The 72,089-nt window shown below is 41.3% G+C and overlaps 1 protein-coding gene across 1 annotated transcript; it reads right to left on the bottom strand.

Moving 5' to 3' along the window:
• Window positions 1-56,311: 56,311 nt before the first annotated feature.
• On the bottom strand, window positions 56,312-71,094 carry hivep2a (HIVEP zinc finger 2a). The gene is made up of 4 exons (XM_039737997.1): window positions 70,882-71,094; window positions 70,297-70,398; window positions 65,715-66,637; window positions 56,312-58,066 (listed from the first exon to the last, which is right to left on the bottom strand). The coding sequence occupies exons 1-4, from the start codon at window positions 71,072-71,074 to the stop codon at window positions 57,230-57,232; spliced, it is 2,055 nt and encodes a 684-aa protein (XP_039593931.1). The 5' UTR covers window positions 71,075-71,094; the 3' UTR covers window positions 56,312-57,229.
• Between the last annotated feature and the right edge of the window lie 995 nt (window positions 71,095-72,089).

The raw sequence follows: 72,089 nt of genomic DNA, 5'->3' as shown, positions 1-72,089 counted from the left end.
AACTTAGGGGTAACTGTTGACTGTAATCTGAATTTTAAATCGCATATTCATCAGACCACTAGGACAGCATTTTGTCACTTAAGAAATATAGTAAAAGTTAGACGTTATATCATTGAAAGATGCTGACAAATTAGTTCACACTTTTGTTTTCAGTCGACTAGATTACTGTAACGCACTCCTCTCAGGACTACCCAAAAAAGACATAAATCGTTTGCAACGAGTGCAGAATGCAGCTGCTAGAATCCTAACTAGGAAAAGAAAATCCGAACACATTTCTCCAGTTTTGATGTCACTACACTGGTTGCCTGTGTCATTCAGGATTGACTTTAAAATACTGCTTATGGTTTATAAAGCCTTAAATAATCTCCCCCATCGTATATATGGAATGTCTGACACGTTATATTCCAAATCGTAACCTCAGATCCTCAAATGAGTGTCTCCTTAGAATTCCAAGAACAAAACTTAAAAGAAGTGGTGAGGCGGGTGGCCTTCTGCTGTTATGCACCTAAAATCTGGAATAGCCTGCCAATAGGAATTCGCCAGGCTGATACAGTAGAGCAGTTTAAAACACTGCTGAAAACACATTACTTTAACATGGCCTTTCTATAACTTCACTTTAACTTAATCCTGATACTCTGTATGTTCAATTCATCATAATAACTATTCATAGTGGCTCCAAAATCTGTACTGACCCCAACTCTCTCTTCTGTTTCTTTTTCCGGTTTCTTTGTGGTGGCGGCCTGCGCCACCACCACCTACTTAAAGCATCATGATGCTCCAACATTGATGGACTGAAAGCCAGAAGTCTACGTGACCATCATCATCAGGTCCTTCCATGAGAACCCTAAATACAAAGAGGACTGTTTGACTAATGTTAGGTAGATTGCCCAGAGGGGACTGGGTCTCTTGGTCTTTTTTTTGTTTTTTCTGTCCACCCTGGCCATCGGACCTTACTCTTATTCTATGTTAATTAATGTTAACTTATGTTTATTTTTTATTGTGTCTTCTATTTTTCTATTCATTTTGTAAAGCACTTTGAGCTACATTTTTTTGTATGAAAACGTGCTATATAAATAAATGTTGATTGATTGATTGATTGATTGATTGCTATTCGTCCCCCATTACACTGGTCAACAAGCATTTTGCTACTGGGATTCTTTCACCTTTACTTTAACAAATTTCACTTGCTGACTCCAAATCTGAAAACCGTTTTTTGTCCAGCAGCACGTCCCATTTTTTAGATATTCCAGGTCTTGGACAACTAGGGTGACCGCACAGTATTTAAGAAATAAGTTTGGTCTCAAGATTAAGGAAGGTGTTTTAGTTGGTCCTGAAATCTGTAAACTGATCCTTCACTGCAAAAAATGAAATCTTAACAAGCCAGACAATCTTGAAAAGAAATAACAGATCCTGTTTTTTTGTTTTTATTTTAAGAATAACTGACTTGAGTAGATCTGTATGTGTAAGATATATAATCTATTTTTTAAAAACTTTGTCTACAATTTCCTTATTACGTAAAAATAGTTAATTATAAGGATGTCTTAAAATGAAATAAGATATTTGTTATAGAGAGGCAAAAAAGTTATGATGTTCTCCACTGTAAGTTAAGAAATTCAAGACACCTTTACTTATTTTGAGCATTACTGTTTAAATTTTAGAAGACTTTAGAGCCATTTTTGTTTATTTAAAGGCAAAATTTTTAACATTGAGCTTGATGCGTGTACAAGGATTCTAATTTCAAGAAATGTTCTACCAAAGAAGGTTTTATGACCGCGCTCAAAACAAGATTAAAATGCTAGCTTTGGTATTTTTTGGATCAACAATATATTTGATCAACTGAGTGTTTCTTAAATATTGTCATCTTCTCTTAAATCCGTTACATTTTTACTGATTTTACAGGTTATAAGATCATTTACAGTGGAAGTTTCTTTTTTTTTCTTGTTGTGAGAAATCTTAACAAGTTCAGTTTTCTCACTATATTGGCAGATAATTTTGCTTGATACCTCTAATACCTTTTTCTTGTTTTTTATTTATTTTTTCTCATTTTTTCACACTGATTTTTTACAGTGTTGCTGAAGAGTTGAAGAGGAAACTGAAGCCCACTGAATCAGCCCCCCCATTCGTGCGGGTTGTCCAGAAGTTTCTTGACAGTCACAGAGCAGAGAATTATACTGAGCTTGCGGAGAACTTGCTGAAAGTATATTAGCTTACGGGAACCCGAATGTCACTGAAGACACATTTTTTACATTCTCATCCACCAGATCTAAGCGATGTCAGAGAGGAGTATGGGGAAAGATTTCATCAAGATACAAAGGTGATAGAAAACTGATATCAGGGAAAATTTACTCCGAGCATGATGGGTAACTACTGTTGGTTCATGCAAAGAGAGACGGATGTGCAGTACAAGCGCAAAAGCGAGGGCCTCAGACAATTTTGAGCACACTGACCTCACTTTTATATTGAGGTAAAGTGACATAAACATGTTTTAAAGTGGCTGGCACGGTGGCGCAGTGGGTAGCGTTGCTGCCTCGCAGTTAGGAGACTCAGGTTTGCTTCCTGGGTCCTCCCTGCGTGGAGTTTGCATGTTCTCCCCGTGTCTGCGTGGGTTTCCTCCCACAGTCCAAACGCACGCAGGTTAGGTGCATTGGCGGTCCTAAATTGTCCCTAGTGTGTGCGTGCCCTGCGGTGGGCTGGCGCCCTGCCTGGGGTTTGTTTCCTGCCTTGCACCCTGTGTTGGCTGGGATGTACTTCCGGGGTGTACGGCAAATAGTCGATATTCCTCCCTGCAGTACCATCTAGCGGCCCCCGTGGTATCCAACAGGGCTGTAGAGGAAAACTCCAATGTCCATAATTCCCTGCTGGCATTCGGGGCACCTCCATACTGCAGGGAGGGCTCCATCTGGCGGCCTGGGGGTATTGGACAGGATGAATGGCCGGCCATATATCACAAGACGTACTACTCGTATTGCAAGACCTCACTCATTTATCAAGTTAAAAATTATTACAAATTTTAGCTTGTATTACAAAACACTCACAGATCAAGTTACTCGCAATCCAAGGTTTTACTGTATTGTGATATCGTTGGTCCTCATCGCAGAGAGTAGCATCAAAGAGGCGCAAAGTATATTAAATGGCATGATTAATAAAAATGAACCATATGAGGAAGGGGTGAACAAAATGAAAGAAAACAATACAGTAAAAGCCCGCAGTCGTCTGAGAATAAAGCTCACTTATAATGAAGGCGGCATCTTCCCTGCATGGACTCTCTCATTGATATCATTCGCCATGTAGAGCGCAAAGTTATTATACACGAGGTAGTTCATGCTTACTGTAGTGTTTGTAATACTTTTGAGAAATAATAAATATGTTAAATAAATATAATTTGTGCACTCTGTCTCCTCACTATCCTCGTAAACATGAGGTGACACAAAAATAACCGGATTCGTAAAAAAAAAAATTTATTGATGACTTACAGCACTGCGGTGGGCTGGCGCCCTGCCCGGGTTTGTTTCCTGCCTTGCGCCCTGTGTTGGCTGGGATTGGCTCCAGCAGACCCCCGTGACCCTGTAGTTAGGAAACAGTGGGTTGGATAATGGATGGATGGATGTTTTAAAGTATCTCTGGTTTGTTTTCAGAATAATCACATTCAAACAATTTTGGTGGGACTATTGTGTTGATATATTATATTAATATTCAAAAATGTCAAAACGGCAATGATGTGTATCTCAAAAATCTAATGTGCTAGCTTAATTCCGATTTCAAATATGAAATCAGTGTAATAAACTGAATAGAGATCTGGTCTGAAGTTCCCAGTATCCATCCATCCATCCATTATCCATTGTCGGGTCGCGGGGGCAGCAGCCTAAGCAGGGAAGGCCAGACCAGACATCCCTCTCCCCGGCCACCTCCTCCAGCGCCTCTGGGAGGACCCCGAGGTGTTCCAGGGCCAGCCGAGAGATATAATCCATCCAGCGTGTCCTGTGTCTGCCCCGTGGCCTTCTCCCATTAGGGCATGCCCGGAACACCCCCCCAGGGAAGCGTTCTGGGGGCATCCTAACCAGATGCCCGAACCACCTCAACTGACTCCTCTCAATGCGGAGGAGCAGCGACTGTACTCCGAGTCTCTCCTGGATAACTGAACTCCTCCCCTTGTCTCTAACGGAAAGTCCAGCCACCCTGCGGAGAAAACTCATTTTGGCCACTTGTATCTGCGATCTTGCTGTTTCGGTCACTACCCAAAGTTCGTGGCCATAGGTGAGGGTAGGAACGCAGATCGCCTTTTGGCTCAGCTCTCTCTTCACCATGACGGAGCGTTGCAGAGCCCGCATTACTGTGGATGCCGCACCAATCTGTCTGTTAACCTCCCGCTCCATTCTTCCCTCACTCATGAACAAGACCCCGAGATACTTGAACTCCTCCACTTGAGGCAGTACTGTGCTCCCAACCCGGAGAGAGCATTCCACCCATTTCCGGCTGAGAACCATGGCCTCAGATTTAGAGGTGCTGACTCTCATCCCCGCTGCTTCGCACTCGGCTGCAAACCGCTCCAGTGAGAGCTGGAGGTCACTGTTCTCAGTAGCAAAATTAAAAATATTTTTTTGTCGACCAGTGTTATGAATTCTGAGAGAGTGGTACCCGAATACTTGGTGTTAAGTCAAATCCATTCCCAGGCTCGTGTCCTGTCACCACTTCTGTTTGTGGTTTTCATGGACAGGACATCAAGGCACAGCTGTGTATGTGAGGGTGTCCAGTTATTATTAACATTGTTGCTTTAGCACAGGGGTTCTTAACCTGAGGTCCATGGACCAGTAAGGGGTCCGTGAATGGATTTCAAGAGGTCTGTGAGGGGAGGGTCAGATAAAACATTCACTCTACAGCCCGGTGCCAAACTTCCACTCTCGATCAAGTCTCACCAAATAGCATTGAACTTTGGGGACTTGAATGAACTCTTGGAAGCGATTTTGGATAGAAAGATCTAACTTGCTAACATCCATCAAGTCACAAAGAGTCAAACTCGACTAAATGATTAAACACACACACACACACACACTCTCTTTCTTTCAGGTTGAGTTGTGCAAGATAAAGGATGACCCTGAGAAGAATTCCAAAGATAACTTAACAAAATCCTACTGAAGAACCGGTCTCTTGTGATGTAGAATGCTACTTGGCAGGATGTGGTAGACATGGTTGCCTCTCACCTTACACTCCAAATCATAACCTTAGATCTTCAGATGAGGGCCTGCTTTTTATTCCAACAGCTAAACTTAAAAGAAGTGGTGAGGTGGCCTTCTGCTGTTATGCACCTAAACTCCGGAATGGCTTACCAATAGAAACTTGCCAGGCTAATACAGCGGAGCACTTTAAAACACTGCTAACAACACATTACTTTAACATGGCTTTCTCAAAGCTTCATCTTAGTTTAATCCTGATGCTCTGTACTGTAATTATCATTATCATACTTGGTGACGGGCGGGCGGCATGGTGGCACAGTGGGTAGCGCTGCTGCCTCGCAGTTAGGAGTCCTGGGTTCGTTTCCTGAGTCCTCCCTGTGTGGAGTTTTCATGTTCTCCCCGTGTCTGCTTGGGTTTCCTCCCACAGTTTAAAGACATGCAGGTTAGGTGCATTGGTGATCCTAAATTGTCCCTAGTGTGTGCTTGGGGTGTGTGTGTGTGCGCCCTGTGGTGGGCTGGCGTCCTGCCCAGGGTTTGTTTTCTGCCTTGTGCCCTGTGTTGGCTGGGATTGACTCCAGCAGACCCCCCTGACCCTCTAGTTAGTATATAGCGGGTTGGATAATGGATGGATGGATACTTGGTGGCTTCGAAATCCGTACTAACCCCAACTTTCTCTGCTGTTCTTTTTCTGGTTTTTACCACCACCACCTGATCAAAGCACCGTGATGTCCCTACACTGATGGATCAAAGGCCAGAGGTCCACATGACCGTCATCATCAAGTTCTTCCATGTGTGAACCCTAAATACCATGAGGACTGATTGAGGTCACTTATGTTAGGTAGAATGCCTAGAGGGGGCTGGGTGGTCTCGTGGCCTCAGAACCCCTGCAGATTTTGTTTTTTTCCCCAGCCGTCTGGAGTTTTTATTTTTTCTGTCCTCCCTGGCCATCGGACCTTACTTTTATTCTCTACTAGCTGATTACCCAGTAGCTTCGCTCACTGAGTGCAAGGGAAAAAAATAAAATGTAGTATATAAATTATTAAACACTAAAACATTAACATGTAAGAAGTAAAGATACATTGAGCAGTACTGGAGTGCTTTTGGGTAAAGTACATTTTAAAGGCGCTATAACACAACAGGTAAGTAGCACTAAAAGCAGTTTAAATGTATTTGGATTATCTCTCGGTAGCAGATCCCTTGTGAAAGGCGCTACACGACCGCTGTGGTATAGAAATTACATTTTCTATGCGATCCTGCAAATTTCTGCCTGACAACCTTGCACTACGTGCCTATGATTTAAGAGAAAAATAATTCTGAGAAATGTGGATGCTGCCCTTCCGTGCTTAAAAGGGCAGAAGTTACAAACAATTCCTAAGTCCAAAACTTAACATGAAGAGGTCGGTACGTCTTCTTACAGTAGATGTAAACCCTCCATCTTCTTAAAAGAATTCATTACAAAAGCAACGTTGCTGGGTTTTAGTAACCTGAACTCACCTTAAGGGACAGTAAGTAGTCGTGCAGCACAATTTACAAAGAGAGTTTTGCTTCGATGGCGCCGATCACACTCATTTGCAAAGATTTCCACTCTCCCAGGAGCTGAGGGGGACTTGAAGTGTCACAAACAGTGCGAGAAGAGAGGACGCCGCCCAAAACTGCGAAGCTCTTGACCTGGCAGAGCAGCCCGACATTCCGCACCTCCGAGCATCGACTTTGTTGTCACGACCCCTCGTCGCTGAAGGCGGTCTCGTCTTCACATTGTTTACAGCTCGGCGCAGTTAAAAAGTAGAAAGACGCAAAGCTGTTTTCTTCATCTCTTCTACTATCAAGTACTGCCAACTAAAAAAAAGTTATAATGTGGCAGTTTCCGTGTCAGTCATGTGGATGAATAAATAAAACTTCTCTGTCAGAACGTGCCTGAGCACTGGAGTCCAGAGAGGAGGGCTGGGAGAGGGCGACGTGGTTCGCACTTCTATGGGATAGATCGGCGTGTTTGTGTTTACTTTTTTTCAATATCAGTAAAATAATTCTCACACAAATAATAACAATTCGTAAAGACGATATAAAAATGGCGTCCACAAACGAAGTGATTAGTTCCTGTATTATAATGTGTTCTCTGGTCGTACGTAATTTCCGTTCAGCGTGGTCATACGTAATTTCCGTTTCAAATGCGAAAAGAATTTTATGTATATAGGTTAATTAGTGTTCCCTAATTCTATTTTTTATATACTTTGTCTTTTTTCTCTTCATCCTGTAAATCACTTTGCACTCCATCATTCGCATGAAAATGTGCTATAGAAATAAATGTTGTTGTTGTTGGGGTTCCTAAAACTCCCTGCTTTATATGAATATGTACAGAACATGCATGTAAAAGATGTGTGTATAATATGTATGTTTAAGATATTTGTGTGCAATAAAAAGTGACAGATTTTTCAACCATATGCTCCGCGCCTCTAAGCTCACTGAATCAAAAGTGTCTTCCTCCATCCTACCTTCCTGTTACGTCAATTTTCATATGGCCCTGTTTTCAGATTGTTGTTATCCTTATGTTGAAATTCCATTCATTGTTTGCTGTGCATCTTCTGCTTTTCAAACTTAACCCCTAGTCACTTTTGAAATTTTTGAAATCTAAATGATCATTTCTCCCTCATTTTCCTGTACCACAAGGAAATAAAAAATAGATTCAGATATCATACTGATGATTCCAGGTCAGCTGAACTTGCTTTCCGTCGCCCGCTGCTCGATAATCTGGGAGCTGCAGTGTACAGCAGCTGTTGTGTTGACTTCACGTGGCTTCATCTCGCTTTGTTCGCTTCGCATTTATTCATCTTGTTTTGCTTAATTAGGAGAGGATGAAGCTTTTTCACTCACGTTGGTATTGTTACTTTTGTAGCGTAATTTAAAGCCTAAATCAAAGTAAATCATTTGTATGATTTCCCTATTTAGGTTGTGAGATCTATTGGGGGATCCAATACTTTGATATGGTGGTTAAAATTAAAATAAACAGACAATGAGGTACTCCAAGTTTTTTGGTTTCTTCAGCTAATGATGTACATACAGTGCATTTCAAGATGGATAGGTTGGTGAGGGGGTCTCCCTCAGTATGGGTCCTAGGAGACAGCAGCTGGTTAAAAAATTGATAGTACCAAGTGGTTGGTAGAACTTCCAGAACTACACACTGGTGAGTACCATTTGAATTCAAACACTGCCTGTTCGCATGGAGAACTCCGGTACTCCAAACAGCAAAGTGACGCAGGGCATCTGGTATGCAGTATTGGTGGCTACCAGGCCATTTCAATTGGCTTTGATTGATAAATAATCGATAAATTAATTTAGAACTTGTCCAGCAGCAAACAAATACAATTTACACTGCCAAAGATATTTGGTCCTTTCCGATTTACGTCTTTAAATAAAATTTTATCTACCATATTATTAAACATTAAGGTCTGTGTGTCCAGTCCCTCAGAACAATCTGATTGGTCAAGTTTGGCTTTGGTGTGATTGGTCAGTTTGACTTTGTTGCACTTGAATAAGGAAGTTTGAGTGTAAGACGCACGAGGAGGAGTAAAGGCACACGCCGAGAGAGTCACCTTCAAAGACGGCAAGTCTAAAACCGGACAGGAGACGAGAATGATTACTCGAATATAATGACGGAGTTGGACAGAAAGGCTTTAATGGAACACAATCGAGAAAGGGAACGCCGATCAAGAGAGATTCAGACACACGCGGATACCGAGGAATGGCACTGAAGTCACACATAGGGCAAGAGATTGCAAATGTTTGTAAATTATTCTGTTAGGTTGCATGAACTAATTTTAGATAAAACCTGAGTGAATGTGTAACACATTTTTTGTGACATATGTTATTTGCGCTGAAGATACACGTAGGGCAAGAGATAGAAGGTCTTTTTAAATTATTCGATTACCCGTCTTCGACAGGTAGCGTGGTTACTTTTAGATAAAATCAGAGGGAGCTTGTAACACATTTTTTTGTGACATATGGCATTTGTTGAATGAACAAGATTATCCAACAGCAGTGGACTCGATGTGAAAAAATAATTGCCCCCGTATAAGCCCGTTGTCATTTCATGTGCTGTATCGTTGCACTCCAGCATTGACTCCTATTTACATTCCAAGCGTTTCATCGCGCAAACCACCATGAACAAATAAGGCACAGACACTCAGCTCTTTATTCTGTTAATGTTTATTTAACACAGGCTGAAATGCTAACAAACACAACACAAGAACGTGAAGTGCCGGGTTGTGTTTGGACATTTCCTCCAAATAGTTACACTGAATGAATACAGCGCCAACGATGAGGCTTTACAACTCTATGATAGTTTCCATGCACAATGAACAGCATAAATGCATATGCACCATTCAGCACAGTGAAAAATTATACATTTTCAGCACAAACAAAAGAGAGACAGCGTACTGATACAAGAAAATAAACATAACTAAAATGTTAATAAACAAAACATAAGAACGGGACTTGCCAGGTTCGGATCAAACATTTCCTATTCACAAAAACGCAATGAAAGGCCAATGAATGCTCACATTATGACTAAACGTAAAATGATCAAACATTTCAAAACAATGACTGAACATTGACCAAAAAATTATATTATTATTGCTATCGCTTAAAAACGTAACTCAAGTAATTTTTTTCCCGTACGCAGAGAGCATAGCTTGCTCACAGTTTAACAATTAGTTCTAAAGATATGAGTTATGCTAAGACAAAAGATGCCAGCAGCTCTTAATTTTTTTGAACCCTTCGTGAGTTTCTGGATATTTTTTTTTAGTGTGCCTTAGGAGATAATTTGGCAGGGCAGGCGCTCCTGGAAAGATTCTTCTTTCTCTTTGTTTTCCGTGTGTGTTTTATGTTTCTCTCTGTGGTTCAGTGTAATCCTAGAGCCTTAGGAATGGTTTTGTAGCCTTCTTCAGACTAATAGTGTGGAGACGGAGCCGTGTAATATGGCGGGGGCTGAGTGAGAGAAAGAGAGACCTCAGCTGATGTCACCGTTTCACATTTCTCACTGTCTCTCCCTGCACGTACAGTTCATTTTTCTGATAAGGGACACTGTTAGTGAGGGCACTTGCAATCAAGACGTTGCAGGTTTACGACTGACCACCGACAGTTACCACAGCTCAGATCTGTGAACTGTGATGGCGCCTGATGTGTACGAGTCCATGGCAATACAAGTGGATATCAACAGCTGTTTTATCCTGTTCTTATTTCCTTTGATTGTTGCATTTTGTGCTGGCAACCTCACTATGATTGCATCTTAACATCGTTCCTATTTATTACATCTCTCAAAATAATTTTCCATTTTTCCATTATTAATGACAAACCTGCGAATAGACGGCTCCACAAATCCTAAACACAAGAATTGCAGAGTCAACTGTACACTGACAGAAGGGTCCTGTCATCAGATTGGCTGGCCCAGCTCTCACTAACCTGTAAAGGGGCCAATAGCGGGGAGGTGACTTATTGGCTGAGGTCTCCAGGGGCCTCATGTATAAATGGTGCGCACACACAAAAATGTTACGTACTCCCATTTCCACTCTCAAATCACGATGTATAAAAACTAAACTTGGCGTAAAGCCATGCACATTTCCACGGTAGCTCATACCCTGGCGTACACGAGTTCTGCACTCGGTTTTGCAAACTGGCGGCACCCAGCGTCAAAGCAGTGCTTTTGTTCCAGTGTGGTTTCCCTTTCTTTTTTAGATCCACATCCCTGATGTGGCTTTATAAATACACTGAATTTAACCGCATATTGTTTATTAGTTTAATGCATCTGATTGTAATTAACCTGTGACAATATAATGGTCCACAGAATGGTCATACTATTCCAAATACCATAGCTACTTTAGTGTTGTTACTTTCACTGCACCTTCTTCTTCTTTTCTCAGCTGCTCCCGTTAGGGGTTACCACAGTGGATCATGTTTTTCCATATTACTGTCACTGCACCACTTGGAGCAGCTAATCGGAAAGAGGATTATCAGTATACAGCATCAAGCACACGCTGCCTCAGCCATGTGCACAGTCTATTTGAACTGCTTCTCATACAACAAACACTTCAGAGCCTTTCCTGTATGGACCTCGTGGTTCAGAAACAGTTTCATCCCAAGAACTATAAACGCACTCAATCAGTCCATCAAGTGCTCCTTGTAGAACTGTTTGGACTTATAAGTACAATCACCTCACTATAAACTTGCAATACAGTTATAATATTGCGCAACCTGCGACACTTTATAAAGCGCGTATTTACATATGATGACAATATCATTTTTAAGATGAAATGCAGCAAAATATGTTTATTACATTATACAGATAAAATGTTAACATCATTTAAATAAACTGTTTTGTTAATAATTAAACATTTGAGGACACAGTGTCGCAGCGCTAGCAACAAGCTGGCACCCCATTCACAGATTTCTTCCCGCCTCGCGCTGTATTCTTGCTGAGACTGGAGCGACACAGGAAGGATAGAATAATTAAACATGTACTACAAAAATATTTCAATGTTCCTTAAAGGTTTTGAAGAATTGTCATTCTCAGCCAACAGATGGCTTAACGTCTATTACAGAGCTGATTGTGTGGCAATTGGGTATTTGGAGAAAGAAAAGTACGTTTGAAAGAGACAGTACTGTTGCAGTAAATTATTTCATCGAAGGTCATGCACAGCAAAGCAAGCATCTTGCAGGAGGCAGGAATAATCTCTGGATGGGGCACCGGCTCATCACTATCACTGCGCCACCATGTTCCCATGTTTAATAATATGCTTTAATTCCTATCATCATGAAAATGATAAAGTATATATCTCAGTATTTTAATTAATCAGAGATCTGTAATATCACGAATGTAATGGATTCTGTGTCCTGTCGGAGGAAGAGAAACCCCTGCGACTTTGTGAACTTGAGCTTTTGAGTTTCTCTGACACGCTATATATCACTCGATCAGCTTCCTTTTGTTGTTTATACCACTGTTTAAACTAACAAATAATGTTTTTCCTTGCCTCCACTTGGTATTCACTGAGATTCTTCTATTTTCCCCTGTGCTTTTGCCATTACCTTTTCACAGAACGCAAAACATAAGGGGCTATTTATATTGATTTGCATATTCAAAGAGGCATAATTCTGGGAGGAGTTTGGGGAGTGGCAGCAGGCGCGTGCACATGCATTACTTTTCACGCTGACCGGGATTTATGTAGTGGAAGAACGTGAAAACTGGTGAACGCACTGATTTAAGAATCTGGATTTTTTGTGCGTACGCACATTTCCGCCTTTATCCGTACGCCATGTTTTAGTGTGAATTCTACGCATGGCGTTATGCTTGAGGCCCCAGGACTCTGACGGTGGCTTGTCTGACTTGTCTCTGACTCTCTAAAATCTACCTCAATTTCATCCATTTTTTTCCCTTAGGATTCTTTTTCTTGTCTTATTAGGTAGTTAAGTCCATCAAAAAAACAGGGCCTGTTAAAGCCCTTTGAGGCATTCCTTGTGTGAGTTTGGGCTATACGAGAAATAAATTACTGTTATTGTACACATTCTGCACAAAACAGTGGGTGTACTTTATAGATTTAGGTGTCCTGAAGCCATTTCTGAAATTGGAATTTCTCTACCACCATTCATTTCCAAGTGATATCAGATTCACTGAAGAACACAATCTTTTAAGAAAAATGTAAAACAAATTAAAAATAAGTTACATTTGTTTTATATCATAGGTATTTTTTGCTCAGAATATTATTTGAAGTGTACTTTGAGCTAAAAAAAAGTTAGTCTTCCTCTTTAGTTGAGGTGGGAATTACCCAGAAATCAGATCTTTGCCCCCACACTTTTTTGCCCTCAATTACTATTTTCTTTTTGTCTTCTTATTTCTTCAAAATAGTTATTTATTCATATTTAGAAGGTTAGAAAGAAATCTTTTTATTGTCCAGAATAGGTGAAATTTTCTGAAATTGGAATTTCTCCAACACTCCCCATTTCCACAGGATGTAAGATTCAATGAAGGACACACTTTTTTTAAAAAGAAAAAAAAAAAGGGTTGATTTTCTTTTTAAAAATATGTTACAGTTGTTTTATATCATAGGTATTTTTTTGCTCAGAACTAAGCTGAAAGATTTTAGTCTTCCCCATTTTTAACATTAGTTGAGGTCCAAATAACTCCGAAATCAGATATTTGCCTCACTCTTTTTTGCCTTCAGTTACTTTTTTTTTTACTGTCTTCTTATTTCTTCAGAATAGCCATTAATTTATATTTAGAAGGTTAGAAAGAAATATTTTTATTGTCCAGAATAGATGGAAGTTTAAGTGGGCTGAATCCATTTCTGAAAATGGAAGTTCTCCACCACCAACCGTTTCCATGGTATATAGGATTCAGTGAAAGAACACATTTTTTTAAAAAAGGTTGATTTTTAATTTTTTTTTAAAAATCAGTTGCTTTTTTTATATTCTAGGTATTTTTTTGCTCAGAACTGAGCTGAAAAATTTTAGTATTCCTCATTTTTAACATTAGTTGAGGTGCAAATAACTCTGAAATCAAATATTTGCCTCACACTGTTTTGCCCTCAATTACTATTTTTTTCAGTCTTTTTATTTCTTCAAAATAGACATTAATTTATATTTAGAAGGTTAGAAATATGTCTTTTTATTGTGATTTTTTTTTACAGTAGTATATAAGGTCAGGCTGATCCCTCCATTGTCTTGAACAGATAACTATTTACGCAGGTGGTGCAGTGGTATGTGCTGCTGCTCTGCAGTAAGGAGATTGTGGCGTCGCTTCCAGGGTCCTCCCTGTGTGGAGAGCAGTTTGAATAGTGAGAAAAGCACTATATAAATGTAAATAATTATTATTAGATCACTAGGACAGCATTGTCACTTAAGAAATATAGTAAAAGTTAGACGTTATATCACTGAAAGATGCTGACAAATTAATCCACACTTTTGTTTTCAGTCGACTAGATTACTGTAACGCACTCCTCTCAGGACCACCCAGAAAAGACATCAATGGACTGCAACGAGTGCAGAATGGAGCTGCTAGAATCCTAACTAGGAAAAGAAAATCTGAGCACATTTCTCCAGTTTTGATGTCACTACACTGGTTACCTGTGTCATTCAGAATTGACTTTAAAATACTGCTTATGGTTCATGAAGCCTTAAATAATCTCGCTCCATCTTATATATCGGAGTGTCTGGCATCTTATATTCCAAAGTGTAACCTTAGATCTTCAAATGAGTGCCTGCTTAGAAATCCAAGAGCTACACTTAAAAGAAGTGGTGAGGCGGGGTGGCCTTCTGCTGTTATGCACCTAATATCTGGAATAGCCTGCCAATAGGGATTCACCAGGCTAATATGGTGGAGCACTTTAAAAAACTGTTGAAAACACATTACTTTAACATGGCCTTCTCATAACTTCACCTTCATCTAATCCTGATACTCTTTGTATTCAGTTCATTAGAATAACTATTCATGGTGGCTCTAAAATCCATACTAACCCCAACTCTCTCTTCTGTTTCTTTTCCCAGTTTTCTGTGGTGGTGACCTGCGCCGCCACCACCTAACCAAAGCACCGTGATGTCCCTACATTGATGGATTAAAGGCCAGAAGTCTACATGACCGTCATCATCAAGTTCTTCCATGTGTGAACCCTGAATACTAGTGATGGGAAGTTCGGATTATTTTATCGACTCGGACCTTTGAGTCTTGTTCAGCAAAATGAACGAATCTTTTTTCGAGTCATTTCGTTCAATTCTGTTTTCGGCTCAGACTGCATACTAGGTTAAGCTTAAGGGGCTGTCACGTGATGAACGAACGACTCGAAAAACCCGAAGACTCGAAACAGGTGAATCAATTCCAATACAGAAACTATAAGGAGTTGCGCAAATGCGCATGCGCGACTGAACTAATCACTCCCACGAGACGACTCGTTCTTCCCCAGTCACATTAAAGATTCATTCAAAATGAACGAATCGTTCAAGAACGACCCATCACTACTGAATACCATGAGGACTTTTTCTATCCTCCCTGGCCATCAGACCTTACTCTTATTCTATGTTAATTAGTGTTCTCTGATTTTAATTCTTACTTTGTCTTTCTCTTTCTTCATCATGTAAAGCACTTTGAGCTCCATTATTTGTATGAAAATGTGCTATAGAAATAAATGTTGTTGTTGTTGTTAGCTAATAAAACAGTAAAAGGAGACACAGCCTTTCTTTACTGGAAAAAAAAAATCATGGGTCGGAATTGTCTTAGAAATCCAAAGGCGGAGGACTACAATGGAATCAGCTGAGGAGCTTCTGTCTTCCTACCCAGCAGTCTTCAAAAATCCATTTCCTTTACTCTCATTTGGTCCCGGTTCTCCCTGTGTGGAGCGCGCTCTGAGTAGTGAGAAAAGTGCTATATAAATGTAAGAAATTATTAGGAATTATTTTTCACATGAGAACATGGCGAGGGGTCTCTGATGAACACGGAAAAAGGGTCCATCAGGACATCACTCAGGTGGAGTAAATCTGTGTTAGCAGACAGCGTGAAGCATCTTCAAGAGGATTATGAGAGGGGAAAAATAGTTTTTATAGTAATTATATTTTAAACAATTATATATGTAATTTTTTTCAAGTCTAAATGACTCATTTTTTTCTCTAGAATAGTGCATTTTTATTTTTACACTTTAATCTCTCAAAAACTGGATGTGTTACAGCAATTCTGCTGCCAGATTTGGATTCAGCACCCTGATATCTATACGGAGCACCTCAATGCTTTGATGGGAACAAAATGTTTTAGGAGGTTAGATATATTAAATATTTGCAATAATAAACCAAACCAGAAAAGGAGACAAAATATTTCTTTCACAGCACTAAGTATACATGCGCTCCAACTGGGTGACGCAGCCCTTTGGATTCCATATCACAAGCAAACACAGTTTATGTCATGTAGCATCTTCTCAATGTTCAAAATATTATTTCAAAGAATGACAATTTTATTTTAATAAACTATTTTTAAAACATATTGATAAAACATTTTACAACACAGAGAGTGTAGTGCTACAGGGAAGGCAGTGAAATTAATGAAAAGAAGAAAGAGTGGTCTGAGGAACAAGCAGGGGGTGAAAGCGTAACTAAAATAGCAAAGTCAAACCAGACCAAATTTGTAATCCAAAAATTGTTATTTTTTTTAATTTGGGTAAATAGTGTTGAGAATCTTATTAGGTTTTGATTTTGTATCTATTTCACAATTATGATTTTTTTCTGCTTGCTTATTTTTGTTATGGAGTCAGCATGCTGCCACCATGTTGGTGAGGTCGTATTTCATTTCGGCACTCATCTTTGTTGTGGCTTGATTGACCGTTTTTGGTCATGTGACCCTCACATTGTGATGTGTGACATCATCAGCTGCCGGCCTATATAAAGAAGGCCACAGCAGCCTTTTGCTTCTCCTACTTTTAGGATTTCCAAAGCAAATGTTTTCTATGTGGGAGCTTTTTTTTTTGTTTTGTTAAAATTAGGGGTTTCTGTTTGGTTAGCATTTTTTACGGACTCTTGGTCAGGTTTTAGACTTTGATTTTTTTTTTTTTTTTTGTTTCTCAAAAATATCTTTTAGTTCTTCTTATTTTTGCGGTTTTTGATTCCTGCCTGTTTTTAACATTTAGATTTATTCTTCTTTAATTTTTTGTAATCTTAGCACAGATTTGTGTTTGTTCCTGGTAAATAGCACCATGAAATGTTTTCTTTCATAAAGAAAGCGTTGCTATCTTAAAAAGATCCTGGAGGCCAGTGGTCCTAAACTCACTGCTGGGGTCCCACTGTGTCTGCAGGTTTTCATTACAACCAAGTTTTGTTTTTCATTTAGTGAGCTGGTGTTTCCCAGTTTCTGTGCTTTAAGAAGTCCTAAAACTAAGCTTGGTAAACTTTATTAAAATGTGATAAGTAGCTTTATATGAGGATATATATATATTTTTTTTTTTTGGTTTTTACTTTTTAGCAGTATTCTTATCCTGAGTTTTAGTCAGCTTTCCAAGCATTAATTATTGAGTCCATTACTTCTTAATCAATGGCTCTGACGCTGAAGCAATTGCAGCCTGTTATCGTTTAGTGTTGTTTGCCCGGGAGTCTGCTCTGCTTGTTTTCAATTGTCATTATTGGGATACAATGAAGGGAGACAACTATAAAGAAAAATGGAAAAAACAATAGGAAGAAAAAAAAAAAAACATTAAGCATTTAAAGCTACAGTGAAAATAGAACTACTAGGGGGCTTACCCCCTGCTCACTTCGCCCGCCGGCCACTTTGTGTCTCTGCCACTCGTGTTGTGAAGAGGGTGCTAAATGCACCTCCTCTAAAACCCCTTCTTAAACGGCAATACAATCTGAAACAAATAGTTTTTTTTTTTTTTTTTAAATCCCTCTTTGCTCGATCTGCTGCTGGCTTGCCATCGCCGCCATGCCGTGTGATCTGCATCTCGCACACCGTTTGGAACATTTAAAAGACTGTACGGCAGCTGTCTTTGTCAGCTACTCTTTGTCTTTTATTTCCGTGGCTAAATCTCTTGGCACAAAGTCTCGTCTCTTGGGATGCGAGTTCTTGATATTTTTTAGTTTATAATTTGAAAACTAAGTAAGAATCTGAAAATCTAACAACATCAAATTAAAGTTTGATAAATTATGAAAAGAATGATGCCAAACATATATATGTAAATTTTAAAATAAGCCTGATTTAAAGCGTGACAAAAGTGACATAAAAATGTCACATAAAATCGTTGTACTTTTAGGCTTAGGATTTGCCAGGATCCGGGAAAAATTAAGGTTAATCTTGCTTTTTAGAAAAAAACAGTTAAAAATTTAAACTTTATTATAATAAAAACAGAGAAAAAAGGTTATTTAAAAACAGGTAAGTATACTTAGTTATCCGTTTTTACTTATCTGTCCCTTTCCTATACAAAAGTTGCAAAAGGAATTAAGGCAGAGCAGAGTCAGTGATCCCCGCTGGTTTAATAAATGATATTAATTTCTGTGAATGCTTTTGCATGCCAGTCGGTATCTGATGTTCTTTCAAAGCTTTAAGTATGATTTCTAAGTGATGAATAGCCTTTAACATTTTAAAATACCTTTTATCTGGTTTTAGTATACTGCAATCTGTAGGAATTAGGGGCCTCCCCGGATCTACATCCATATCATCCTCTCGTTGAAGTAGTTGAAACCTATTCGTTGTTTCAATAGGATCCATGTCTGTATAAAATAACCAATAAACAAACAAAAACACCAACAACACTCTAAATTAACCCTAAAATGCACAATTACTGTATACTAGGGAACCATATATCATTAAATTATTATATATCTTACCCTTATCCTATATTTTATTTATATATATATATATATATATATATATATATATATATATATATATATATATATATATATATACCAGTATTGGTGTATTGCATGATAATGTGCAATGAATACACTTGACTTGCGCATTCCTAGTTCTCATCCTCTTTCTCTGTACGTTTACAGTGCATCCTGAAAGTATTCACAGCGCATCACTTTTTCCACATTTTGTTATGTTACAGCCTTATTCCAAAATGGATTAAATTCATTTTTCCTCAGAATTCTACACACAACACCCCATAATGACAACATGAAAAAGGTTTACTTGAGGTTTTTGCAAATTTATTAAAAATAAAACAACTGAGAAATCCCATGTCCATAAGTATTCACAGCCTTTGCTCAATACTTTGTCGATGCACTTTTGGCAGCAATTCCAGCCTCAAGTCTTTTTGAATCTGATGCCACAAGCTTGGCACACCTATCCTTCTCCAGTTTCGCCCATTCCTCTTTGCAGCACCTCTCAAGCTCCATCAGGTTCATTGGGACCTTCAAGGCAGCAGAAATTTTTCTGTAACCTTCCCCAGGTTTGTGCCTCGAGACAATCCTGTCTCGGAGGTCTACAGACAATTCCTTTGACTTCATGCTTGGTTTGTGTTCTGACATGAACTGTCAGCTGTGGGACCTCATATAGACAAGTGTGTGCCTTTCCAAATCACGTCATATCAACTGAATTTACCACAGGTGGACTCCAATTAAACATCTCAAGGATGATCAGGAGAAACAGGATGCACCTGAGCTCAATTTGGAGCTTCATGGCAAAGGCTGTGAATACTTATGTACATGTGCTTTCTCGTTTTTTGTTTTTTTTTAATAAATTTGCAAAAATCTCAAGTAAACGTTTTTTCACGTTGTCATTATGGGGTGTTGTGTGTAGAATTCTGAGGAAAAAAATGAATTTAATCCATTTTGGATTAAGGCTGTAACATAACAAAATGTGAAAAAAAGTGATGCGCTGTGAATACTTTCCGGATGCATTGTACAATTCTTTTGCTCAGAGGTTGATGTGCTTGCTGCTCTTCTTTTCTCTGCCCTAGTGGCAGTGCAATTCTTAGCAGTTTGGGGGCCCTACATGGTTCAGAAATGTGCAGGCCCCGGATGGGCGGGGGGAGCTCAGGACGGTGTTCTAATAAAACATCTGGAAAAGGCCTTAGATGACCAGTAGGCCTACATGTATGCGTGTGTGTATGCAGACTGGTAAAATATTGATTTTGTTCTGGATCTGGTAAAGGCCGGTAATATAGAGATATTTCATGATTTTATGGGGATCTCTCTGAATGAATCCGAAACGAATCCCTAAAATTAACGTTTGCTATAGTGGCGATATTAGGGATTTAGGTGAAGATTTCAATTTGGATAATAAATTACCATTGTTAATAAGACTAAGAGATGCACAGAACTGAATTTCCTGAAGACTTTAATGTAAGAAATCTACTTTTCACACTTTCATCCTGGTGAAATCCTTCATCAGGTCCGAATAATCAAGGGTTTGGCCAACATCTTGCTCAATTACTATTAATGCCAAACCATTCAGTCACTCTTGGGTCATGCTGGTCCTCAAATCATCCTTAATTAGCTTGAGCTTGGAAAAGATGCGCTCAGCTGACACGAGCGGCCCCTGCTCCTACCCTTCCCCTCCAAATTCAACTCGGAACGATAAAATTTAGGATGAGGAGAGTATCGTGACACATGTCATGAGGGACTGACACAGACGGCTGCAGTGCCAGGGGCATGACAGGGGCCCCAGGCCCACAGCCCGACAACACGATTTTTTTTTGTTTTAAGTCAGGGGTGGGCCCTCATGGGTGGGCCCTATGCAGATGCATAGTTCGCGTGTGCCTAAGAACGTCCCTGCTAGTGGCCCGCTTCTTCTCTTCTTTCGTTGTCATCATTTCATGTTAAAACTGATTAAGTAAGTCAGTGTTTGTGTTGCAATTGCTTAGAACGTTTTCTGTCATTTTTCACTTAAGCTGGAACTTAAGTTTTCAATCTGCCTCAAGAATGATTTAAGATATGAAGAAGTAGACGAAGTGGTAGGGATGAGAACGGTGCCCGTACTCATGTGCTGCATGGCCGCCCTGCTGGCCGCTGCCGAAAGTGAATTCTACAATAATAAAAAAATTAAAAGAGGAATAACCTTGGAGGTCAATCATCATTCCGAAAGCGTAGAGTAGAGGTCATGTAGTATATCTGTACCAAATTTCAGGTCAGTTGGTCAAACGGTTTGTGAGCTACAGGTGATTTAAAATCCTGGACAGCCACGGTAGTGTATTATATAAGAAGATATGGAGTAGATTGGTAAATGTCGTCTACATAAATGTAAAAGCCCTTCTGCTGTGTTCTTCTGCATGCAGTAAAAAAGATGAGAGGGGAAAAAAATTAACAGCTGATTAAAAGAAGATGCATTATTATCGCTGATTGTGAACTTGCAGCTAAAGGGGGTCCCCAGGACTGGGTATGGGAACCACCCGCCTTTGATGGAGGAGAGTCATCTGAAAATTTCTATAGATGGCAAGCGCTGGTATTGTATGGGCATCCGTCATGTAGAAAGCAAACGGGAAGGGGAGATGGCAGATCTCCATGAGGTGCTTTTAGAGAAAGTGCAGAGGAGAGCAACTCGGCTGATTTTAGGGCTACAGGGGATGAGTTGTGAAGAAAGAATAAAAGAGCTGAGCCTCCTCTGTTTAATGAAATGGAGATGAAGAGGAGACCTGATTGAAGTGTTTAAAATGATGAGCGGTGGATCGAGATGGTGACTTTAAAATGAGTTCATCACGAACATGGCGGGGGAACACAGTCAGAAACTCATTGAAAAACATTAAGACGTTTTCCTTCACATGTAGAGCCACAGACACCTGGAATGAGTGACCAAGTAATGTGGTAGACAGTAGGACTGTAGGGACCTTCAAAACTCAGCTTGAAGTTATTTTAGAAGGATTAAATGGATAGGACTGGCGTGCTTTGTTGGGCCGCGTGGCCTGTTCTCGTTTGGATTGTTCTAATGTACACACCAACACTCCTTGATCCTCTCCCTGTTGGTCACGTAGTCTGTGACTCTGGTGACATGAAGATTCATAGCTCCATCCATCTGACTGGCCGCCAAAAAAAAGTAATAAAATCCACTCCCACCTAATAGAAAGATCAATTCCCTGCGTGTTTTAACCTTTAATCACTGGGCTAAGGCTCATTTCAGACCCAAAGAATCTAAAGTCTCGTATGTAAATTAACAAAATCTTTGTCTTGCTGCGCCAGTTCTGCCAAACCCAAGTTGAATAGCTTGATATCTTTTGTTTCCTCTTTTTTAAACGATATATTTTAATACATGGTGCTGGTGTAAAACTTGATAAGCTGTGTGGGGTTTTACCAAAATCGCACCACTGTGTATTGTAACTTTTTGGTACCCTTCTAAAATCTTGCTGACCCTCCCGAATGCACAAGCTGCTACCCCTTGGAAAGCTCCATGTGGAAAATGCCAACCTCGTAAGACTCCTGTATTCATTTGGAATTCCGTTCTGTGTCGCACGCCTGCCCCCTGTTGATTAGAAGAATTAAATGGATAGGACTGGCGAGCTTTGTCAGGCCGCATGGCCTGTTCTCGTTTGGATTGTTCTAATGACCCCAGCACCACTTCTGACACGCATGTCTTGATCCTCTTCCTGCTGGTCACGCAGTTCGTGATGCAGGAGACTGCAGTGGCAGGCGGTTTCATAGCCTCAAGCGTTTTAGTGAGGCAGAAGGATGTTAAAGATACTATAAATAAATGAACCTGAACATGGGACTGGCTTTGTCCAGGTGGGAGCAGACCCCGTGGAGCTTGTAGATGAGAGAATCCTCCAACTATATATATCTGACAGCAAATCTGCAGAGGATCAAGGCGTTCTAAAATCCGAAATACGTAGCTGAAAATGACCGCTGTAGTTTCGGGAGGCCAAAGAGTCGAGGCTGTGTGGCAGGCAGGCAGGCAGAGGGAGGTTTTAATTCAATTTCTTTACAGCTGTACTCATGTTGTTAAATGTCAGCATCTCAAGGGGGTCCACCAGAAAATGAGGCTGTGCAAGTTTTCAGCTATTTGTTTAGCATCATTAGATTAAAAAAAAATGAGTTGTGTGTGTGTGTGTGTGTGTGTGTGTGTGTTCACATACCCTTAACATTCCCAACACTTTCGTTTTTTCCATAGTTGTACCGTTGTGAAGATTTACGGCCATCTTGTACCAGTAATAAGCCTGACTAACATGCATACACTTGAATTAATGTCACTTGACTTGTTTTGACAATAACATGGGGTGGAAAGCACAATAAATAATTGCATTAGAGGCTGCCTTAGGACAGTTGCTGTCTTCCTTCCATCTGGTTCCATTTATGACTCATTCTTCCCATACCAGCCAGATGTGGCTGCAGAAGGCCCTTTAACTGGGTTTCATAGTTTCGTCCATCTGACTGGCCGCCAAGAAAAGGTAATAAAATCCACTCCCACCTAATAGAAGATGAATTCCCTGTACGTTTAACATTTAATCACTGGCCTAAGGCTCATTTCAGACCCAAAAGACCCAAAGAAGTCTCGTATGCAAATGAGCAAAATATTTGTCTTGCTGTGCCAATTCTGCCAAAACCAATTTGAATAACTTGATATCTTTTTTAGTTTCCTCTTTAAATATTTTTTTATTATTATTATTATTAACTCTTTCAGGGCTGATGTCGATTTTTGTCAAAAGGAGGAGTTGACGACGGTAATCAGCTGTACACTGTGAAAAACCAACTGTTATGTTTTAGTTGGACTCTTGGTGCTAGATGAAAAGTTAGCTTCATTGGGTTGACCAAGATTTTCTGCGCTCTTGTGAGCAGCAAGGCGCAAACAAGAGCAAAAATGCCACTGACATCTGGCAAGAGATCAAAATGATTGCATAAAGCAAACTACTGCGTGGACGACATTTTGCCTATTATCTCTGAACTGGACTTTTGATACAAATGATCGAAAATGAATGTGAGGTTCCAGCTTGAGTTGACTGGTCCCCAGCTAATCATGGTGCTGAACAGGTTCATGTAGCTGATGCATCTATGGCAATGTTCGCCAGGGAGGAGTGCCACTTAACAATGATAAGAGGTAGAAACTAGATTGCAATGCACTGCAGCCGTGATGGCGGCTGCTGCTGCTGCCTCAGCCACGTGAAGACGGCATGGCAGCAAGCCTGCTGCACATTCTTGTCAAACTGGTTGCCACAGCATGCAGCAACAGACGTTTTATCTTGATTTCTGTGTGAAACCATTGCTTTTCAGAAACTATTTTTTGAAAAAATATTCAGTCCTCAAAGAGTTAAATACATTGGGGTGTAAAACTTGACGAGCTGTGTGGAGTTTGACCAGTCTCGCTCCACTTTAAGTTGTAACTTTGCTGACCCTCATGAACGCACGAGCTGCTACCCCATTGGAATGCCCCATGGGGGAAAATGACCAACCTCCTAAGACTCCTGTAATCATTCTGAATTATGTTTTGTGTCGCACCCCTGCTCCATCAGTTGGTACAGTAGCAGACGCAAAGAAATAATAATGAAAGGTGGGGAAACAGATTTTTTAGTGATTACATGTGGTGGGACAGGCCTGTCATGGGACATTAGAACCCACAAACCACATCATGGTCGCAACCTTTTCAGAGTTTATCAAGATTTTTATAAAAACATAATGAGAAGTGAAGCAAAATGACACCTTTTATTGGCTGATATTCCGAAATGCAAGCTTTCGAGGCAGCTCAGGCCTCTTCTTCAACGGATAGACGAGAGGAGACCATTTAGTCCATTTGTCACTCGTTTGTTTAGCTCATAGCTAAGATGGCCCCAATATTTCATCCAGATTCTTCTTTAAAGGTTCTCAAGTTTTCTGCTTCAGTTCCATGCATCGGTAGTTTGTCTTTTATATTCCCACAACTCTTTGCGTAACGATAGATAGATAGATAGATACTTTATTAATCCCAAGGGGAAATTCACATAATCCAGCAGCAGTATACGGATACAAAAAACAAAGAAGTGCTTCATGGCTTTACTCTTAAATGCGCTTTCTCAATTTCTGCTAATGTCCTTAAGTAGTTGATTCCCCCTTACAATGAAAAAAAATTTCTTCACACGGAGACCTAGAGACACATGGAATAAATGACCAAGTAGTGTGATGGACTTTACCGACCTTCAAAGCTCAACTTGATGTTTTTTTGGAATAATAAGGACAATAAAATATATTAGAGCTGACTGGCCGGTTCTCAACTTAAATTCACACAGCACATGCATATAGCGAGCATTGTAGTGCCTTGGCACCTACGACGTTCACTGTGAAAACAATCCTCTTTTGTCCCCAAAAATGAAATAAAAACCTAAAAAATATATATCCTCCCCCCAAACACACACAAGACGTTTAGGCTTTGATTAATAAGGGAGCCACTGCCATTTGATTACCGGCTTGGAGGTGGCATTAGGATGTGGTCAGATGTACCCAGCTCTCCCACTGCTTTACATTTTAAAGGCATTCCCAATTGGACAGAGCAGGTCCAGTTTGTTGCGTCCACAAATGGCACACGCTGATTAGTTTTGTTTCTTACAACGCTCCTCTGATTCGAAGTTGTCAAAATTCTAGGGTCAGAATGATTCATCAATAGAGTGTTGGTAAACGGAGCGAATCATTTCTGTTGATGAGTTGATGAACATTAACCAGGATGATGTTACTTCTCATCCTAGGCAATAATGTGGATGATTTCAGGCTGCTCTTCAGTTGTCTGGATTACACATTTTAGGTCTAAATGAAAGGTGCTCGCTTTTTAATCATCGCTCATTCACATTGATGTCCATTCCCCCTCCTGACTGTTCCATTTTGTCTGATCATTTTCAGAACAAACCCCTCCAACATTTAAAAAAAAAAAAGTAATGAGTGTTGCATTTTTTAGCTTGAAAAATTACATTTTTATTAAATCTTATATTTCTACTGTAAAAGGTTCAAAACACTAAAAGTACAAAGTCAAGTGTAAAATGTGTGTACAGTGGAACCTCAGGTCACGAACGTCTCGGATCACGTACAAATCGGGTTACGACAAAAAACTTTTGCATCTGTTCACGACCACACACTCGGGTGACGAACAAGCCAGTTTCCCTTCCCTTCCGCGCTTATGATTTCTGCACGTGTTCAGTCTCTCCCTCTTCATTGTTCTTGGTCAGACGTGCGTGCATTCTCTGTGAACTCTTTGTGCTCTATTTCGTGTGCTTTTGCATTCATTTTGCAATTAACCATGGCCTCTAAGCAAGTGAAGAGTGGTAGTTTTGGTGAGAAGAAAGGTTCGAAGAAAACTGAAATCGAATTAAAGAAAGAAATTACTGAAAAGTATGGGCATGGCGTTCATGTTACTGATCTTGCCGCTGAGTACAAGAAGACAAAATCTATGATTTCGACTATTCTGAAGCAGAAAGAGGCCATTAAAGCAGCTGATGTTGCAAAAGGAGTTACAGTGTTAACCAAGCAGAGGCCTCAAGTGCTGGAAGAGGTGGAAAAACTGCTGCTAGTGTGGATGAAGGAGAAGCAACTTGCAGGGGACAGCGTAAGCGAGGCGATGTTATGCGAGAAATTCAGGAAGATTCATGGCTGCTACGAGTGGCTAGTTCTTCCTCCTCACTTCCTTCATACCAGAACTCGACTCATGCAAGATTAGTTTTTTTGGTTGTTTATGGTTAGTTTTTGTATAAATTAAGAAGTTTTCAAATTTTCATTTTTTTCCCTGTGCTTAAAACTCATTAAAAAACAAAGTGTTTACAGCGAGCGGTTCATAAGGCTGTAGCGTGAACTCCTGCAATGTTAGTTTTCTCTGTTCAAGGTTTTCTCAGTGTTATTCAATGCTTTTACATTTAGTTTATTATTACGCTGTGCATTCTATGGTGTAATTAACTATTTTTGTGCTTAAAAATCTTTAAGAAAATATATTTACATACATTTCGTACGATCTGGAATGGATTAATTGTATTTACATACAATCCTAAGGGAGAAATAGAGTTCGGGTCGCAACAAAATCGTGTTGTGACCAGAGTTTTGGAACAAATTACGGTCGTGATCTGGGGTTCCACTGTAATTAATAATAATATGAAATGAACTATAGTGATACTAATACCGTATGTGCTGTCAAAATATCTCTTTTGTGTGGTATATCTTTGAACGGGAAAACTGCTTAGGTGTACGGTCATTTACCAGACACTGTTCAGCTTAATAGTTTGCTTCAACGACAATTCGTTTGATTACGTCATCATCGTCAAGAAATAACTTCAAGTAAGTTAGTGGATCTTGGCTGTCAACATTCACTTTTATTCAAGGGTGCCCCACAAAATCATAACGAGTTGATGTTGGTTTATTTGAAGCAGGGTCAACAGAGACCGAAACGCGAGCATCCCTTTCAGATTTATCATAAACCCTTTCAGTTTCACTGCCTTCACTTCATCATCACTGCTGATGAGCGACTCCTCGACATCGATATTCGTTTCCCTGTCAAGAATGGGCAACACCTGGGATGCTGAAAAAACAGTTCTTGCACGACTCCATTATGAAGCTAGGAAAAGATTCGTCTACACTTGGCTAACCGTCGGGCTTGACGCTTACGTAAGACACACCTATACCGTTGCTTGAGTAATGCTCAGGACAAATGCTGTTAGCAATTTTACAGCCCGAGTAATCCTCCGGTCTAAGGCATACGAGAGATGTGTCTATACAGTTGCTCGAGTGATGCTTAGGTCTTAATGCTAAGTAGATTAGAATAACATGTAAAGTTAGAAATTTAAGCTGGATCACTGCAGTACCCAAAATGCCATTGCAACCGAACTTACCAAGACTCACCATGAGATGTGAGAGTTCATCCAACTTCTTATAACGATTGAACATTCCTCATTCTACAGGAGCAGGCCAGATCTGAGACGTTTACACCTTTACTTTTGTCCTCGATGAAGATCTTCGCCCTTTCCATCCTCAAACAAGCTGCTCCTCCAATCAGATATAGCAGAGCTCCTTAAGCAGTAGTGATCACAGTGATCTCTGCTAAGTATGGGAATATTTAACACGAGCATCATAAAACACCCATTTATGAAAAACGGGCTTAATGATAGAATGGTTAGTCCTTCTGTTCCGATTGTGTAGTGCATTTGATGGTACAAACCATTTACATCCCTCTTTCTTTGTACATCTTGTTGCTTTTCATTGTCAGCCCCCGGCCGATGTGACACACAAACATAGACCACGCTGTTTACTATCTTAAACCTCCCACCTGCCTTTGTCCACCATATATTTGTGCCCTCTTGTGGACACCAAGTGACATTACACTTAGGCAGGGGCACGATTTCCAGAGCGACGGACATCTTATCTCTTTGTATACATAGAGATATCTCGCTTTACGCTCTTCAAAAGTTTCTTCCATTCTCCGGTGTTGTAGATGCAGGGTAGCCTTCAGATCCTCTATGCTCACTTGTCTGAAGGGCAGTCGAGAGGAGCCGACCCTCAGGTTTGTGATGACAGCAGCATATCTTCAGTTTAAGAGTCCTCATTAAAAACTTCAAGCCGGATGTCAAGTCACATCTAGTGTTAACATTCTTTATTCAACTTTACTAAAACTAGAAAAGGAAAAAAGAGACAGAGCTTCTGTAAAAGGGTGATGCCTGTGTGGCAACCAGAAGTATCCAATGAAAAAGTCTTAAAATGTTAAATCTCTTAAGAGCGCAGTGTTTTTGCTTTCAAATACACTGTATACTGTGTAGGTGCCAGGAAGGAAGGATGACTGGCATTCTGGCTGGGATAAAGTAAAGATTTATACCTGGCCAGGAGGTAATAATGGAAGAACTGGGCAATTAGATGAACAAACTCAACGGGAGCAGTTAATTCCCCCATACAGCAGGTGCCAGTGTTCCTCAGAGCTAAACCCAATCAGGACACTCGCTGGGTGGCATGGGAGTTGAAGACTGGATACACAACCCTGTCAGGGTCGTTTTGGGGACCACCATGGATGGACTGCCCTGGTTTTCATATGACCCAGAGGTGCTTCTGAGGACATGGCTGGGAGGCCAGAAGAATTCCTGGGTCTTGATTTAAAGAAAGCTTGCTGCCTCACTTAAGACTGGCACCAAGTCGGGGGGCAGTGGGCAACACTCTTTTGGAGGAGTAAGGAGGAATTATGAATGGTTTGTTATGTTAATTGTATCTGGAAGGCATTTTGTCAAATAAAAATCTTTGGGTGTTGTTGTGTCTGGTTTGGGGTTCAGTGGTGCCCCCTGGTGGTTACATCTGTATATTGTAGTTTGTTAACAAAATTGAAATATTGGACACTTTTTTTTTTTTATATATTTTGTTTGCCATTTACAGTGCCAAGAAGCAGGCTTTGAAATTCCCAGCCAGATTCTGGGTTTATAGTTCTTCAGTGCCAGCCTGGTGGTTTTCTTTCAGGCTTGTGGGACTCTGTGTTGTAAAATTCCGCAGCATTTCTCCCTCTCCGTGTCTTTTATACTTGTGCTCTATTTAAAATAGCTCATTTTAAAAGTAACAGCCAAAGCGATTATTATGAAAATATTCACCATTTTTGATATAATGAACCTGTATAACACCAGCGCTATTGTCGTTAAATGTTTTTCTAACACGGTAATCTCTAAAATACTAAGTTTACTAACTTTGTGTTGTTTTTTTTTTGTTTTTTTTTACCCGTTCAGTGGCAAACCCGAAAATTTACAAAACCATATAAATAAACCTGTGGTTCCAACCATGCTTGTAAACAAAGTGTTGGCACGTCTTTTCCAGAACAGTTATTTCATTGCTTTTAGATGAATCAAAAATAAATGAGACTTTAATTTATTATCATTAGGGGAAGGATCTTTTGAGTTCTGGTTAGGACCTTCTTTTATAATGATTTTTGACATTGATTTTTGGTACTTCATCTTGGATTTGATGCACGTTATTCAGTAAATTGGCAATCAAAGGCTGCATTACTAATGGAGATGAGTCGGAATGAAGATGCGGAGGACTTCATCTCTGTGGTGCAGGGACAACAACCTGCAAATTAGCGTTGGCAAAACGAAAGAGCTGGTGGTGCACCTCCGACATGTCAAGAAGCTTTGGAGAGTCGGCATTCAGGGGGGAGGATCTGGAAGTGATGCAGAGCTACAAGGACCTGGGGGTTCACTGCACTTGCTAAGGAGATGCAGGTCTTTTGATGACTGCAGCGAGCTGCTGGAAATGTTCTACCAGTCCATAATAGCCACTGTGGTGGTCTATGCTGTAGTCTCCTGGGGAAGCAATCTGAACACCAAAAGAAGCACAATGGCTGAACAAACTCATCAGGAAAGCCTGCACCCTCACAGGGCCAACCCCGGACACACTGGAAAATGTTGTAGAATAGAGGATGTTGGTAACATTGGATGCCATCATGAAAAATCTCCAAGAGATCTGTCTTAGAGCACTTCTAGCCACAGGCTCATTCCACCATGGTGTGCTAAGAAGCACCTCTTGGGAGTCCCATCTGCCCACTACTATCGGGTAATTCAGGGCTTCCACCTGATGTGCTTGTTGAGTTTTATTGATTGATTGGTTCTATTGGTCCATATTCTTGTGGCTTAATGGCTTTTTCTTTTTTTGTCTGCTGGTCAATAGCTGTCCCATTGGTCTTCCACCTGGTCAGTATATCTGCAACTGTGCAATCTCAATCATGATTGGTTAGTTTTTTTCTTTGAGATCCAACATCTAGCCTGGAAAGCCATGCCTGGTTGATATCTGAGTGGATGTTGCACCTTCTCCCTTCATCTACAGCACCTTCAGAAAGTATTCACTTTTTACACCTTTCTTTATATTGCAGCCTTGAGCTAAAATCTTTTAAAATCACCTTTTCCTTCTCTCATCAAGCAACATTCAATTGCCCAGAATAACAAATTAAGAACAAGACTTTTTTGTAAATGTATTCATATAAAATATTGAAATATCCCACTGTATTCACGAGTATTCAGCATCTTTAAACAACAACAACAACCTTTATTTCTATAGCACATTATCATACAAATAATGTAACTCAAAGTACTTTAAATAATGAAGAAAGAGAAAGACAAAGTAAGAATTAAAATCAGAACACTAATTAACATAGAATAAAAGTAAGGTCCGATGGCCGGGGAGGACAGAAAAAACCAAAAAAACTCCAGACGGCTGGAGAAAAAATAAAATCTGCAGGGGTTCAGAGGCCATGAGACCACCCAGCCCCCTCTAGGCATTCTACCTAACATTAATGATCTGTCCTCATTGTATTCAGGGTTCTCATGGAAGGACTTGATGAAGACGGTCATGTGGACTTCTGGCCTTTAATCCATCAATGTAGGGACATCACGGTGCTTTGATTAGATGGTACCACAGAAAACCGGAATAAGAACAGAAGAGAGAAGAGTAGGGGATGGTATGGATTTTGGAGCCACCATGAATAGTAACGATGATCAATTGAATATGCAGAGCATTAGGATTAAATTAAAATTAAGTTATGAGAAAGCCATGTTACAGTAATGTGTTTTTATCAGTTTTTTAAAATGCTCCACCGTATCAGCCTGGCAAATTCCTATTGGCGGGCTATTCCAGATTTTAGGTGCATAACAGCAGAAGGCCGCCCGCCTCACCACTTCTTTTAAGTTTAGCTCTTGGAATTCTAAGCAGACACTCATTTGAAAATCTAAGTTACGATTTGGAGTGTAAGATGTCAGACATTCCAATATATAAGATGGAGCGAGATTATTTAAGGCTTTGTAAACCATAAGCAGTATTTTAGCAGCTCCATTAATGCAGTCGATTGATGTCTTTTTTGGGTGGTCCTGAGAGGAGTGCGTTACAGTAATCTAGTCGACTGAAAACAAAAGTGTGAACTAATTTCTCAGCATCTTGCAGTGATATAAGAGGTCTAACTTTTGCTGTATTTCTTAAGTGAAAACATGCTGTCCTAGTGATCTGATTAATATGTGATTTAAAATTCAGGTCACAGTCAACAGTTACCCCTAAATCCTTTACCTCCATCTTACTTCATTAAAGCTCCTTTGGTTGTTATTCCAGACTGGAGTCTTGTTGGGTTTGGAGTGACAAGTTTCACACATCTGCATTTGGAGATTTCCTGACATTCTCTGCAGATCGTCTGAATATCTGTCAGGTTGGATGGAGGTCGTCAGTAGATGGCTATGTTCAGGTCTCTCCAGGGATGTTGGTTTGAGTGCAAGCCACTTGGGCCACTCAAGAACATTCTCAGAGTTTTCCCTAACCCACTCCTGTGTTGTCTTTGCTTTGTGCGGAGTATCATTGTCCTATTGGAAGGCAAACACTCTGGAGCAGATTTTCAGTAAGCAGCTCCATTCATCTTTTCCTCATTAATGAAAAATAAAATGAAACTTGTTGTTAGATGAAAGCTCTGTCAGGTTGGATGGAGATTGTCAATGGACAGCTATTTTTAAGTCTATGCAGACATGATTGAGTGGCTCTGGCTGGGACACTCATGGACATTCACAGAGCTGTCTGTAAGCCACTCCTGTGTTTGTCATTGCTTGGTTTTTAGGGTCATTGTCCTTGTTTTTGAAGGTGAACCTTCAGCTGATTCTAAAGTCTAGACCACTCATGTTTTACATGAAGGATATCTTTGTACTTTGCTCCATTCAGTTTTAATGTAACCACGTCTAGTGTACCAAACAACAACCCCACAGCATGATGTTACCTCCATACATTAGAATGTTACTGACCTTGCTCTTTTGGGTAGCACACTATCCTTAGAACCACTTGCTGCTGCCGCGTTATCTAGACTTAATTTGAGACTTTGGTAAGCTTGCCATTCTTCTGGACTCCCCTAAAAGCTGGCATTATAGCTGCTCATTTGTATGATGGAATGAGAAGTAATACGGCTGGCAATTCATTCCTCATGCTATTGTGCCATTACGATAGGTGATCATGATAATGATGATGTCCTTTTAGTCCTTGAGGGGAAGTTGTCTGTTTGCATGACCTTTCGGGAGATGTAAACAAGAAAAATCCATCGAAGCCACCATCCATCTGCCCATTATCCAACCTGCTATATCCTAACACAGGGTCATGGGGGGTCTGCTGGAGCCAATCCCAGCCAACAAAGGGTGCAAGGCAGGAACAAACCCCGGGCAGGGTGCCAGCCCCACCACAGGGCACACACACACACACACTAGGGACAATTTAGGATCACCAATGGACCTAACCTATATGTATTTGGACTGTGGGAGGAAACTTCTAATTTTCAGACTTTGCTTTCATTTTTATTACAGTTTTAGTTAAAAAAATAAAATTTTTTAATTTTAACAACATGTTTCATTTTAATTTTTCATTAGGAGGTTAAATACTCTTGTTGAGGGAAAGTTGAACTGAGCAAAAGTACAAAGATATCCTTCATGAAAATCTGCAAAAGAGCATCGAAGGTTCAAATTCTAACAGGACAGAGCAAAGACAACCCAGCAGTGGCTTAGGGACAACTTTGGAGATGTCCTCGAATTGCCCCACTAACAGCCCAGACTTGGACACAAAATAACATCCCTGGAAAGACCTGAAAATAGCTGAGCACTGATGACCACTCCATCCAACCTGATCGGGCTTGGGAGGATCAACAAAAAAGAATGGCAGAAAATCCCCAAATGCAGGTGTGCGAGGCTTGGCACATCAAGCAAAGAAGACTCCAGATGAAGGGCCTTCAACCAAATACATCCATCCATCCATCTATTATCCAACCTGCTATATCCTAACACAGGGTCACGGGGGGTCTGCTGGAGCCAATACCAGCCAACAGAGGGTGCAAGGCAGGAACAAACCCCAGGCAGGGCACCAGCTCCACCACAGGGCACACACACGGGACAATTTAGGATCGCCAATAAACCTAACCTGCATGTCTTTGGACTGTGGGAGGAAACCCACGCAGACACAGGGAGAACATACAAACTCCACGCAGGGAGGACCCGGGAAGCAAACCCATGCCTCCTAACTGCGAGGCAGCAGCACTAACACTGTGCCACCATGCCACCCTATTGAAGCCAGCAGTGATTCATATATATATCTGACAACATTTTCATGTCGGGAGGGACATTTTTTCTGAGGGGCAAAGTGAAAGATGAATATTTTCCATCAACGTTTGTGGAACAATTGCATTTAGGGGCAAAGAATTCTAATGGAGTTTAGGGAATGTGCTGGTGGAGCTGGACAGGACACACATATAAAGTTTAGAGAATGTGTCTACAGTAATCTAGAGTATGCATGACACATCAGAAGTTCTTGTACCAAAAACTAGCATAGCACGGTGTATATTTTATTGTTGGAAAACGGATTCCTCACTTCCGGACTCCAAATTGAATTCAATATCTCCTCTCTCTCTCTCTCTAAAATACAAGCAGTAATTTCAGATTATCTTTCAGAGCTTGTGGGACAGCACAGAGCTTTGGAAAAAAGTTGGGGCTCTCCCGGCCAGTCAGTGACGTATGGAGCTTCAGATGCCATCAGTCACATAGCTTTAAAGCTTTGAAATGGTGCCCTTCATTAAACAAATACAAGCTTCAGAGCCTCGGTGTCCAACGTCCCATCCCCAGTTTTCATTAAGTCGTCATTGTCCACCTGAGTTCAAAGTTGTTGCAATGGATTTCTGTGAAACCAGACAAATCTCGAAATAAGCCAATTCTGTATGAGTAAAATAGCATCTGTGCAATAAAAACATTTAAAAGCTGCTGAATGCCATCAATTACATGACCCGCTAAAACCAGGACTGCAGGGACTATCTCGAGCACATTGGGTGCAAGACTGGCAACAAGTGTGGGTGGGGTGGCAGTTCATCACAGGGTCCATAAATATAGAGTCAGGGTCAATATAAAGAGTATATGCTCTCATTAACACCCAACAGTGTGTGGCACATGGGCTACAGTTTATTCTGTACTTCTAGTGAGCCAATAATTTATTTATAGAGCCTGCCAGAACGTAATGGAGAAACATGGTTATGGAATGGAAAATTTTTTTCCTGGCATGAATTTATTAAAACACAAAGGAAAAACTTCAATGGTTTTTGACCATGGTTACTATGCAAAGAGAAAGTAAACCAATGGACCCCTAACTTGGGGTAGTGACTGCAGGATGTCTTGTGCCCCCCACACATCCCCCCTCCACCACTCCAGCAAAACCTAAAATATTTAAAGCCACCAGTTAATAGCTATTGACTCACTGGCTGGAAACACAATTTCGAGGCATATTATGTAATTCTGAGTGAAACAGAAATGAATATTATTAACAGAAACTGCAGAGGAGGACATATATGCTCAAAAAACCCAAGGGGCGTTGACTTAAAGTCCAGATGTTTCTCCGAGTTTGAATTAAAGCCTGCAGATGGAAATCCAACAGCTGTCTTAAACAATGTGGAAGTGGACGTGTAGCTGTCATGTCCATGAGGAGATAATTAGCTGAAACTCACAGGCACTCCTGGGCAGTGAACACGTAGTGCCTTCAGAAGGTATTCGGACCCCTCACATCTTGCACACTTTGATATCTTGCGGCCTTATGTTAAGATCATTTACATACTCCCAATTGAAGCAACACTCAATACAGCCAAATAATAACCAGATTTTAGAAACTTTTACACATTTATAGAAAACTGACTGAAATATACAGTGCTCTGTATTTGGTTGAGGGGCGACACGGTGGCGCAGTGGTAGCACTGCTGCCTCGCAGTTAGGAGGCCTGGGTTCGCTTCCCGGGTCCTCCCTGCGTGGAGTTTGCATGTTCTCCTTGTGTCTGCGTGGGTTTCCTCTCACAGTCCAAAGACGTGCAGGTTAGGTGCATTGGTGATCCTAAATTGTCCCGTGTGTGTGTGCCCTGTGGTGGGCTAGCGCCCTGCCTGGGATTTGTTTCCTGCCTTGCGCCCTGTGTTGGCTGGGATTGGCTCCAGCAGACCCCTGTGACCCTGTAGTTAGGATATAGTGGGTTGGATGATGGACGGATGTATTTGGTTGAAGGCCCTTCGCCTGGAGTCTTCTTTGCTTGACATGACGAGCCTCGCACACCTGCAGTTGGGGATTTTCTGCCATTCTTTTTTGTTGATCCTCCCAAGCCCGGTCAAGTTGGATGGAGACCACCAGTGCTCAGCTATTTTCAGGTCTTCCCAGAGATGTTATTTTGGGTCCAAGTCTAGGCAGTTAGTGGGGCAACTTGAGGACATCTCCAAAGTTGTCCCTAAGCCGCTGCTTGGTTGTCTTTGCTCTGTCCTGTTAGAATTTGAACCTTCAATGCTCTTTTGCAGATTTTCATGAAGGATATCTTTGTACTTTTGCCCCATTCAACGTTCCCTCAACAAGAGTATTTAACCTCCTAATGAAAAATTAAAAATGAAACATGTTAATAACAAAATATTTAATTTTGTTAACTAAAACTGTAATAAAAATGAAAACAAAATCTGAAAACTAGAAGTGAACAAACAAGATAATAAAAATGATCATTAAATTAGTTTTTGCAATTTTATCATTTAGATTTTCACCAGGGGCCTCATGTATAAATGGTGCGTACGCACAGAAATGTTGTGTAAGAACGTTTCCATGTTCAAATCGCGGTGTATAAAACCTACACTTGGCGTAAAGCCATGCACATTTCCACGGTACCTCACACCCTGTCGTACGCAAGTTCTCTGCTCGGTTTTGCAGACTGGCGGCACCCAGCGTCAAAGCAGTGCTACTGTTCCTGTGTGGTTATCCTTTCTATTCCTGGTGTGGCTTTATAAATACACTGAAATTAACCGCATATTATTTATTAGTTTAATGCATCTAATTGTAATTAACCTGCAACAATATAATGGTCCACAGAATGGTCAAACTATTCTAAATACCATAACTGCTTTAGCGTTGTTACTCTCACTGCACCTTTTTCTTCTTTCAGCTGCTCCCTTTAGGGGTTGCCACAGCGGATCATCTTTTTCCATATTACTCTCACTGCACCACTCGGAGCAACTGATCGGAAAGAGAATTATATCGGTATACAGCATCAAGCACACGCTGCCTCAGCCATGCTTCCTATTTGAACTGCTTCTCACACAGCAAACGCTTCAAACCTTTCCTGTACGGACCTCGCGGTTCAGAAACAGTTTCATCCCAAGAGCTCTAAACGCACTCAATCAGTCCATCAAGTGCTCCTTGTAGAACTGTTTGTACTTATTAGTACAATCACCTCACTGTAAACTTGCAGTACAGTTATAATGTTGCACAACCTGAGCCACTTTATATATATGATGACGATAACATTTTTTAGATGAAATGCAGCAAAATATGTTGTATTATATAGATAAAACTTTAACTTCATTTAAATAATCTATATTGTTAATAATTAAAGGACATGGTGTTGCTACGCTAGCAAGGATCTGGCGCTTCGCTCACGATTGTTTCTGCCTCGCACCGTATGCTTCACTGGGACTTGCGCGAAGGATAGAATAATTAAACATGTACTATGAAGATATTTCAATGTTCCTTAAATGTTCCGCCGTTCTGAGCTTACAGATGGCTTAACGTCCATTACAGAGCTGATTGTGTGGCGATTTGGTGACTTGGAGAAAGAAAAGGAAGGACAGGAATTGGAGGTTAGTACATTTGAAAGAGACAGTACTGCAGGGGCGGCCTTAGGCATGTGCAAACTGTACACCTGCACAGGGCTGCCAAGCCAATATATATTGAATATAAAACAGAAAGAGAAATTAACGACACGGCTAAAAACGCAGCGGCAAATTTCAGCAGAAGTTAAACGCTTGTGTCATGAGCATGAGGCGGCTATGCAGTGTTCGCAACGGACGTGGCCATCCGCCATGCATAAGATACCATATTGACATTGGCGGGCGAAGGGGCCACCGATTCTTTCTCTGCCCAGGGCCGCCCCTGAATACTGCTGCAATAAATTATTTCATCGAAGGTTGCGCACAATCACTGCACCGTGAAACCCATGTTTAATAACGTGCTTTAACTTCTATCATCATGAAAACGATATCATGTATACATCTCAGTATTTTAGTTATTCAGAGAGCTGTAATATCACGAATGTAATGGATTCTGTGTCCATTCGGTTTAAGAAGCACGTAGAGCACATAGAAGAACACATACAAAACAAAGCATTTAACGTGCTACTTTAATTACGATGTGATTTGAGAAACTGGTTGATTAAAACGATTTTAAGATGAAGTTTATGACGTTCTGCTTTAATGACAAAATAAACTACGTGATTAAAGTGGAAATGTCGAGATTGAAGTTGACATTTCGTGCTTTTTCCCCACTGTGTGCCTTTTTTTTTCTCTGTACCTTAATAAGCTTTCATATGACACTCAGACGGTGGGCTACGTCTCGCCTTTTCACAGCTACTTTGATATGTGATTTCTTTTTTATTTCGGGCACTGTGCGACTTTGTGAACTTGAGCTTTCAAGTTTCTCCAACACGCTATGTCACTCGATCAACTTCCTTTTGTTGATTATACTACGGTTTATTTGAACAAATAGTATGTTTTTCCTTTGCCTCCACTTGGTATTCGCTGAAATTCTTATATTTTCCCCGTGCTTTTCCCATTGTCTTTTCACAGAAAGCTGAGCTTAAGGGCGATTTATATTGATTTGCATATTCAAAGAGGCGTAATTCTGGGAGGAACTGAGGTGGGACAGTAGGCGCGTGCACGTGAGTTACTTTTTACGCTGACCGGGATTTATGGAGTGGAACAACGTGGAAGTTGGAGTACGCACAGATTCCTGCATTTGGATTTTTCTTTGCGTACGCACATTTCGGCTTTTGTGCTTACGTCATGTTATAGTGTGAGTTCTACGCACGGCGTTATACATGAGGCCCCAAGGTGTGGTGCTGAGGTGCACTCTGGTCCCAATCTGGGTGGTGTGGCAATGTGCTGTAATCAGTGCATGCTCCTGACCTCCTTCTCCTCCTCCTTTTAGGTGGTGGTGATGGTTGGGAGGGTGTGCTGATACAGAACACCACACTAGACTCTGTGCATTATGTCCTAGTGAACATGCAGTTGCTGGTATATTTAAATCTACATTCGTAATATTAGTTTGCAGAAGAGCATTGATTGATTCACGCGCACAACTACCCTTCGCTGCTGGCATCAGAATCTGTGGATTTCATCGGTCATTTCAGCCATCGGATGACTTTCCCTTCTAGAGTCAAGTGCGAACACCAAAGTCTTGTCACTCGCCACGGCCTTGTTCTGTAGATTGCATAATTGACTGGCGATCACAGATGCCCCACTGCCAGCGAGTGGCAGCTTTCACCAAAAGGGTTTCGTGTTACTTTGGAAGATTTAAAGCAGTGTTCTCTAACTCAGCAAGTTTTCGTTCTCACCCTCTTCTTAATTAATGACTTGTTTTTGATCCTAATTGGCTTGTTTTGAATTAATTTTCTTTGACTTGCTCTCGAAGACTCTGACCCGTTATTTGTTTCTTTTTCCTGAATTAGCAGCCAAACAATAATGAAAATAAAGAAAGGTGAAGGTCTCAGGAATGCTGATCTGCTCAGGTCTCCAAAACATTTTAAGAGAGAAAATCAGCAATTTCAGAAATGTCTGCGATTGCACAATGAGAGCAGCAACAGGCCATGGAATTAAAGAACGGGTTTAATTAACAATGAAACTCGAATGAAGCAACTGGTTGGAGTTTGGGGCCCTGACTTAGTTGGTCTTCTGTTGGCTGACTCGCTTCGCATTTCGTTTCTGTTTGGGTGCCATTTAAAGAAAGAAATGAAGCAATTCAGAGGAACAAATATTAAACAAGTCGATTAAAGTGAATGTAAAAGGATTTAATTAGCAACAAAAACAGGTCACTAATTAAGAAAAGGGTTAGAATGAAAACCTGCAGCCACTGTGGCTCTCCAGGACCGGAGCTGGGGACCCCTGATGTAAGGTATCTGAGTAGTTTGAAAATTAGAGCCAGGAAAGATTTGTCAAACTCATATAGCCACCCCAGCTTCCAATTCAGTCAGAATTTTGAACGGGTGAGCTTCAGGGGGAAGAAGTTATCCTTTTATGCCAAACTAAAAACTAAAGTTACAAAATGGTGAATAGCTACAAAGAAACAAGAATAAAATATTAAAATTAGAAGATCCCTGCCCTCAACCTTGAGTAGTCTCAGAGTTTTTTACTGCTGATAACCAACACCACCGCCACCATGCTTCATCATTGGAAATTTTGGTTTCATCAGACCAACGTGGTGTAGTGTGTTAGGGGCTCCATGGCAAGTGCAGGATTTCTGTAAATAAAACCAGTGCTCCTCTGGCTTTTGGTGGGTTTGGGTGTGAAGCCCCTGAGTGTTCATTGGGGAAATCGTCTGATTGTGTTTTCAAGAGTGAACGTGATGTGCAGTCACTTTTCTGAATTTTAGATGTATGCAGTTTGACACCAGCTGCTGTGAAATTTTGGGATCCTTGGAGACTCCTCTTAGTATCAAAAGGTCAGTTCTTGATCTAAATTTGCTTGGCTGGACAGATTTATCAGTCGTGTGAAGTCTACACCACTTCTAGATGATTTTTTGTACAGTAGAATGATTGAGTTCATATCATTTGGCAATCCTTTTTTAAAATACTTTGTCAGACTCGTGGGCATCCACAACCCTATTTTTGTGAGGGCCTTAGAGAGCTCTTTTGATCTTGGCATGATGACACCACACACATCAATAGCACAGTGAGCACCAGGCCCTCGAGGACCCTAACCCTCCATGTGTGTGGTTTAAATTAGACGGATCTCACCTGCATACTTCCATAAGGAGGTTCTAATCATTGGCAAATCAACTAATTCTAATTTAATGGATTTTTGAAGTGGTGATAAATGTAGACGTGTGACAAATTTGCATTTTTGAGGGTGAACACAACATTAGGTGTCATTTGTTCAAGTCTGTCACTTTCAATTGTAGGCACTCCTTGCATGAAGATTTAATGTTTGCCTGTTATGGTATTAGCGCTTTATTGGTGCCAACCCTACACAGACTGACACCAGAGGCACATATAAAACAAACAAACTTTTATTTTCTTCATCTGTGGGCCACGTCTTCCCTGTGAACCCCACAGGCACAACACAAATAAAGCACCCAAATCACTACACTCTTCTCCTCCACTCCTCTCGGGGCAGGTTCGTCCGCCGCCTCCCGACTCTGTTGCCATGAGTAGTGGCTGCAGGCTCCTCTTATAGCCCACCTGGAAGTGCTGCAGGTGCTCGTTGTCCTACCTCTTGCTGCACCTATGGGTGTGGCTGCATGCCCCAGACGGGCAGCTCTATCTCCCTTGGCGGAGGCCACAGAGCCCAACCAAGATGAGCTCTGGTGTTCCATGAAAGTGGCCCCGACACAACCCATGGGGGCTGCTACCAAGTGTTCCAGGAGACGTAGCGTGCATCCCATGGGTGCTCCCCCGGATCCATTATTGAAGGGGCGTCCCGGCCAGGCATGGGCCCCGGTCATCCGCCATGCCATTCAAAAACATTGAAACATTCAGCCATTTTCTACGGGGTGCACTTACTTTTCACGTGACTGTGTATCATCAATGTGCACCTGAGTGGTCCTAAAGTGTTCAACCCCGTTGTTGAATCGAGAGATTTTAACTTCAACTCATCACTGTTCACTTCATCGGTCCCATGAGCCATTTGCTAGTTAAAGAAAAGCTTGGGTTGCAGATGGAAGAGGTGTTAGTGAGGCCAGCAGGGGGCGCTTACCCTGTGATGTGAATGTGGATCCCGATGCCCCAGGGAAGTGACGGGGACACAGTGCTGTAAAAATGATGTCGTCCTTCAGATGAGACGTAAAAACCGGGGTCCTCACTCTTTGTGGTCATTAAAGATCCAGGGGCATCCTTCATAAAGAGGAGCGTGTATCCACATTTGTCATTTTGGGCCCCCTAGTCATCCCTCATCTCTAACTGACTCTCACTCTCTTGCACCACTTCACCACCAAAAATGGCTGTCGTTGAATTGTCAAGGTGGATGCTACACATTACAACAACAATATTTATTTCTAGAGCACATTTTCATACAAATGATGTAGCTCAAAGGGCTTTACAGGATGAAGAAAGAGAAAAAAGACAAAACAAATAAAATTAACATAGAATAAAAGTAAAGTCCGATGGCCAGGGAGGACAGAAAACACAAAAAAAAAACTCCAGACGCTGGCGAAAAAAACAAAATCTACAGGAGTTCCAGGCCAAGAGACCACCCGGCCCCCTCTAGGCTCTACCTAACATAAATGACCTCAATCAGTCCTCATGGTATTCAGGGTTCATATGGAAGGATTTGATGATGATGATGATGGTCATGTGGACCTCTGGCCTTTAATCCATCACTATAGGGACATCACAGTGCTTTGATCGGATGGTGGTGCCGGAACACAGAAAACCGGAAAAAGTACAGAAGAGAAAGTAGGGGTTAGTACGGATTTCGGAGCCACCATTAATGATAATGATAATTAATAGCATATACAGAATATCGGGATTACACTAAAATGAAGCTCTGAGAAAGCCATGTTAAACTAATGTGTTTTTAGCAGTTTTTTTTTAAAGTGCTCCACCGTAAGAGCCTGGCAATTTCCTATTGGCAAACTCATATTCCAGATTTTAGGTGCCTGATAGCAGAAGGCCCACCTCACCACTTCTTTTAAGTTTAGCTCTTGGAATTCTAAGCAGACCCTCATTTGAAGATCTAGGGTTACGATTTGGAGTGTAAGGTGAAAGACATTCTGAAATATAGGATGGAGCAGATTATTAAAGGCTTTGCAAACCATAAGCAGTATTTTTGGTGGCTGAAGTGGCACCCCACTCACTTGTAACGGCCGAACCCTTACCCAGCCGGCAGCTACACCTCCAAGACCTGTGGCCTGGATAAATTACTGAGGTGAATCTTATAAATCAAGCCGTAGCTCTAACAAATACAATTTTCCCCACAATTGACGGATTAAACATAGGCACACAAAAGCAGATATGTAAAAATAAGTGATTAATTATATTAAATGAAATAAAAAATACAAATTTCACACGTAGAAAATATATGAATAAACCATCACCAAAGCAACAACGTGACAACACCATACTGTATATACAGTATATACATAGATGTAGGTATATAGATATACAGTGATACCTCAGTATACGTCTGCTTTGGAATAAGTCCAACTTGGTATACGTTCTGTTTGGACACAAAAATTTTGCTTGGAATACGACTCGCGTGCTACCCTTATTTACCTCTCTCGAGACAAAGCCACGACTGCCCACGAGCGTCAGTGTGCCAGTTGCTAGCATTCAGTGAACAACCCGCGCTATAACTCTCTGTGAATTATCACATGTGTGGTATAGCGGGTCCACAGCTTCTGTCAAAGCCCAGTTTTAAAATAATCACCGCACTCACTCCTTGGTGAGGAGGCGCGGTGTTTTTGTGGCTGAAGCGGTTCTCTGGGCGATTCGCGATGTGGGCTTTTCTCACCTAAGTGCACAGGTGAGAGACCATCCGCATTCGTGATTGATCCTGGTGCTGCTTATCTTGATAAACAGAAGTGCGAGTCGGCTAGAAGGGGCGAGAGAGAGACAATGCGTGAAGTGGCTGAAGTAGGCAGAGTGAAGGTCAGCTGCAAGTAGAGCGACTCCCCAATTGGGAAGCAGGGGGCCGCCAGGTAAAAAGACACCGGGCTTCTTCTTGGTTTTTTTTTTTAAAGAATGCTTCCTGCTGTATTTTAACCTCGTTGTTTTTAAGAAGACTTTTTTCTATTGTTTTTAACCTCCACGTTTCACTTTTGATTTTATGGATTATTTATTGGAACTTTGGAGACTGCACTTTAATTTGAACACCTTGTTTTGTTAATTGTTTCAATAAAAGCACTTTGCACTTTTTCACCATCCCCTTGCTTTGTTGTTACCGATGAGGTTAGCAGCGAGGCACATTACCGGCGGTGTAGGATTCAAGGGCTGCCCGACAGCAGATGGGAGCATACAGCAAACCCACATCGTCGTAACGTGATTTTGTGTTTTTTCACGTAAATTTGAATTGATTGTTGAAAAGTATGGAGGTAGCATGCGTATCCGGGACTTGGCTGTTGCATACCGTTTGCCGAGAATGACGGTATCTACGATTGTGAAAAACAAAGACGTTATTAAAAAGTAAAGTGAGGTAAATTTTCATTTATTTCATCTAATTGCTTTTGTATTTATGTATTTTAGTATTAAGCCGTGTTCAAATTATTTTATACAACCCCATCAATGTATAATGTGCCAATAACAAGATATTTTTTCATGGGAACGGATTAATAATTTTCCCATTATTTCTTATGGGAAAAATTTGTTTGGTATACATCCTGTTTGGTATAAGTCCAAGGACCTGGAATGGATTAAGGACACATACCGAGGTACCACTGTATATAAATATATATATATATATATAGATATACACAATAACAAACCCTCCCTTGTCCCTGTAACATAACAAACAACACGAACAACAATGAATGAATGATAGTGAACTTGAATCCGAGTATATAACTGTCCTGAATGCGGATGTAGGACTGGTCAACAAATATGTGGTGTGTTTGTATTTCCCGGAACAAATGGAACAACCTCACCGTGAATCCTCGACGTGTGGTGGATGATGTAATCCAACCCCTGGGTCTCTGGCGATGAGGGAATTGAAGTAAGTCCGACAGAATTTAAACAAACTGGATCTAAAGCGTGATGTGGAAAACAGCAGGTAAACGTGGTTCGTAGTTGTAAAGTGAAATCTCTGTCTTTCTCCTCCTCCTTCTCTGGTCCCTCCTGATTGGTTATATAGTGATGAGCTGGTTGTACTTGATTAATTGTGAACAGGTGTTTTCCATCTTGGGGCCCTGTTCTCCCTCCATCATCCGTCCCCTCCATATTTATGGGGACAACATTCACTGACGCACACATGATAAACAGCAAACGGGACGATGGAAACAAAAACGCACTTGGCACATACATTGACAACACTAATTCTACAGAATGTGGCAGAAATAACTCCCACATTTCAAAGGTACGAGGTATCACCAAAAACTTATTTCCCAAATGTAGATATTAAAAAGTTTTTTTTACTTTAAGTTTTAAAAATTGTATCGTCCAAATGGTGGCCTTGACGGCCGTTCTTGGAAGTTTTCCATCACTCTCACTAGGATGTTAAGCGAAATTCCTTCAATTTCTTCTTGAATAGCCTCCTTTAGTTGGTCCAAGGACCGAGGACGATGTTTGAAAACCTTGGCCTTGAGGTACCCCCACAGAAAAAAGTCACAGGCGAGCTCGTTGGCCACAGAACTGCCTCATGTAAGGAGACCACTCGATCCGGGAACATCTCCTGCAAATTTTCACGACGTGCTGTATGGGCCGTAGCTCCATCCTGTTGAAACCAGAAGTCCTCAAGGTTGTGTTCTTCCCCATACTCTTCAATTTTCGGGCGCAGAAAATTCTCCAACATGTCGCAATATTGATTGGAATTCACAGTAACTGTGACTCCACCCTCTTCAAAAAAGTAAGGCCCAATGACGCCCTATAGACGACGCAGCACACCAAATGGTCACTTTTGGGCTGTGAAGAGGTCGTGTATGGAGTTTCGAGGGTTTTCAGCAGCCCAGTAGCAAATTGTGTTTGTTCACTGTGCCAGAAAGGTGGAAATGGGCTTCATCGCTACTCCACAGAATGCCAGTGGGAGGCACAGCTGCGAGGATCCCATTACAGCAATCCATACGTCCTCCCCAGTCTGCTGGAGACGATTCCTGACCAATCATAATCTTGTATGGGTGTAAATGAAGGTCAATATGCAAAATTCGCCTCACAGTTCTTTCCGAAATCCAAAAGAGCTGAGGCATGTTTCCATGCTTAACGCGTTGGAGACAGCTCAATCAAAGTCCTCGCTGCAGTGATGTTCTCACATTTTTGGGACGTCCGGGTGGCTTTCTCTTCAGTGCAGATCCTGTTGCCCTTACTCTTTGAACCCACAGCAAAATCGTTTTCCGTTCTGGAACACTTTCATTAGCATGTACACCAAACCGCGTGCGAAACACCCTCTGCGTCGCAACTACAGATTCACCATTTTTGAGAAAAGCCTCAACTACAAAGCCTCGATGCTCACCCGACCACGGCACGGTGATGACTGAAAACTTTATTATGTACCGTACCTAACAGAACGGACCGCACCCCTCTACCTGCTCTGGGGACCACACAGTGATTTTTCAAAATGTGGCAGTTATTTCTGCTGCACCCTGTATGTAGCCCCACTACGCACTGAATCATTTTGAGTTGTGAGAAATGTGCTATATAAATGTATTATTATTATTATTATTAAAATGCTGTAGTAATGGGAAATGCAAGTGAGTGGTAACCACTTAACATTTATATTCCATCCATCAATCCATCCATTATCCAACCCGCTTTATCCAAACTAAAGGGTCACGGGGGGTCTACTGGAGCCAATCCCAGCCAACACAGGGCGCAAGGCAGGGAACAAACACCGGGCAGGGCGCCAGCCCACCGCAGGGCACACACACCAAGCACACACTAGGGACAATTTTATAATCGCCATTGCACCTAACCAGACACGAAGAGAACATGCAAACTCCACGCAGGGAGGACCTGGGAAATGAACCCGGGTCTCCTTACTGCGAGGTAGCAGCGCTACCCACTGCGCCATCATGCCGGCCATTTAATTTCCAACTATCTGGAAAATGATTCAAATTTTACCTGGCACTACACTGCCATTCCAACATTTTCACCAAAGACTTGTTTTTCATTTTCCTCGGCTGCCAGTCGAGTATTTTATTTTACGCGGAGGAAAGCCTTGGGAATTACAAAAACAGATTGGAACTATACAGCCACTGCTGAAAAATCCATCTGTCTGCGCCCACATGCTTAAAGAACCCGTTGTTTTAGAAAGCTGCACACTCTGCGGGCAGGTTGGCGATCCCAAAAAAAAGGCGCAAAAAGATTTAGTATTTTGTGTTCCTATTCTATCTGCAAGTGATGGCAGCACAGTGTCCTGCCCAGGAGCTGCAGTCTTAATGGTTCATGTCCGTGATTTCAGAACACTGGACAGTGCAGTGGTGACTTTACTTCACAAAAGTCTGAGGACTTGCAAGGAAATCTGCAGAAAGAAATATGGCGGGATTTTACAAGGCGGGTAACGTCTCTCATAAAACATTAATGAAGTGTAAACACGCTGAATGTGTCTGATGTGGGAAAGCTAGCACCCTCTAAACATTAAAGACCATTGGACCTCCTTTATCAGCCATCTTTGGTGTTTGGCTGAATCTCACGTAACCAGAAGAACTGAACTAACAAAATGCCATCTTGCTCCACCAGTGAGTCTTTTTCGGCCTTGGCACTTTCTTTCAATCAGAATCCAAAAACTTTATTAATCCTGAGGAAAATGATTTCCCAATTATTTAAATTGGGATGTTTTCTACAAATGCAAATGTTTTATTTAACCTTTACCATTTTTAATTGAATGTCTTAATTTCTACGTCCAGAACTTTGTATCATTGGTTGAAATTCTGGTTTTGTAATATTAAATCTTGTGTTTTTCCTGATTGTAAAACATTTACAAGTATGGAGTAGAATTTAGCAGTAGAGTATATCACATCATAGGATTTGGATTTATTTAGAGTACTGGAGACCTCAGCTATCAAGCTGCCTTCCCCATTTGGCCATTCCACAGCTGAAATAGCGCTAATCCGACCCCTCTACCCCATGATTCCTGCGATCCTCCAGGGATAACTTTAAATTAGGCAGGCAAAACAACTTGGCAGGTGGGCCGTGGCACCAAGTGCCACATTTGAGTACCGAGAAAAGAAACAGAATAGGTGAGGGTGAGTAACAAATTCTAACTATCATGTTACTTATGTTTTAGTGCTAATGACCAACAACAGAGATGCAGTCTGTACAGTTAATCAGCAGCTCTAGTCAGGGTGTGCTAAACTGAAGTAGTGAGTCTTCAGCCGGGATTTAAAAGCTGAGACTGAGGGGGCATCTCTTATAGTAGCAGGCAGACCAGTCCACAGTTTAGGAGCTCTATAACTAAAAGCTCGACCTCCCACTGTTTTAATTCTTGGAATCATAAGCAGACCGGCATCTTGATCTTAATGTGCGCTCTGGTTTGTAAGTCATGATATGTTCAGACAAGTAAGCCGGACTTTGGCCATTTAATGCTTTATATCTTTTAAAGAGGATAGATAGTAATGGATAGATTTATAGGAAAGGAACCAGCGTAGTAGTGAAACAGGACAAACTTTAAAAATAAATTAACAAACAGGCATTACTAGCTAAGCGGATACAAGCTGCACTCCAAAACAGAGTTAGAACGAGTCGAACAGAGGCTAGTGCATGAATGAGGAAGGCCCATCCCGGCTCCCTACTCCTGAGGTGACGCTTCCCCATCCCCTTGGCCCACAGCCTCTGTCTCAGATTAGCGCGAATGTATCACTCCTGCAAGTGAACTATGATTCTTAGCACAATGAGAGAAATCGCAAATACAACTGGAATGTTCAAGCAAATTATAGAAGAAAGCTGATCTAAATCTGTTAAGTACTTCTCTCGTGAAAAGCGGACAGGCATACAGACAGACATTGGATTTTATATATATATATTTTACATACACACACCATACAATGTCTGTTTTATGCTATTTTCTATGGGATTCATAAAAGCAGTATTTTAGTGTGTGTCGTGGGCCATCTGTTTTTAATGACAGAGACCTAGCAACCAGACAGACACACAAGAACAATGTATTTCTTATAAAGCCTAAAATCACTTAAAGAATGTCTCGAATGGGCTTTAGCAGGCCCTGGTTTTTGACAGCCGTTACCCGTTAAGTTGTTCTCTCGTTCGCTAGCTAAGCAAATGTAAGATACGCCCTGAGGCTGGTGCTTGAGTGAGGAGGGCCCTGCCCCCCTCCTCTCGGCCCGTTGCGTGTTTCTCGGATTCCTGAAAATAAATCGGAACCACAAGCGAACTATGATACTTAGCGCAATGAGAGAGGTTGCAAAATCAACCGGAATTTTCAAGCAAATTATAGGTCCTTCTCACTCACACCCCAGCCTCGGGGTGTAACTTACCTCCGCTTAGCTAGTGAACAAGAGAACTACTTAACGGATTTGGTGTCCGTCAATAAAGGCGCGTAAATAAAAGCGAGCTTCAAAAGGGCGACCTCAATTGGGCGCAGCGAATAAATGCAAACGCAACAAAATTATTACAGAAAATTTATTAGATAAAGGCAATGATTGAACGTATAAAATTAGCTACGGAACGCCTTTATTCGCCGCGCTCAATTGAGGTCGCCCTTTTGAAGCTCGCCTTTATTTACGCGGGCCTTTATTCGCCGAGCTCAATTGAGGTCGCCCTTTTGAAGCTCGCCTTTATTTACGCGGGCCTTTATTCGCCGCACTCAATTGAGGTCGCCCTTTTGAAGCTCGCCTTTTTGTGTGCGCCCTTATTGAATAGAGTCAACGGATTTAGATCGGGTGTTTTTCTATAATTTGCTTGCAGATGATTTTGCAACTTCTCTCATCACGCTAAGTATCATACTTCGCCTGCTATACTGATTTATTTGTGTGAATCCGAGAGAGACGCAGCAGGCCGAGGGGGGCGGGGGTACGGGACGGGGTCCAGGACGGGGTCCACCTCTCTCACGCGCCAGCCTCAGGGTGTTCCATACCTCCACTTAGCTAGTGAACGAGAGAACTAGTTAACGGATTTAGATCAGGTATTTTTCTATAATTTGCTTGAACATTCCGGTTGATTTTGCGACTTCTCTCATCATGCTAAGTACGATGTAGTTCGCTTGCAGGAGCGACTTATTTAAGCGAATCCGAGAGAGACGCTGCGGGCCAAGATTAGGGGGAACCGAGTAGTGAGGAGTGGGGAGCTGGGCAGGGCCCTCTTCACTCACGTGGCAGCCTCAGGGCATGTACCTTACCTCCGCTTAGCTAGCGAACGAGAGAATTACTTAACGAATTTAGATCTTATTTTTTTTTTTTTTGTTCAATAATTTGCTTGAACATTCCGGTTGATTTTGCGATGTCTCTTATCACGCTAAGTCACATAGTTCAGTTGCGTCACCGATTGTATTTGCGTAAATCCAACACTGTTTTAGACAATTGTTTCACTGGTTCAACACAATGTGACAAGAAGCTGCCTTTCTGCAATCCTCTCATTGGAAATCTTCTTGTTGTTGCCACCCCAGTTTTGGAGTACGATGAATTTCATAATCTTCTCATTGGTAATCAGAGTTTCATTTTTATTCATTATTCTGCATATTTTGCGCTTCGTCTCTATATATGTAAAATCCAACGTCTGTATGTCTGTCTGTATTTCACGAGAGAACTACTTAATGGATTTAGATCATTTAGATAATTTTTTTCTATAATTTGCTTGAACATTCCGTTTGATTTTGTGACTTCTGTTATTTTGCTAAGTCACATAGTTCAGTTGTGTCACCGATTTATTCATGCGAATCTGAGAGACAGTCTGCGGGCCAAGGGGAAAGGCTGCTGGGCCTTCCTCACTCAGGTGCCAGCCTCCGTTCGAGTCGCTCTCTCTCGCCACGTGTTGGAGCGCACCTCGCCTCCACTTAGCTAGCGATACCTGTTTGTCCAGCAGATATTATCATCTGCAGATTGTTAAGGAGTAACGTTTGACCTTTTTCAGAGAGAGAGAGAGATCAGAGCTACGTGTGTTTTAGAGGGTAGCTGCTCATTGATAAAACGGCCACGTACTCTTCTCCCCACGCGGAGGACACTCTCCCATCAGAGCTGAACACGATCAGATACATTGGGGGCGTACCTACCTTCCCCTTGGCCAGAATTACATTTTTTATTTTTTTATTCATTTTTAAAGTTTGTTTCACTACTACCTAGGCAGAACCGAAGGAGACAGCTAGTTACATATAAAACTGCCAGACGTTGTTACCACTGATTCAGATTTAATTGCTTTGACTTTTTGATAGAATTAAGAGATGGCACTCGCATGGTGCTGTGAATCTTGAAATACTAAATGGAAACCTTTAACATGAGTGTCAGTAAGATAAAAATAAACAGAAAGCGGTCAGATCAGACACAGCCTGCTGTACATTTCTTTGCTACTCTTATTGAAAAAGCATTTTTAAGCAAAAAAATCACCTCTGGAAGTCATTAAAGTGTCTGACTCGGCCGGGCCTTGGGGATCTGCAAATGCAAGTTAAAGGCCAGTAAGGGGATTATCAATGCAGATACAGTATTCATATTTCGGTGGTCTTGAATATGAATAATAATAACAACACATTGTATTTATATAGCACCTTTCCCATGCTTAAGGTACTTTTTAATATGTTTTTAAGCAGATTGGTAGCAATTAAGGAAATCTGTCTTGTAAAGATGGAGCTTCCAGGCAAGAAGAAAAGAGGAAGGCCTAAGAGGAGGTTTACGGATGTGGTGAGTGAGGACATGAAGGTCATGGGGGTAACAGAATAAGATATACAGGACAGGAAGATATGGAAAAATATGATCCACTGTTGCAACCCCTAATGAGAGCAGCCAAAAGAAGAAGATAGCAATTAAGAAATGGAAACTACCACGCACCAAAAAAAAAGGATAGGAAAGATCTCAAACAAACAGAAATTATTACTCGGTGAAATAACGGAACAGCAAAAAGAGATCAAATATCCATCCATCCATTATCTAACCCACTATATCCTAACTACAGGGTCACAGGTGTCTACCGGAGCCAATCCCAGCCAACACAGGGCGCAAGGCGGGAAACAAACCCCGGGCAGGGCACACACACTAGGGACAATTTCGGATCACCAATGCATCTAACCAGCATGTCTTTGGACTGTAGGAGAAAACCCATGCAGACACAGGGACACATGCACACCCCACGTAGGGAGGACCCAGGAAGCGAACCCGGGTCTCCTAACTGTGAGGCAGCAGCGTTACCCACCGCGCCACCATGCCGCTCGAGGTATTTATAAAAATATATTGTTCGAAGGCTTGTAAATCGTCTAATTCATGTTGCCAACAGGGAAAAGTAGTGTTTCTTCCCAATGAAGAGGCGTATCCGCGAGAATTAAATTCCATAAACGTTGCCGCGGTACACATGCAGATCAGGTTAGAGATAATGGAAGTACGAAAATTCGAAGTCTCAAAGCAAGGATAGTAAAGATCGCATTAGTGCAAACAAAGGAAATTATTACTTGGTGAAATAACGGAACAGAGAAAAGAGATTGGATATATTGTTCAGATTTAAACTTTAAGTCAGACTTGTAAATCGTATAATTCATGTTGCCAGCGAGAATTAAGATTCCAAAAACGTTGGCGTATTATGAAACCATGTGAGACGGAGACTTTTAACGTGAGATTCTTTCAAGTCACACCCTACTTACAACTATTTTCAAACAAGACCACGGTCAGCTAACCTCTCAGTTGTGTGAATAGTTTTGGCAGACACACGTCCTGCGCGCTCAGCTCTTATAAATTTTATCAGGACAATTTTATACGTTCCAGATGACACGTTAATAACTAAGCGAAGAAGAAACAGAGCTTCAACAAACATTCGTGAAAGTCGTTGTATTAGAGAGAAAGAAACGATATTCACTCACGGGCTGTTATACGTGGCGTTGTCACAATGCAAGTCCAAACATGGAATCAATCAATGCGATCTTGAAGAAAAGTTAATTCCAAATATTGTTTTTACTAAAGTTTTAAAGTAAAAGTGAAAATAATGCATATGTAACAATTCCCATGAAAATAACAATCTCTTGAAATTGTATATCCGGTTAACCAAACGTGGGGGTGGGCAAGCGAAGCAAGCAGGGCCCCCTGGTTTATTTAATTAATTTTTTTGTTAAATTGGACTTTTTGCCCCAACATCCTGGTATTTGAGCTCCCAACACCTCGCTTTTCCCTCCATGAGGTGTTTTTCCACTTGACTTGTACAATAATTGCAACTGGAAAAGTCAGCAGACTGTTTTCTCTCTTTCTTTCGCACTCTTCGGTGAGGACTGCCGGCTCTCATTCTCTCCATTTCTTTGACCTGCCAACCTTCTTCAGATCCTGTAATTGAACACTCTGAACGGGAGATTTTTGCAGTTTCTTTCAGGTGGAATAGTGCAGCTGTTAATCCTTGTTGTCGGGCTCTCAATCCCCTTCCGACGTACAGTTGTCATCGAGCTTAATGTCAAATTTTCAAACTGACTTCACACCGTGTAATGTCACGAGGGCAGTAAAGAGCCCCGGACAGAACCCCAGTCTATGAAGGAACCCGCTTAAAACACGCACAGGATGGTTTTAGAGTCAGAAATTTGCTTATCCTGATGGTCTTTGGGAATACAGAGACATGGAGAGAAAGAGAGAACTTTATTTAGCTCCAGGGGAAAGCTTTGCTTTTTACAGAAGCTCATTAAATAAATAAATATACACACACAATTTGGTCTAAACTAAGAAGATATAAAGGACCCCCAGTCGCGTTTCTTCACACATCAGCTGAAAAAGTCCAGCAGCATAGTTCATAATGGCACTCAGTTTGCTACCTCCTGGTGGTCCCAAGTGCGTCCCATAACTGAGCTGGCCTTTTTAGATACATAGATACAGTATATCAAACTTTTTTTGTCCCCAAGGGGAAATTTGACTTTTTACATAATCTCTTTGAATGAATAAATACGTAAATGGGTAGATAAGTCCATCCATCCATTATCCAACCTGCTATATCCTAACTACAGGGTCACGGGTGTCTGCTGGGGCCAATGCCAGCCAACACAGGGCGCAAGGCAGGAAACAAACCCTGGGCAGGGCACACACACACACACACACACAGCACACACTAGTGACAATGCAGAATCGCCAGTCCACCTAACCTGCATGTCTTTGGACTGTGGGAGGAAACCCACGCAGACACGGGGAGAACATGCAGACTCCACGCAGGGAGGACCCGGGAAGCAAACCCAGGTCTCCTGACTGTGAGGCTAGGTAGATAAATGAGTGACTAAATAAACACACACACACACACACCCCCCAGAATGACTATAAGGCAAGAAAATTAAAAAGAGAAGTTCTGACCTGGTTGTCCCAGTCCCAGTGAGGTGCTATACACAGGGCCGGCACCACCATTAAGGTGAATTAGGCATTTGCCTAAGGTGCAGACCATTTTTTTTGGGGGGGTTGGCACACAGGTTAGCTACCCAACAGTCGGTTGGCACACTAATAAGCTTGGCCAAGGGTGCAAAATAACCTCTGGCTATGCAGGCACATTGCTGTTGGTATTGAATGAGCCCCCTGACACACTTCTGCTGAATAATTAATTGGCTGAAAGTCCTCTGTGTTGGTGTCAGTAAGGGGATGTGCAGCATTGTTCATAATGGCACTCAGTTTTGTTTTCATTCTCTCCTTTGCTAAGACCTGCTTCAGTTTCAGTTGGGTATAAAATCGAACTTACATTTTATTGTTTACATGTCATTTTGTGTTTTGGTTGAAGAGTCTGTCCCCCTCATAGATATTGATGACTTACCATATACTTTTTTTTTATTCATTTTCCACCGCTTATCCACAGCTGGGTTGTGGGGGCAAACATCTTAGCAGTGAGGCCCATATGTCCCTTTCCTCAGCCACATTTGCCAACTCATACTGTGCATTCCCAATCCTCCTGGTGAACCCTGGGTCTTCCTTGGGGTCTCCTCTTAGCTGGTTGTGCCCATAAAACCTCCATAGGGAGGCATCTGTATCAGATGCTTGAACCACCTCGATTAGCTCCTTTTGATGCTAAGGGTCAGCAGCTCTACTCTGTGCCTCTCACAGATGCCTATGCTTCTCATCCTTCCCCTAAGGGTGAGAGATTTATTTTTTACAGCATAATGTTTTATCCACTAGATGGCAGCAGATCACTGTTTCTGAGTGCTGCTTGGACTTAACACTGTACTTGTGAGGAAATACAGCTTAACCTGAGACACACTCGGGCTTAACCATATTTACACAAAATTCAGAGCCTGAAAGATTCTTGAAGCTAACAAGCTGAAGTTTTATAATGACTTACTGTTTAGTGAGCGCCCACTTTTTGATGAGTTACAGTGCACCCTTCACAATTTTCCCTGATTTCCCCCTCTGCTTCACAGTTTAAAATTACAAATCAAACAATTCAGACATTGAGATTAAAGTGCACATTGCACTTTATTTATTTAAAAAGCATCTGTAAAAATGGCAAATTTCCACCTGGGGACGAATAAAGCTCAATCTATAATATAGTGCATTTCATATTTATCTATCTGTCTATCTGTAATATAGTGCTAGATATATATGAAAGGCACTATATTAGAAAGACAGACAGATACATATGAAAGACACTATATTACAGATTGACAGACAGATATAGTGCCTTTCATATTTATCTGTCTATCTGTATTATAGTGCCTTTCATATTTATCCATCTATAATAGTGTCTTTCATATTTATCTATCTGTAATATAGTGCCTTTCATATTTAGCTGTCTGTCTGTGACTAATATAGTGCCTTTCATATCTATCTATAATAGATAAATATTAGAGGCAATATATTATAGACAGACAGCTAAATATGAAAGGCACTATATTATAGATAGATACATATGAAAGGCACTATATTAGACAGACAGACAGCTAAATATGAAAGGCACTATATTACAGATAGACAGACAAATATAGTGCCTTTCATATTTATCTATCTGTAATATAGAGCCTTTCATATTTACCTGTCTGTCTATTTATAATATAGAGCCTTTCATATTTATCTGTAATATAGAGCCTTTCATATTTCTGTCTATCTGTCTGTCTATTTATAATATAGTGTCTTTCATATTTATAATATAGAGCCTTTCATATTTATCTGTCTGTCTATATATAATGAAAGAAGTGAGAAGTCAAGCAAAATGACTCCTTTTATTAGCTAACTAAAAAGATTACAATATGCAAGCTTTCGAGGCAACTCAGGCCCCTTCGTCTTCTTCTTCGTCTTCTTCGATCACATCTTGCCTGAAGAAGGGGCCTGAGTTGCCTCGAAAGCTTGCATATTGTAATCTTTTTAGTTAGCTAATAAAAGGAGTCATTTTGCTTGACTTCTCACTACATTCATAATGGCTAACACGGTACAACACCCTAGTACTAGCACTAGAATTAACAGAATGGAACCTGGCAGCCACTGACCTTCAGCAGGGACAAAGTTGGGGAGGTGAGGGGCCGAGACCGCCGTGCGTTTGTGAAACGCGGTATTCAGACACCTGTAAGGAAGGCAGAGCAAGAGACTGTACAGTCTTATTAAGAAAAGATATGTAACATAGCATGCAAAGTATAGCAGTTTTATTTATTTCTTTTGGTTTTTTCAATTATTTCTTTTTAACCAACAATCCTGCTTTTTTTCTTATGAAGTGTAACAGATTATTCAAACTGGGTTTTACAGATTATTATTATTATTTTCTTTTTTATTATTTCTACTAAACATCACAAAGGTAACCACTGTTTATTGTATTTTTTTTCCTCTTTTGCTTCCTTTACAATTGGTTGTGCTTAGTTGCCTTTTGAATTTTTTTTTTTGTTTTGTTTTGTTTTAAAGACACCGTAATACAGTTAAGTGACTGTCAGGTATTGGTGACATACCATTCATCGAGTAATTCATTAATTACACAGAGCTGAATAGATAATTGGACTTGTACATATTTACATCAGCTGGAATGTATTTCCATACTAGTCGATTAAATCAAGTACATAGAGCGACATGATTCACATGAGATCAAATACCTTTAATATGTCATCACTATTTTAGTAAGCGTTTTGAAAAAAATGCACAACAGCACAGGTTGTCTCACTTAATGCTTAACAGTACTATAATTCTGTTTAAATCACATCTAGCACTTACCTATAGCCAATCCAGAAAACAGGAGACAAAAAAGTTACAAGCATTGAGAACAATCTACTATATGCAGTTTTTCGTCTGCTAATGCATTAGTGGAGAGTAAGATATATTGGTATATATTTCCATTTTTTTTTTTTTTTTTTTTTTTTGAAATAGCAAGTTTACAGTATACAGTCTTTGTTCTAGGCAATAGCAAAAAATCCATGCTTCACATAAAAAAGGCATCCACAACATTAAGAAAAATGTACAATTTATGAAACAGTACAATAAATATTAGTATTATAGAATTGTCGCTGTACACAAAAGCAATTTAATTTCACTCATAGAAAAATATGTTTTAGTGCAACCTCACATATATTGATACTATTTGAACTTCACATCATTCAGACCCAAGTGTCCAAAAAAGAAGGGAAATTACATTTATTACAAAGCAGATACACAAACTCTAAATATTTACAAATTTCCTGCTTAATATGCTTATAAGAATATAAGCAAAAGTAAAGAAAAGGCACAAAACATCTGTACATTTAAAAGTACCAGACTGGACAATAAAATAAGTCCATAAGCAATTTTGGTCAGGCTCATGTATAAGTCAACTTTTTTCTCTGTTTTTTTTTGTTTTGTTTTGTTTTTATTTATTTATTTTTTTGTAATAAGAAAAAAAAAATGTAAAATAGCAAACCAGGTTATCAAAGGCATGCTATACTTTTTAAAACTCTAAGGAAACTATAACAAAAAAATGGTTTGTTTTAAAGACCTCTTTTGTTAAATTTTTGACACTTCCATTTTGTATCAATGTAGTTCACCTTTTTCCAAAACCTCTCGTGCTGGATCTCTTGTGCTTGTTGGCAATTCCCTCGAGCCGAGCTGCCCTGAAAGTCTGTCCTCCGCGCTTCGGCTGTAAAACGTGGAATGACCTAATGCCGTTTTTGCCACACTGAGGTTGTCTTTGTCGACGTGCGAGTCCGATTGGGTGGCTGAAGCGCAGGCCGCCTCGTGACTGGCCTCAGGTCCACTAAAGTGCTGAATGCCAAGCGGTGCACTTTCCAAGGGCTTCTGAGGAGGGTCGGAAGCCTTTGCGGGCTCGTCCCTTCCCGACAGGGCTCCATCTTCCGCAGCGATTCGAAGCGCGATAGCCTTTGTACAAGTCTGTAGGATTTCTTCTTGTTTTTCCTTCTCCATGATTTCAGCCATTTCCTCTTTTGTCTTCAGGCTCTTCTCTTTCTGGGAAAAGCTCAAAGAACTTGGGGAAATCCTTGACGTGGTTATCTGAGAGGAAGCTGCTTTTTCCTGATGACTCGCGGGGTAATCCGAGGCCTTCATGCTGCAGTCCATCATGGGATACGACACTTCACTGGTGCTGGACTCCTCGGATGTACTTTTTTGCAAAGGCAGTCTGGAGGAATGAGCTAAGCCGGTCACAGAAGCGGGGACTGAGTGAACCATCTGAATGCCCCCGATAGGAATCATGGGGAACGGGGCTCGGATTTGCTGCTGTGAATGTAAGGGGAGATGACTGAAGAGATAGCCTTGGTGGCTTCCCGTGGGCAGGGATGAATGAGCAGGTTCATGGCCATTAAGATATTCTGGAGAGTAACACAATGGTGGGACAGAATCCTTCCTTTGCTCCTAAAATTAAGAAAAAGGGAAAGTTATAATCACACTCGTTGATTTTGTACAAACGTTAGAAAGTTTTTCTTCACAATGAGAACCACAGACATACAACTGTGCTGGGGGAAGTGGCAGGGAGTGGGAGGTCAAGAAATAAAATTGTGCATGAAAAGGCATTTGAAGCAGAAACCCTGACGACCATTAAGAAGAACCTGGATAGGATATTGGGACACCTTAGCTACTGGCTAAATAAATGGGTAGGATGGACTAAATGGCCTCCACTCGTTTGCTATCTATCTGTCTATCAAGTGCATTGAAGACTGAAGCCAGGAAGCACTTCTTTATGCAAAGCATTGTGGGGCTCCAGAACAAACAACAAAACGTGACAACCTTCAAGAAAAATCTGGATGAGATATTACAAATGGGGGACAAACAGTCTATCTCCAGTCTCCACTCATCTATCTAGAGGACAATACTGATAACCAAGGAATGAGAATGTGTCTGGGTGCTGAATTGTGCTTATAACTGTGACTGTGGATGAAGTGTGGGAAACTCTTACAAGGAAGAGTTTCAAATGAAAAAAAATCCTCTTCTTTATAGAAAACTTGTGTCCGAGCCTGTGTGTCGGGTGTTTGGGGAGCTGCAGTGCCCTGTCGAGATCGATCTATCAGGTTAAAGATGAAACCAGGAAGCACTTCTTTGCACAATGAATTGTGGGACACTGGAATAAACAACCAAGTCAAGGAGTTGAAGAAGAAACCTTGACAACCTTTAAGAATAATCTGGATGAGATACTGGAACAGCTTAGCTATTAGATAAACAAATGGGCTTGACAGACAGACAGACGAGTGGAGACCATTCAGTCTATTTATCACATTAGCAACTGAAACCAGGAAGCACTTCTTTATGCAAAGCATTGTGAAACTTTGGAACAAACCACGAAATATGAAGTTGAAGAAGAAACCCTGACTACCTTTAAGAAGGATCTGGATGAGATACTGGGACAGCTAAGCTATTAGCTAAACAGAGTACAAATTGAATGAATGATCTCCTCTCATCTATCTATACGACAAGACAGAGTGACTGGGTGCTGCATTGTACTTACAACTGTGACTGTGGCTGAAGTGTGGGAAACTCTTACAAGGAAGAGTTTCAAATGAATAAAAATCCTCTTTGTGGCAAACTTGTGTGCAAGCCTGTGTGTTGGGTGTTTGGGGAGCTGCAGTGCCCCATTGAGGTCACTGTGCCTGTCTGTCAGTCTATCTATCTAGTATACTGAAGACTGAAACCAGGAAGCACTTCTTTACACAGAGTTGTGGGAATCTGGAACAAACTACCAAGATATGGAGTTGAAGCAGAAACCTTGACAACCTTTAAGAAGGAGCTGGATGAGATATTAGGAGAGCTTAGCTATTAGCTGAACAAAGGGGTGACAAATGGACTAAATGAAGATTCTCTGGTCTGATGATTAGCATCATGTCTGAAGGAACTGTTTTTCAGTGGCAGGGACTGGGAGACTGGTCAAGTTTTGGAGCTGCAGGAAGCAAAGATATCTTTAATGAAAATCTGCTCAGACCACTATAGAAATAAAGTTCACCTTCCAACGGGACAATAAGACAAAAGTGGCTTGGGGACAACTTTGGGAATGTCCTTGAGTGGTCTGGCCAGATCCCAAACCTGAACTCAATTATACATCTCTGGAGAGACCTGATAATAGCTGTGTACCGATGATCTTCGTCAAACCTGACAGAGCAGAACGGCAGGTGTGAAAAGCTGTCTGTGTCAGAACCATGGAGACTCCAGGCTGGCATCACTTCAACTGAATGCTGAGTAAAAGATCTCAATATGTGTGATATTAAAGTCTTTCATTTTTAATTAATTGGCAAGAATTTCTAAAATCCTGGTGTTTTTGTAATTTTTGGATTATTAAGTTTTGTATAACGAGGGCAAAAATTAATTTCAATTATATTAGCATAAGGCCTGCAACATAACAAAATGTGGAGGGAAAAAAAACCCGAAGGGGTCGGGACACTTTCTACATCCACAGTAGGCTAGCACTATTAATGTTTGTTGCAAAACTTTTTATGCTATTAAATAGCTTTTTGTTCATTTAGCACATTGGATATGTGTTCATTTAAAGGAATGAACCACCCAACAATGATATATTTTATTTACTATTTCCCCATGTTTATAGTGATAGCTAAGAAAATTTTTTAATCTCAAGTTTTTATGTAGAATGGAAATAATGTTTCTGACACAACTGAGTTCAATAGCGAAAAATCAGCAATTAATATGAAAACGTTCATGAAAAATTCTCAGTTGCGTATATCACATGTTAGAAATCTAGTCGTAGCACAGCTGGTAACCCATTAGGTGACATAGGTGGACAGCTAAGGTGCCGTCATCTGAGGGAAGCCATTTATGAAATTTAAGGAGCACATGGTCCTGATACCGAAGGGGGGCGCCCCCTCTCCCATCCACAGATCGAACGACGGGGAAACGTCCATCAAGCTCCTGGGGACTTCAACCAGCACTGAGTCATAGGCTTACAACGCCCCAAAAAAATGCACTTTGGCTAAAACATCATTCAACAAACTGCTCCCACGTAATCCTCTCGAACGGCTGTGGAGCGCAATCAATTGAAAATAAGATCACCGAATTGTAGACTGAATGCGCTAAACAAACACACACCCCTTACAAATCGTGCTGTTCTCCTACTAGAAGTACTGGGAAGAACTCACACACACAGATACACTCGACAGCTGAACGAATACTCAGTCTGCGGTGATGCCCACTGAACGTATCACGGTTTACAGTTACAGACTGGCATGGTGGGAAGAGCAGCAGAATAAATGACTTTATTTACAATTTGAAATGGCAATGAGAAGCTGCTCTACAACTTATTTTTTCCAATATGCTTTGTTTTGCAAAATATGTTAATTGTACCACAGTAGTGGGCATTTAAAAAAAAAAAAAAGTTGCAATGAATGATTCCTGCTAAAAGGTTTCTATTGGAAAATTGGATGTGGTTGAAAGGTATTTTCCAGCTCATTTTACATAATTATACTTCTTGGAAAGCAGAATTTAATGAGACTCTTAAGTAGTAACTTTCAAGCCACATACGCAGTAAAAAGTAGAAGGCCCGGCTCCTTTCCCAGGGGGCTAATCGGAGAACTCAACAGGCATACATCTGTATGTCACCAAAATGGCACACGAGGAGACTGCAAAACCCCAAGAGTTGTCAACGTCTGTGGGACTTTTGGTATTTCACTGCCATTACTTTGTCTTTCAGTCACTCTGTATATCATCCTGCCTTGTTACCTTATGGTGTTTCGGGCCGGATTCTCTATTTGTGTTCTAAAGAAAATTTAGCAGTTGGTTAATGTGAAATGTATTACAACATAAAATTCTTCAACCTGTTTAATATAGGGGCGGCATGGTGGCGCAGTGGTAGCGCTGGGTTCGCTTCCTGGGGGGTCCTCCCTGCGTGGAGTTTGCATGTTCTCCCCGTGTCTGGATGGGTTTCCTCCCATAGTCCAAAGACATGCAGGTTAGGTGCACTGGCAATTCTAAATTGTCCTTAGTGTGTGTGTGTGTGTGTGTGCCCAGAGGTGGGCTGGCACCTTGCCCGGGGTTTGTTCCTGCCTTGCGCCCTGTGTTGGCTGGGATTGGCTCCACCAGACCCCCGTGACTCTGTTGTTGGGATATAGCGGGTTGGATAATGGATGGATGGATGTTTAATATAACTTATAGTTGGGGTGGGGGGGCACCAACTATCCTGGCAACATCCAGTTCATGGCAGAAACCAAACCTGTATGGTATGTGTGCCAGTCCATTATAAAGCACACTCGCAATCGCACTACGCCAATGTGAAATCATCAAATAACCCTAACCCGGGGGAATGTAGAATCTCCACATGGACAAATTCAAACCATGGATGCTGAATCTGTGAAAGATGGTATGAGAACCCTAATTTATTAACTCCATTCCTGTTCATGCAGTGGATTCAGAAAGAATTCAGATCCCTTCCCTTTTCTTTCACATTTTGCTATGTGGTAGTCTTGTTGGGGCAAACGGGTGGGGACAACTCATTAAAAAGGCTGTAATAAATAGCGGTGAACTCTGCCACTGCAAAGGCCACATCCAGAAGGCTTCTCCCTAAAACACCTACCCCCTAATTCCTCCAGTTTGCGCACTTAAAACCACCCGGGGGGTTTCGGAGAGAAAGGAAAAGAATCTGAAGAAAAGATATGAGAGAAAGCAAAAAAAAGGCTTTACTTGCAGTTACCTATTCAGGGGATCGATACTACAAGGCCTCTGAAGCTCAATGATTAATTTGTACGGCACGTGAGCGCAGCAACCAGAGTAGACAGACAGCCATACACAGACCACCGCAGATACTTGGCTACATGCGTTTAAAAAGCGATTCTGTCTGCTACAATCTGTTTGTTTTTTCTGTCCTTCCTGGCCATCAGACCTTACTTTATATTTTGTTAATTAGGATTGCCTAATTTTTGCATGTTTCTTTCCTTTCTTCATCATTTGTATGAAAACGTGCTCTACAAATAAATGTTGTTGTTGTAAAGGGTCTGAAAACTCATTTCAGTGTGGATATACGACGTGCGAAAGTGCTGTGGCTGATTATCACGCCATGCTGGCATTTCCAATTAGTGTACCGGACAGCCAGGACGTCTCCGTAAGCTAGCAAGGGGGCAATAACTCCCTGAGGACAACAAAGGTCAGGGCTAGCTACAGTGCCACAGGTTTGGAGCATGGAAGCTCAACCTTCTTCTGGGGCCCATGGCATGCTGAGGAATGGCTGAGCCCTCTTCTGTAGGGCTGCCACCCCACCAAATCGTAACCTTTAGATCTTCAAATGAGGGTCTGCTTCGAATTCCAAGAGCTAAACTTAAAATAAGTGGTGAGGCGGCCTTCTGCTGTTAGGCACCTAAAATCTGCAATTGCTTACCGACAGAAATTCGCCAGGCTAATACGGTGGAGCAGACCGATTCTTTAACATGGCTTTCTCATAGCTTCATTTTAGTGGAACTCTGATATTCTGTATATGCATTTCCATCCATCCGTTATCCAACCCGCTATATTCTAACTACAGGGTCACGGGGTTCTGCTGGAGCCAACACAGGGCGCAAGGCAGGAAACAAACCCCGGGCAGGGCGCCAGCCCACCGCAGTGTATAAGCATTTAATTATTTTTTTTTTTTATCATGGCTCCGCAATCCGTACTAACCCCTACTTTCTCTGCTGTTCTTTTTCCGGTTTTCTGTGGTGCCGATCTGCGCCACCACCACCTGATCAAGGCACCATGCAGTTACTACATTGATGGATTGAAGGCCAGAGGTCCACATGACCATCATCATCATCGTCTGATTCTTCTACATGAAGCCTGAAAACCATGAGGACTGATTGAGATCACTGATGTTAGGTAGAATGCCCAGTGCACTGCAAAAACTAGACAAGAAAAAAACTTTACATGGGAGTTGTTTTGCTTTTATTTAACAAAACTATCTGCCAGTGGGATGAGCAAAATTTACTTAACAAGATTTCTTAAAGTAAGCTAAATACAAACGTTTTGATAAGTTAATAATTCTTACAATAGGGAATACAAGATATAATGTCATGATATAAATACTTTCACTTGCTTAGATTTCATTGTTTGCAGTGTGGGCACCGGGTGGTGTCATTGCCTTGGAACCCCTGCAGATTTTGTTTTTGTTATTTTTCTGTCCTCTCTGGCCATCAGACGTTACTTTTGTATATTATTAATTAGGTTTCTCTAATTTTTATATCTTTCTTTTCTTTCTTCATCATTTGTATGAAAATGTGCTCTACAAATAAATGTTGTTGTAAAGGGTCTGAAAACTCATTTCAGTGTGATATTTCAATTTTGTTTTTTATTTTTAATACATTTGCAAAAATTTCTAAAATCCTGTTTGAGTGTCGCCCATTGAAGAGGGGGAAAAAAGAACTTAAAATATATATACATATATAAAATACTTTTTGTATGACTGTTTCAAACGACTTGAAATTTTGCACACTTACTTCCGATGACAATACATGAATCAATAACCAATTTCACTAATTGATCAATAAATGTTATAATCCATGTTAATTAAGAAATGAAATTTTCATATGAAGAATAGTTAAAGATTTCACCAATAGATGGCGCTAGTAATGGATAGAAATATTAAAGAAAGTGTTAAAATATCCATCCATCCATCTATTATCCAAACCGCTATATCCTAACTACAGGGTCACGGGGTTCTGCTGGAGCCAATCCCAGCCAACAGAGGGCACAAGGCAGGAAACAAATCCTGGGCAGGGTGCCAACCCACCGCAGGGCACGGACACACACACACCAAGCACACACTAGGGACAATTTAGGATCGCCATTGCACCTAACCTGCATGTCTTTGGACTGTGGGAGGAAACCCACGCAGACAAGGGGAGAACATGCAAACTCCACGCAGGGAGGACCCAAGAAGTGAATCCAGGTCTCCTAACCGCGAGGCAGCAGCGCTACCTACCGCGCCACCATGCCGCCGTTAAAATACCGATTACAAAATTATACTACAACAAACCCAAGACTAAAAAGTTGAAAATAATATATATGTATAAAAAATACTTTTTAAAGGCCACGCTTATATTAAGTTAAAAAGTGTACTAAAAAGTAAAAAAAAGTCTCTCATACATCACTTGGAAAATAAAAGTATGGGTGCTTTTCATCAATCAACGTTCAAACAAAAAGTCAAGTCAAATTGGGGAGCATGCACTGGTACATTGTGTTGCCCCACCCACTACACAACGAAACAGCTCGGGATCCCGGTTGGCAACCCCCCTGGCAGACACGCGGTCCAGTCCCACCCTCACGAAATGACCCTCCATCTGCCGCAGCCAGGTGTTACGTGGGCGACCCCTTGGCCTGGTCCAGCCACTCTGATCCCCAACAACGAGCCAGATCACCCTCGGGTAATGGTGCCACATGGCCGTAGTGCCGTAACTGACGCTCCCTCACAATGCAGGTCAAGTGCCTCATTCGGGACTCCATGAGCAACACAAAGTCAAACCAACGGTACCCAAGGATTTTCCGGAGAGACACAGTACTGAAGGAGTCCAGTCCGATGTCAAACAAAAAACACTTCTTGAAATCTTAGCAAAAGCGCCCACGCTTTTATTTTACGAGTGATGTATGAGGGACTTATTTTTTACTTTTTAGTACACTTTTTAACTTAATAATCAATAGTTTAACACTTCCTTTAATATTTCTATCTGTTACTAGGCCATCTATGGATGAAATCTTGAACTATTCTTCATATGAAAATTTCATTTCTTAATTAACATGGATTAATTGATCAATTAGTGAAACTGGTTATTGATTCATGTATTGTCATAGGTAGTCGTTTGGACAATCGGGAGTGGGTTAAATATCGATGACAAGATTTGTACCAGACAACAAGCGGGTGAAGTTAAAAGAAATGTGGTAATAATAATAAAATATGACCACAAGGCTGCAACAAAAAGTGAAGGGGTCTGAAGACTTTCTGAACTCACTGTATGTATTTTACATTTTCTTTTTTGTTTTTTCCCGCACTGCCCCAGAATGAAAAATAAAAACAGAATTTATCTGAAGAGGATAAAACAAGCCTTACCAAGTCCAGCTCAAACTGCGTCCTGAGCCTCTGCCCCAGTGGCACCAATTCAGATGATAGATTAGGCCCAGCAGGCCAAGAGCTGCTCTGGTGATGAAAGCCCCTCCGGGGTGATGCTGCTCGTATCATGCCTCTGTGCCTGCTCCGGGGTGACATTTCTCGCCTGCTGGAAATGTCTTTGCCTGAAGACACCACCTTTGCTAAGGACACTGGCGATAAATGCCTTCTTGGAGAAAAGTCTCTTCTGGGTGAAACCTCCCTCTTGAATGAAATATCCCTCTTTGGTGAAAGGTGCCTCAAAGGAGAAGCCTCTCGACGTGGTGACAAGTGGCCTCGGGGGGAAACATCTCGCCTGGGTGACAAGTACCGTCTCAAAGTGGGCGATGGTTCCCTATATGGTGAGGAATCACAGCCTGGAGAGGAAAGCCTGGAGGGTGACAGATCTCTAGAGGAGGAACTGTTTTCCGGAGAAAACAGGTAGTCCTCGTCCATCGAGGTTGGCACGTCTAACCTGTGCTTAAATGGCTCACTGAATGTCCGCTGGAAAAGTCTCTGGTATTCTGTCATTTGGGAATCCTCTCGGGTATCACTGGGTGCCATGAGCTGTGTTATCTGAATACTTGGTAGGGTTACTAAATAGCTGATGACGGAAGGCTTACTAGAGGAGCCCAGAATTTCGGACGTGTTCTGCGTGGGGGATGCAGCAGTTACTGGCAAAGAGGGAAATCTGCATGGCTGAGGGCTTGTGCTTCTGGATCGAGTCTTTGGTGTTGAATCGCCCTCATAGTCCTCATCATCCTCTTCATCGTCGTCATTTTCATCCCCCTCTTCTTCAGCTCCATCCGAGTCTTCGGCATCAGAGAACTGGTGTTCTGTAATAACTTCAGATACTTCCACCTTTTCAGATTCTCTTTGGGTATCATCTAGAGAAACAAAAATGGAGAAGGTTATGTCTGATATTTGTACATCCAAATACGTACTCGATGCATACTTAAAAAAAAAAAAACGTTACTCAATGAACCAAATATATACGATATAGTATTCATTCATCTATAGCAGGGGTTGCCAAGTCCAGTCCTGGAGGACCACCATGGCAGCAGGTTTTCATACTAACCCTTTTCTTAATTAGTGACCTGTTTTTGCTGCTAATTAACTTCCTTTCCATTAATTTTAATTGACTTGTTCTTAAAGACTCAGACCCCTCAATAGTTTCTTTTTCCTTAATTAGCAGCCAAACAATAATAAGATACAAAGTGAGCCAAAACAACTGGTGTCCATCAAACAATATCTGAAAATAAAGAAAGGTAAAGGTCTCGGGAATGTCGATCTGCTCAGGTCACCAAAACATTTTACCAGAAAAGAGAAAATCAGCAATTTCTGAAATGTCTGCTAATGCACCACGAGAGCAGCAACAAGCCATGAAATTAAAGAACGAGTTTAATTAACAGACAAGAATTGGCTCCTAGTTAAGCAACTGGTTGGAGATGGAGACTCTGACTTAGTTGGTCTTCTGTTGGCTCACTCGCTTCACATTTCATTTTTGTTTGGGTGCCATTTAAGGAAAGAAATGAAGCAATTCAGAGGAACGATGAAGAACTTCAGGGTAACAAATCTTTAAAAAAAAGCAATTCAATTAAAATGAATTCACAAGAAGTTAATTAGCAGCACAAACAGGGCATTCATTTAAAAAAAAAAGGTTTAGAATGAAAACCTGCAGCCACGGTGGTCCTCCGGGACCAGACTTGGCGACCCCTGATCTCTCTGCGTCTGTTAGACCCAAAGGTTTAATTCCATCGGGCAGAGTGTGTAATACACTGGTGTTTGGAATTAAAAACGGCGGTTATGGCCGACCACACCAGAAACCCAATATACCATCTGAAAGGAGCCAAACCCTGAAGGTGCTAGTTGGTGGAAGGTCCAGCTTCACTGTAATTAACACTCGTTTCTATTTGGGGTAACAACTTATTTTTAGTATATGTGTGGTTTGAACATAAACGGCAACATTCTCTTGAATTTGTCACTCTAATTATATGGGTCTGCCATGCCTTTGTAATGATTTGTTTTTTTTAATGTACAAATCTTTTCAAATGTATTACTATTTACCAGAAGGAGTAATTTTGCAGGTCTTGCATTTTAAGTACAGGCAGTCCTTGGGTAACATATGAGATAGGGACTGTAGGTTTGAATTTGTATGCAAGTCGGAACAGGTACATTACTTTCATAAATGCTATTGTTGACCGACTGTAACCACGTGCTTTGCCAAGTTGCTCTCTGACCTTTTTATTATTTCTACTTTATTTTCCATGGTGATGGTTTTTCTCTTCTTTACTGTATCATCAGATTTGTGTTTCAGAGACATTGTTGAAGGGTGAAGTCAAAAGGTTAAGATGAGCTCTTCTGCACGGCACTGTCCACGCTATCACAGCAGGAAGGCACCCGTCGTCAAGACGTCTGATGTACTGACGAGAGACAACTTCCTGCTATGTGCGTAACAGTACAAGCAGGCTTGCTATTGATAATGAATGGGGGCGGCGAGGGCCGGTAGACCACCAGCCCACCTCACAGTCACCTGCACTACAGTATGCTGCCTGCAGTGTCCGCCCACCGACAACGAGCATGGTGCGGCCAAAGGCGGGTAGTGAATCGCCCACCACCGCCCCCATTCAACAGGCAGCCACCCGAGGCACACTACAATGCTACTCCCTGCCGCCCCGTTCACCCTCAATGGCCGCCCACTGAGAACGAATAGGGCAGTCATGCGTGGTGGGCAGGCAGTGAAACGCCCCATCTAGCCTCTGTCCAGTCAGGAACAGTAGCTGTGGCGGTGTGATGGGCGGGCAGCGAACTGCCCCTTCAAGCCTCCATCCTGCACACGAGTGGTAGCTGTGGCCCTGGTGACTATGGACCCCGGGTCACTGCTTGCCGGCCACTGAGAATGAATGGGGCGTGGCCCCCAACACCCCATTCATCAACCAGAGCCACCCAAGGCACACTACAATGCTGCCCCCCCGCCGCCCCATTCACCATCAATGGCTTCCGTTCAGCCACAACCCAGTCACCTCTTGCAGCATCACCAGCCGCCCACCGAGAACGAACAGGGCAGCCATTCGAGGGACACTGCAAGGCTGTGTGGTGGGCGGGCAGTGAAACGCACCATCAAGCCTCCGTCCTGTACACGAGTGGTAGCTGTGGCCTTGGTGACTATGGACCCCGGGTCACTGCTTGCCACCCACTGAGAAAGAATGGAGTGCGGCCCCCACCGCCCTATTCATCAACGGGAGCCACCTGAGGGGCACTACACTGCGCGAGCAGCAAAATCGCCTTCGTCCAGCCACCACTTGCAGCGTCACCAGACCGAAGATGACGGAGAGGAAGTTACTGAGGCGCCTGTGTCGCATTCCCCAGACAGATGAAGGGGCAGCTGCGGCCCCGTTTGTAAGTCGGATGTCCGTAACTTGGGGACTACCTGTAATTCATAGCCTTTTAAAAACTATATACACTATAAGTCAAAAGTTTTAGAACACCTAATTTTTTTCAAATTTTATGGGAATGCACACAGTTTAATGTCTTAATGTTTTGTAAAATCAAGGCAGAGAGCAAATAAACAATGGGAAATAAAAAAATAAGTCAAGGAATTATTAAGTGTACAAAATTGCATTCACATTTTGGATTCATCAAAGCAGCCCCCTTTTGCTGATATATAACTGTGGTAATCCTCCGGATTCAGAAATGCCCCATTCTTGTCTAAATCTTTCTATCTTTCTAATATTGTTTCCGCCACCATCTTTGTTTTTCCGACGTTGATGTTGTTATTGCTCTGATTGGATTAAAGGTCATCACCACGCACTTAATGGTTGTCCGAGTTTGTGATATTCTGTATTAGCGTTACAAGGCCCATTTTCTAGTTTGGTGTAGGCGAAAGATCGAACACGTTCTCGGTATCTTTTTCCCTTCTGGTTACCTCCATTATTTCTAGTTTGTCCTTCTTACTCTTGGCAAACATAACATTTGCAGCATTATAATGATTTTTTAAGTGGTGAAAATCTCTGCAGATTCCTTAAATCTGCAAGTTAATTAGTTTATGTAGACTCCCATTTGAATTTAGGTGTAGATTAAACAAAACCAGGAACTGCGCAAGCCTGAACATATGCATCTAATCTAGTAATGAATAATTCATAAGGAGGCAAAATGTTATTTTGTGATACGGGCTTGGGACGGAGGCCTAATATTTCTTGGTTATTATGGGTCCAGGCTCGGCCCCCACAATCAAAGTGTTTCTGTCCTTAATATTTTATTGTAAGGCTGACAATGTATACAAACATGAATTTCGTTTATTATTGCCACTCCCAATGAAGCATAATAGGTAAACCACAATGTTTAGAAAACGGTCCAACCATCTGTGAAAGCCCTGAAATCTCGTTCATACGTTTCCAATTTTAAACAAAAAGGTCAAACCATAATATCTCTGGCTTTCATTATGCTAATTTGTCCTCAAAAACCACACGCTTACTGTTTGCCCTGTGAAGCATCTGTCCCAGTTCAAATATGTCTGTGTTTAACCTGCCCAGTAACGTATGCTTACCGGCTTCGTCGGCGTCCACGTCGTCTACGGATGTCACGGACACTCCTAACTCAAGGCATTTTTTCATATGGGCTTTTGACTTCATATGTTTAGTTAGGTTTCCTAAAATGTAAAATAAAAAGAGGGAAGTAATGATTGATTTCAATTATATGTTTTACTCAGAAAATGTCTAGAATCTAAAAAAGACAGAATTATTTATTCATTTTTTTTCCCCCGTGCACTGACTCATTCTGAAATAATTTCAGCGAGGTTGTTTAATAAATGACAGTCCTCCCCCGAAAATCGAAAAGAAAAAAATCCTAACAGGTCTATTGTAGTCCTCCGCATAATAAACATTTTATGGCTCTAATTACAACTCCTCAAAGTCTGACAATTAGAAAAAGGGCTGCATGGCTCTTAGCGTTAAAGATACATTGACATCGATTGTGTGGGGAAAAAATAACTTCACTGGAAAAATTATGTGTAATTATTATTTATTAGATCATATATATATATATATATATATATATATATATATATATATATATATATATATATAAAAGTCACCCTAAAGTGCCAAAAACGATAACAACCGACAAGGCTTACCTTTTGTTTTGAAGGCAAAATTACAGAATTTGCACACATAAGGACGGACATCTGTATGTGTGCGGATATGTTTTTTCAGCATGCTCGGTTTTTTGCAGCGGATTCCACATTCTTCACAAATATATTTCCCTCTGCCGCGTCCTCTAACGTAAACGTAGTCCTCGTTGGATTTATAGCTAGAAAGGTGAAACATATGGGATCATTAACAGAGGAATTAAAAATTATTTAAATGTTACCAAAACAAAGAGCCATCCATATCGAATGACAGATCAGGTTTGACAGGACTCATAAAAAGGTACCTGTAACATGATTTCATTTAATTTGTATTATTAAGATGTTTATTTTTAAACACAGTGGTGGTTTGCTCCACTGCTTGACAGATCTGACAATGAAATTCGACTCTTGGCTGCTTTGCAGGTCTCCCCTGTGTTCTTTCTCAAACTTGATATGAATGACCATGCAATAAACTACTGTCTTCATCTATAGTACTGTATATTTTGGGTAGGTACAATCTGGCAGAGCCTATATCTTTCCAGACAAATACGTGGTTGAAGAATCCAGAAACTCTTAAGCCTTGCCGGAGACTCCGTCCAAGGGGCACGTTCAACACGTGGTTGAAGAATCTGGAAACTCTCCAACCTGGTGGGAGACTTTCAACACATGGTTGAGGACTCTGGAAACTCTCCAGCCTTGCCGCAGACTTTCAACTTGTGGTTGAAGAATCGGGAAAACTCTCCAACCTGGCCAGTGACTCCAACAAAGGGACACTTTCAACACATGGATGAAGAACCTGGAAACTTTCCAACCTGGCTGGTGACTCCGTCCAAGGGAGAGTTTCAACTCGTGGTTGAGGAATCCAGAAACTCTTCAACCTGGCCAGTGTCTCCGTCCAAGGGACACTTTCAACATGTGGTTAAAAAATCGGGAAACTCTCCAACCTGGCCTGTGACTCTGTTGAAGGGAGACTTTCAACACGTGGTTGAAGAATCGGGGAAACTCTCCAACCTGGCCGGTGACTCCGTCCAAGAGAGACTTTCAACGCGTGGTTGAAGAATCCGAAAAAACGGGACGAGAGAAACAGATCAGTCTTAAGGAAAAGCTGAGATTACTACATACCCTAGTCTTTTCAATCTTTCTATAGGCATGTGAATCCTGGACTTTAACAGTAGAACTTCAGTGAAAAAGTCAAGTGGTGGAGATGAGGTGCT

The sequence above is a fragment of the Polypterus senegalus genome, chromosome 16 (assembly GCF_016835505.1).
Source record: "Polypterus senegalus isolate Bchr_013 chromosome 16, ASM1683550v1, whole genome shotgun sequence".
In the NCBI taxonomy this organism is placed as follows: Eukaryota; Metazoa; Chordata; class Cladistia; order Polypteriformes; family Polypteridae; genus Polypterus; species Polypterus senegalus.
The sequence above is the reverse complement of the archived record's forward strand: the minus strand, read 5'-3'. Positions and strand labels throughout refer to the sequence as shown.

Bases quoted from the DNA above. Each gene is read 5' to 3' on its own strand.
- hivep2a (XM_039737997.1), bottom strand. From the start codon at position 71,074: ATGTTTCACCTTTCTAGCTATAAATCCAACGAGGACTACGTTTACGTT. The intron at 70,399-70,881 runs GTAAGCCTTGTC...TTTACATTTTAG, and splicing joins TTTTGCCTTCAAAACAAAAG to GAAACCTAACTAAACATATG. The intron at 66,638-70,296 runs GTAAGCATACGT...TTGTTTCTCTAG, and splicing joins CGTGGACGCCGACGAAGCCG to ATGATACCCAAAGAGAATCT.